The sequence below is a fragment of the Pseudophryne corroboree genome, chromosome 1, assembly GCF_028390025.1.
Source record: "Pseudophryne corroboree isolate aPseCor3 chromosome 1, aPseCor3.hap2, whole genome shotgun sequence".
NCBI classification, from domain to species: Eukaryota; Metazoa; Chordata; class Amphibia; order Anura; family Myobatrachidae; genus Pseudophryne; species Pseudophryne corroboree.
Window position 1 is genome coordinate 33,146,825 of NC_086444.1, and position 72,089 is coordinate 33,218,913.

Sequence of the window (72,089 nt, forward strand, 5' to 3'; positions counted from 1 at the left end):
GGTTCAGCTTCACATGAGGATGGAAGCACTCAGCCTCTCGCTAGAAAACTGAAAAGACTCAAGCTGGCAAAAGCACCGCAAAGAACTGTGCGTTCTTCGAAATCCCAAATCCACAAGGAGAGTCCAATTGTGTCGGTTGCGATGCCTGACCTTCCCAACACTGGACGTGAAGAGCATGCGCCTTCCACCATTTGCACGCCCCCTGCAAGTGCTGGAAGGAGCACCCGCAGTCCAGTTCCTGATAGTCAGATTGAAGATGTCAGTGTTGAAGTACACCAGGATGAGGAGGATATGGGTGTTGCTGGCGCTGGGGAGGAAATTGACCAGGAGGACCGGGGAGACACCTGTTGTCCGTGGGAGGAATATGGCCGTTGACATGCCTGGTGAAAATACCAAAAAAAACAGCTCTTCATTCTGGAGGTATTTCAACAGAAAAGCGGACAACAGGTGTCAAGCCGTGTGTTGCCTTTGTCAAGCTGTAATAAGTAGGGGTAAGGACGTTAACCACCTCGGAACATCCTCCCTTATACGTCACCTGCAGCGCATTCATAATAAGTCAGTGACAAGTTCAAAAACTTTGGGCGACAGCGGAAGCAGTCCACTGACCAGTAAATCCCTTCCTCTTGTAACCAAGCTCACGCAAACCACCCCACCAACTCCCTCAGTGTCAATTTCCTCCTTCCCCAGGAATGCCAATAGTCCTGCAGGCCATGTCACTGGCAATTCTGACGAGTCCTCTCCTGCCTGGGATTCCTCCGATGCATCCTTGCGTGTAACGCCTACTGCTGCTGGCGCTGCTGTTGTTGCTGCTGGGAGTCGATGGTCATCCCAGAGGGGAAGTCGTAAGCCCACTTGTACTACTTCCAGTAAGCAATTGACTGTCCAACAGTCCTTTGCGAGGAAGATGAAATATCACAGCAGTCATCCTGCTGCAAAGCGGATAACTGAGGCCTTGACAACTATGTTGGTGTTAGACGTGCGTCCGGTATCCGCCGTTAGTTCACAGGGAACTAGACAATTTATTGAGGCAGTGTGCCCCCGTTACCAAATACCATCTAGGTTCCACTTCTCTAGGCAGGCGATACCGAGAATGTACACGGACGTCAGAAAAAGACTCACCAGTGTCCTAAAAAATGCAGTTGTACCCAATGTCCACTTAACCACGGACATGTGGACAAGTGGAGCAGGGCAGGGTCAGGACTATATGACTGTGACAGCCCACTGGGTAGATGTATGGACTCCCGCCGCAAGAACAGCGGCGGCGGCACCAGTAGCAGCATCTCGCAAACGCCAACTCTTTCCTAGGCAGGCTACGCTTTGTATCACCGCTTTCCAGAATACGCACACAGCTGAAAACCTCTTACGGCAACTGAGGAAGATCATCGCGGAATGGCTTACCCCAATTGGACTCTCCTGTGGATTTGTGGCATCGGACAACGCCAGCAATATTGTGTGTGCATTAAATATGGGCAAATTCCAGCACGTCCCATGTTTTGCACATACCTTGAATTTGGTGGTGCAGAATTTTTTAAAAAACGACAGGGGCATGCAAGAGATGCTGTCGGTGGCCAGAAGAATTGCGGGACACTTTCGGCGTACAGGCACCACGTACAGAAGACTGGAGCACCACCAAAAACTACTGAACCTGCCCTGCCATCATCTGAAGCAAGAAGTGGTAACGAGGTGGAATTCAACCCTCTATATGCTTCAGAGGTTGGAGGAGCAGCAAAAGGCCATTCAAGCCTAAACAATTGAGCACGATATAGGAGGTGGAATGCACCTGTCTCAAGCGCAGTGGAGAATGATTTCAACGTTGTGCAAGGTTCTGATTCCCTTTGAACTTGCCACACGTGAAGTCAGTTCAGACACTGCCAGCCTGAGTCAGGTCATTCCCCTCATCAGGCTTTTGCAGAAGAAGCTGGAGACATTGAAGGAGGAGCTAACACGGAGCGATTCCGCTAGGCATGTGGGACTTGTGGATCGAGCCCTTAATTCGCTTAACAAGGATTCACGGGTGGTCAATCTGTTGAAATCAGAGCACTACATTTTGGCCACCGTGCTCGATCCTAGATTTAAAGCCTACCTTGGATCTCTCTTTCCGGCAGACACAAGTCTGCTGGGGTTGAAAGACCTGCTGGTGAGAAAATTGTCAAGTCAAGCGGAACGCGACCTGTCAACATCTCCTCCTTCACATTCTCCCGCAACTGGGGGTGCGAGGAAAAGGCTCAGAATTCCGAGCCCACCCGCTGGCGGTGATGCAGGGCAGTCTGGAGCGACTGCTGATGCTGACATCTGGTCCGGACTGAAGGACCTGACAACGATTACGGACATGTCGTCTACTGTCACTGCATATGATTCTCTCACCATTGAAAGAATGGTGGAGGATTATATGAGTGACCGCATCCAAGTAGGCACGTCACACAGTCCGTACTTATACTGGCAGGAAAAAGAGGCAATTTGGAGGCCCTTGCAAAAACTGGCTTTATTCTACCTAAGTTGCCCTCCCACAAGTGTGTACTCCGAAAGAGTGTTTAGTGCCGCCGCTCACCTTGTCAGCAATCGGCGTACGAGGTTACATCCAGAAAATGTGGAGAAGATGATGTTCATTAAAATGAATTATAATCAATTCCTCCGTGGAGACATTGACCAGCAGCAATTGCCTCCACAAAGTACACAGGGAGCTGAGATGGTGGATTCCAGTGGGGACGAATTGATAATCTGTGAGGAGGGGGATGTACACGGTGATATATCGGAGGATGATGATGAGGTGGACATCTTGCCTCTGTAGAGCCAGTTTGTGCAAGGAGAGATTAATTGCTTCTTTTTTGGTGGGGGTCCAAACCAACCCGTCATTTCAGTCACAGTCGTGTGGCAGACCCTGTCACTGAAATGATGGGTTGGTTAAAGTGTGCATGTCCTGTTTATACAACATAAGGGTGGGTGGGAGGGCCCAAGGACAATTCCATCTTGCACCTCTTTTTTCTTTAATTTTTCTTTGCGTCATGTGCTGTTTGTGGAATGTTTTTTGGAAGGGCCATCCTGCGTGACACTGCAGTGCCACTCCTAGATGGGCCCGGTGTTTGTGTCGGCCACTAGGGTCGCTTATCTTACTCACACAGCTACCTCATTGCGCCTCTTTTTTTCTTTGCGTCATGTGCTGTTTGGGGAGGGTTTTTTGGAAGGGCCATCCTGCGTGACACTGCAGTGCCACTCCTAGATGGGCACGGTGTTTGTGTCGGCCACTAGGGTCGCTTATCTTACTCACACAGCTACCTCATTGCGCCTCTTTTTTTCTTTGCGTCATGTGCTGTTTGGGGAGGGTTTTTTGGAAGGGCCATCCTGCGTGACACTGCAGTGCCACTCCTAGATGGGCACGGTGTTTGTGTCGGCCACTAGGGTCGCTTATCTTACTCACACAGCTACCTCATTGCGCCTCTTTTTTTCTTTGCGTCATGTGCTGTTTGGGGAGGGTTTTTTGGAAGGGCCATCCTGCGTGACACTGCAGTGCCACTCCTAGATGGGCACGGTGTTTGTGTCGGCCACTAGGGTCGCTTATCTTACTCACACAGCTACCTCATTGCGCCTCTTTTTTTCTTTGCGTCATGTGCTGTTTGGGGAGGGTTTTTTGAAAGGGCCATCCTGCGTGACACTGCAGTGCCACTCCTAGATGGGCACGGTGTTTGTGTCGGCCACTAGGGTCGCTTATCTTACTCACACAGCTACCTCATTGCGCCTCTTTTTTTCTTTGCGTCATGTGCTGTTTGGGGAGGGTTTTTTGGAAGGGCCATCCTGCGTGACACTGCAGTGCCACTCCTAGATAGGCACGGTGTTTGTGTCGGCCACTAGGGTCGCTTATCTTACTCACACAGCTACCTCATTGCGCCTCTATTTTTCTTTGCGTCATGTGCTGTTTGGGGAGTGTTTTTTGGAAGGCCATCCTGCGTGACACTGCAGTGCCACTGCTAGATGGGCCCGGTGTTTGTGTCGGCCACTAGGGTCGCTTATCTTACTCACACAGATACCTCATTGCGCCTCTTTTTTTCTTTGCGTCATGTGCTGTTTGGGGAGGGTTTTTTGGAAGGGCCATCCTGCGTGACACTGCAGTGCCACTCCTAGATGGGCCCGGTGTTTGTGTCGGCCACTAGGGTCGCTTATCTTACTCACACAGCTACCTCATTGCGCCTCTTTTTTTCTTTGCGTCATGTGCTGTTTGGGGAGTGTTTTTTGGAAGTGCCATCCTGCGTGACACTGCAGTGCCACTCCTAGATGGGCACGGTGTTTGTGTCGGCCACTAGGGTCGCTTAGCTTAGTCATCCAGCGACCTAGGTGCAAATTTTAGGACTAAAAATAATATTGTGAGGTGTGAGGTATTCAGAATAGACTGAAAATGAGTGGAAATTATGGTTTTTGAGGTTAATAATACTTTGGGATCAAAATGACCCCCAAATTCTATGATTTAAGCTGTTTTTTAGTGTTTTTTAAAAAAACACCCGAATCCAAAACACACCCGAATCCGACAAAAAAAATTCGGTGAGGTTTTGCCAAAACGCGGTCGAACCCAAAACACGGCCGCGGAACCGAACCCAAAACCAAAACACAAAACCCGAAAAATTTCAAGTGCAAATCTCTAAATCTAACGCCAGCAAAGCAGGGAATGTATTTATGTGGGTTTCACCCAATCAGCTGCTGGGATGAAGTCATGTGAGTATCCACAGGAAAACAGTGCTGTTGAGCAGCTGTGGAGCAGAAACCCTGAGAGCTGCTCAGTCAGAGCAGGTGTTGCCTAGTTACTCTCAGAACTGATGAGCTGTAGAACCAGAGTGGAAAGCAGTTGCTTAGCAACCACAGTCACACACACACCACAGAAAACTGGCCGATCAGAATTTTAACATAACAGGTGTCTCCGAGCACAGAACAGATTAGCATATGATAAAGCTAAAATATTTATCGTGTATATAACCCTTTATGAGGTCTAAGAACACTGTACGCTATCTACGTGAGAAATACCGTACGGGTACGCAAGTTGCGTATCGATCGCTTAGCCGTGATCGAGACGCTCAGGCGTCACGTTCACTCACGGCCAAGTGATCGCAGGCAGGCAGACTATTGGCTGTTGACTTATCGTAATGATTCGCTATAGCGTAGCGGCGCTCGGGACCACGAGGAGATCACCAGCGATGCAGACGCTCACAACGTTAAACCTTTATATCTATACCTTTAGCAATGAAATACACAGCAAACCTTAATGTAGAGACAAAGTGTAAGTGTAACCTTGTGTAACCTGATTAACTACAAAGCTGCTTGAGTGTCACCGATGCTCTGAGATTACTTAACACTATAAAGAATACACAGATACCTGGGCTTAGGGTCCGAAACCTATTATGTGTATTATGACTATTATACTTGCAAAAGGAATCACAGTACAAAGCATACACTACAATATAACATAAACCAACTAACCAGATAACTACACAGGAAATACAATACAATACAATTCAATTCTAATCAAGGAAAAAATACGAGAGAAAGAGAAGAGAGGGAGAGAGAGGAATGGCTCACAGTAAGACAATATGATTACGGAGAGAACTTACGCACAAGGGGAACGATCGCATGCGCCTCGATATCCAGCTCCCGATTATCAGCAATGAGAACCGTTGAAGAGAGTGAAGTTGGATATGGTCGGCCCGCTATTTATGCCCCACACACAATACAATTCAATGGTCCCTACAATCTCATTGTTCATTGGACACAGGAATTCGGCTTCGCATTATAACAAAAGGTCATAGGTTGATTCATACAGGTGGGCTGTGACTATTTCCAACTGCTCAGGTGGGAGGGAAACTGGGTTTCCCGCCGCATGGGTAATAAAGTGCAAATAAAGTAAATGTTCATAAACTTCTTATGTCCATAACTATTCGCACGAGCGATTGATCTGCTTCAAACCAACACCGGAATATTTCTAATTAAATATTCTTCCGATGGATACTAAACACCACTGTATTACTCCTATCTGACCCTTCGTATCAAACAAAGAGGGATTCCTCTGTTCATAAACATTCTATATTAACCAAACTTTCAGAATCTATCAAAGGGACCATGATCTACAAAATACATTATTAGTGAAAATATGTAATGATTGAGTCGCACGCTATGATCGCATAAACTCTACCGTAAATACGCATACCATGCGCCTGCGGGTGCCCGCGACTGTGAGTATGCGCACGTACGGGAGAGCGTACGCACGCGCAGCACGGACCTGTGTGAGGTGCAAATATGGTAGTGTGCATAGAGATATTTTTCTGACTTTGACAGTCCACCCTTTGGCAGTCAATAATAACTGCCACCTTCTAAAACATTTTCAAAAGGAGAAAAATATATGTCAGGGGTTAATTCATTTCCATGGTTGGGTAAGGGAGGAGAGAGGAGTAGGTGGGAAGAGGGTATGACCTAGTGAGATAGCAGAAGCATGTGTGTATGAGTCCATGTTTGGGGGGTCATGTATCATCGTGCCGTACGTGTTGTAAATCAAGCTTCGAGGTATTGCGAAGTATACATTTGAATTCCTTCTTATCCCGTGGTACAGGTCTGTGGATGGGCTGTCAAACTTTACCGAGCTCTTTTCGGATTTTGAACAAAATGGGGAGCACATTTTAGTTGATGATACATGAATGGGGGAATATGTGATTGCTGATATCTGTGCCTGTATTCCCTATACTATGTGTGTCATTACCTGAGGGTTGTAGAAATGAAGAAAAGACATAATTACGGTAAATGCGGTGGTATTCTATGTCAGGTTAATGTACATCTGTCGGTTGAAGTTTTGTTCGGTATCAGTTGAAAGTCGTCTTCTTTGCGCTGTTTTGCTCATTAAGCGTGAGCAATAAGCTTTGTCAATGCCATTAGATTTACAAAAAATGTTGGGCTAGCGTAATTTTAAGAATTCTAGGGAAACTGGGGATCCATGGCAAAGTTCATCAAGTGTCCATATCTCAAGTGGTCAAAACTTCGTCTTTGGTCTATCCGTTGTCTGTATAGCGTCTCATCAACTTCCTCGTCCAAGGGGGTCTTGTTATCTTGGAGAAAAACCAGAAAAACAGGTGAAAGAAACGGACCGTAGAAATCGCATTTTCATCACATCATTGTTTCTATCGTTGGGTCGTAAATCAAATCCAGGTTAATTACAGTTTCCTCACTCCTCAAACTCATCACTCTGGTACTTTGTTTGCACCTCATTAAAGCCTGCCCGCATCTAAATATCAATCCAATCGATATAACGACACCTAAGATACATAGTAGAAACTTCCCAACATCCATTATGACTCCTTGAGCCCAGTCTCCTAAACCAGAGAACCAATTTCGCGGGTTCAACCATGACACCCAACCAGTCAGCTCATTACCTACAGCAGCAAGAGTGAGATTGTGTTTTCGGCGAAATTCCCACTTTAATTGGAGAATATCGTCCATCTTTTGGTCTATGACCTCTACCGGATCCTCGGTGCTATTTGTGATATACGTGCAACACTTCACGCCGTACTGTGTTGCCAATGTAACACAATATCCGCCTGTCACTGCTGTGAGGTAATTAAGAACCATTCTATGCTGTACCAGTTCTGTTTTATAAGCTTGAAGTTCTCTTCCAGTGTATCTAAACGTGTCATCATACATTTCAGTGATATTATCTAACAAATTGGCGAGTGCGGAAATGTATCTATAATTCATCACTCCTCGAGCGGTGCGAGTGAAATCTAACGCCACCAGAACCTGAATCCCGGTGGATTCATGGATCAGATCAGAGGCCGGATGCTCTAACCTTTCTGACAGTTGTCTTTTAACGAGGTGCTCGTAATGAGTGTGAGTATAAGGAGCTTGGGCACCACGGTGTATGTCTTTCATTTTATCATGAGTTACAGTCATTACTTCAGGCAATACTCTTCCAATATAACACAATCCTTCAGAGTTTGGGGCAAGCCACTTGTACGCCTTTCTCCCGCATATGAAATATGCATCATCGGGGAGAACATATGGGACGGAGAAAGACATTACCATATTACACACCTTCCAGGTGAAATCTCCTAGCCCTAATTCTTCCATCTGCTTAATGCACGTATCAGGTTGTACGATATGTGCACAGTATCCTGGTGATACTTCTCCAACTCTAGTAATCCTATTTCCTAGGGTGTATCTATACCGGAAAGATTTTCCTCTACTGGCTATGTGGCGTACAAGCTCTGTATCTGTAGGCATTCTATCTGCTCTATGTGAAAAGGTCATGGTGTGGTTACTCCATGATACTTCCCAATTTCCCGGCTTTCTGGGATTGGAGATGTTAAAACATAATAGGGACCTATCCACGTGGTATTGGTGGAGCTTCAAACTAGGAGGGCTGGAGATATTAAACCCCCGGTCCACCGGTCTCCCACCATTTAACTCAAGTACCTCCCCTATCGTTAAAGGAAATGGTACTAGCCCTGATTTGCTATGACCTTGAGGTACTTGAGAGCATACCCAACAATCTGTTTTGTTTAACACATTACCCACTAAGGAGTGATAGTCACTCAATGGATGCCGGTCCATATGGATATTAAAACTGGATTGGCATTATTGTTACAGAACCTACAGATACGGTCTTTCTTCTTAAACCTTCAAAATGTTTACAAATAACAAGGTTGTTAGATCGTGTCCGGTACTCGCCTTTGCTTGGTGATTGGGTTGCTATTGGAAATTTACACCTCCATCTTTATCATCAGGACCTTTCTGGATCCTTTCACGACCTCACTGATACTCTCCCCGGAACAGACTGCTCTGGTCAACATCATGGTCAACAGGAAAATCCAGATCACAGTCTCTTGGGGCAAGTCCATCTTACAGGAGGAGAAAAGAAGAAATTTGTAATGGGGGTACAGAAAATCAGTTTGAGGGGGAGAGAACTTGTTACGATAATAAGTTCTCTCGTCTTGTTGTTCTTCTTGTTCTGCTGTCATCTCAAAAAGGTGCTGTCTCTTCAGTCTTCCAAATGAACATTCTGGTGATGCAATATTCCTTCCTAATCAGCGATCTTTTCTGTAAGGAGCAAAAATCTGGCATTACCATTGGTCCAACTGAGGGGTGACATACCATCTTTAAACCATGAAAACATGAGTGAGAAGAGAGAGAAAACAAAAAAAAAAAAAAAGAGATAGAGAACAATTCATATGCATATATATATTACATAACTCGACATTAACCATCAATAGGAAAAGAGAATCAAAGCATTTTTTTTTTTTTTTTTTTTAAACATTGTTCAGCATTAGGAAAACATTGTCAGATTATCAGGCTGTCATATCTACGTGTCTAATGGTCTCCTTGAGCAGTCCCTCCCCACCAGCACCTGCATTACTCCACTGTCTGTATCTGGCCAGAAATACATTGTGGCGGAGGTCATGCTGGGGTTTGGTAGACTTCTGCAAGGACCAAGTGGATATGCAATGTGTGAATTCTTACCAATAATCGTCAAAGATGGGGGTAGAGAGAGAGAGAGAAAAACATTTTTCTTCACAAATACATTTACAACGTTTCACCTGGTCATTCCTGTGTCTTCAGTGAATGACCTCCCAATTTATTAACCGTTACCTCAGGCTTACCTCCAGTCCTAATGATCACCTTTCTTGACTACTTATCATGGGTGTGGCTCAAAATCCTTACTATATGATCCTTGATTATAATTGTGTGTGTTGTGATTTTGTTCATTTCTTGGTCTAGGGGGTCTAACTTTATGTGGGTTATTACAGTTGCTGGCGTAATGCCCTTCTCTTCTACAATGGTAACAAACCCTTGGCTTTCTCCAAGTGTCAGTGAACTGGGGTCTTGGCTGATTTGATGCCTCCTCAAACGCTTGGATGCTCATCACCCTCAACCGCTTTCCCTGTACCTCCCTGCTTCCTTGGATATTCTGGTTATGTTGTTGTCTAGGGGGTGCATATACCTTGTGTGTGCTTCTAGACCTGCAATCTCTTGCATAATGACCTTCCTCCTGGCAGTTATAACAGACTTTCATATTTGAATTTTTCGCAGTGGTGTGGGGCTTTTGTTGAGTTGGTCTTGTGGTTAGGGCCTGTATACTTGTTGCTATTAATTTGTTACTTAGCGACTCTCTGTATCTGGTGATGTTCTGATCATGACTAATGATGACCTCCCTTAATGCGTCCACCGAGATATCTTTCCAGTCTGGGTTGGTGGTCTGTACCCTTGTACTTAATTCATCCTTTAAACCATTCATTAGCACATATACTGCTGCTTCTCTGTGCGGTGTGCTTGTTTCAATGTTTTCTATACCCGTATACCTAGTCAGGTCCTGCAATGCCCGGTGGAAATAATTGGAAGTACTTTCCCTTTCGTTTTGTCTTATGGAGAAAATTTTGTTCCACTCGACAATGGCTGGGAAATGTACTTCCAACTGTCGGTTGATCTGCTTAATACATTCCTGATTGTGTTCCTCCGTCCAAGGTACCTCCGTGTCTAATTTACAATCAGCAATAAATTTCGCAGGGTCAACACTGGAGGGCAAACATACCCTCAGCACTATCCGCCAATCTTTGTTGGTGGGTTCTGTGGAGTTTCCTAGTTCTTTAATAAATCTTTGGCAGGCTACTAGATCTTTCCTAGGATCAGGGAATTCAGACATAATTGATCCCAATTCGGTCCGGGACCAAAGACAGCGCATTGCACTGTCCTTGACGGGAATGATTCCCTGATCGTCAGTCTTCCCATTGGGGACTGCAATCACCCTGACCGGATCGAACTCAGCTACATCATCTGGTGTTGGTTTTACAATATGTGGTTCATCTGTTGGTGCGTGATATAAAACATTGTACGTACCTGTGGACACGACCTCACCTGACCCTCCGTTAGGGGGTTTGATTATTGCCTTTACCGATTTGATCGTGTCCACCTGGATGTCTTGTAGGATGGCTTCTGGAAGAGGTGCCGACATTGTTCTGGGCTCACTTTCTTGTTTGTATTCCTGAGGGAAGTTTGACATGGGGTGCAACTTGCATAGGTTAATAGTTGTACATTCAACATTACAATAATCATTGTTACATTTATTACACTTATTCTTATAATCTATACTACAGTTGCTAAGAGCGTTTTTATTGTTCAACCTTGTGCTTCTCTCCGCAACCACAATCCTCCCTGTTGCCATGTCTCTCCTCTCAAGATAAGTGTCAGAAAAGTCAATTAAATCTCTTTGTAATTCACTTTCCTGTTGCCATGACTGCAAATAATCATAATGTTTGATTTGTCTCTTTGTTGATTTTATGAGACATATCCTCCTCCTTAAATTTTGTAACACCTCTGGGCTGAAGCTACCTATTCTTGGGAATTTCTCCCGGTCTTGTACCGTCATTCTCTCCCATTCATCACATAAAACCTCTGTGTGACTTCCATATTTCTCACACATGATATACCTGGCCGACCCAATTGGTCGGACCACTGAATCAACCCGAACCGAGGTTGATCGCCCCCTACCTGAACAACTGGCCCCCATAACTCTGCAGGCGTTGCTTGCTCTACCTCTGATCTCTATATCAAGGTCTTCAGCGAACCCTTACAGAAAACCAGATTGTTCACAATAGGCCGACGGTGGCGGTTTACCGAGTACCCCACTCACTCGCCCACGCCGACCAATACGACCTGATCACACCGATATGGTGCTGGCGTACTCGACACAGGGCACCTATAAAAACCTTCTGTTTACTGGAACATGCGAGGGTTATCCGCAGAACACTTACTCTTTCCAGTAAAGGTGGGGTTGTTAGATAGTTCCTGAGTGACCAGCGAACTTCCCTTCGTAAAAATAAAAAATTACACAAATCACGTCAGAATGTACAAATAGCGTTTGTGACCCCTTTACTCTAATGGTACTAGGTCAGGTTACTAACTACTGTACACAATTACGTGCGGTCCAGTCGTTCAGTACACAAACAACTAAGCTTATGTACGGAAAGACCAATGGAATCGAAACTTACGACTGCGAATTCCTTCAGCCAGAGCTTGTACGGCCTATATGGGTCTTGCACCAACCCTTCTTTTGGTGTTGTGCCTCTAAACTGTATAGCGGACTTCCCTGTTTACTGTACCTGGACCTGCTGGTCTACTATGACCTCCTGGTCTTGTTCTGTACGACCTCCTGGTCTTGTTACTGTACTGGTCCGCTATACTCTAATGCTCAAATATTATGTTTAACCAAGGATGCCTCCCTAGCCACCGTGCACGTCACTTACACGTATGTCCCTTCACGAGTACTCGATTTCTTTTTTGGTTCAACCTCTAAGTTATATAAACTTATGTAATACAAAAACACTGACTCATCACATGTACACTTTTGCTTCTATTTCTATTTCTGCGCAGAAGTTTTTTTTTTTTTAGCCCAGCTGTGTTACCAATTAGGAGCAGGATCTGTTAATTTAAATTTTGGATTTCCAAAAATAGACTTGCGTTATTTATCGCCTGTGGCGCTATTTACCGCTTTGCGTTACTTACCGCGTTGCGTTAAAAATCAACTTATCGTGACTTGAGCTACGTGGGCGTAACCGGACGCTCCGTTGCGTAATGTACGCTGCGTGCGTCTGCCTTTGGATTGCGTACACAAGTCTTTTGTTAGGGACACGTGTACGCAAAGCAAAGATCCACCGTAACACAATTTATATTTTTATCAATGTAGATGATCCCTGGTCATCTACCACACAACACACTGACTTCGCCTTATCTCCCAGGCAAAACTGTGTGTTTGTCTATTTTTTTAACTATATTACCTTTACTCTTAAACTATGAAATAACGGCAAATCTTTTTTTAGCACTTCTATCGACTATAAAACTGGCAGACAGGAGAGTGATATACGAAAATGAAAAAGAAAAAGAAATGCAGATATATATGTGTGCGTGCGTGTGTACGCAAGACAGAAAAATACAGTTTTAAAAGACACTAGCGTTTTGTTCTTACCTCCGGTTCCCGGATTCCTTCAGCACTCTTTTATCTAAGCGAAGCAGACGCTTATCCCGTCAGCACTACGAGACAACCTCCCGCCCTTTGCTGAGGGATAATGTCTGCTGATCTACCTAGTGCAGATATGTGAAGGACAGGACGAGCCGCCAATTGATAAAGCTAAAATATTTATCGTGTATATAACCCTTTATGAGGTCTAAGAACACTGTACGCTATCTACGTGAGAAGTACCGTACGGGTACGCAAGTTGCGTATCGATCGCTTAGCCGTGATCGAGACGCTCAGGCGTCACGTTCACTCACGGCCAAGTGATCGCAGGCAGGCAGACTATTGGCTGTTGACTTATCGTAATGATTCGCTATAGCGTAGCGGCGCTCGGGACCACGAGGAGATCACCAGCGATGCAGACGCTCACAATGTTAAACCTTTATATCTATACCTTTAGCAATGAAATACACAGCAAACCTTAATGTAGAGACAAAGTGTAAGTGTAACCTTGTGTAACCTGATTAACTACAAAGCTGCTTGAGTGTCACCGATGCTCTGAGATTACTTAACACTATAAAGAATACACAGATACCTGGGCTTAGGGTCCGAAACCTATTATGTGTATTATGACTATTATACTTGCAAAAGGAATCACAGTACAAAGCATACACTACAATATAACATAAACCAACTAACCAGATAACTACACAGGAAATACAATACAATACAATTCAATTCTAATCAAGGAAAAAATACGAGAGAAAGAGAAGAGAGGGAGAGAGAGGAATGGCTCACAGTAAGACAATATGATTACGGAGAGAACTTACGCACAAGGGGAACGATCGCATGCGCCTCGATATCCAGCTCCCGATTATCAGCAATGAGAACCGTTGAAGAGAGTGAAGTTGGATATGGTCGGCCCGCTATTTATGCCCCACACACAATACAATTCAATGGTCCCTACAATCTCATTGTTCATTGGACACAGGAATTCGGCTTCGCATTATAACAAAAGGTCATAGGTTGATTCATACAGGTGGGCTGTGACTATTTCCAACTGCTCAGGTGGGAGGGAAACTGGGTTTCCCGCCGCATGGGTAATAAAGTGCAAATAAAGTAAATGTTCATAAACTTCTTATGTCCATAACTATTCGCACGAGCGATTGATCTGCTTCAAACCAACACCGGAATATTTCTAATTAAATATTCTTCCGATGGATACTAAACACCACTGTATTACTCCTATCTGACCCTTCGTATCAAACAAAGAGGGATTCCTCTGTTCATAAACATTCTATATTAACCAAACTTTCAGAATCTATCAAAGGGACCATGATCTACAAAATACATTATTAGTGAAAATATGTAATGATTGAGTCGCACGCTATGATCGCATAAACTCTACCGTAAATACGCATACCATGCGCCTGCGGGTGCCCGCGACTGTGAGTATGCGCACGTACGGGAGAGCGTACGCACGCGCAGCACGGACCTGTGTGAGGTGCAAATATGGTAGTGTGCATAGAGATATTTTTCTGACTTTGACACATAACACCTGTTCTTTCTCACGTTTGTAAATGTATTAGAGGAACAAGTCACTTACACACAGTTGTCAGGGATGGTTCTGTAGGATTTGTGTCAGACAGTTGAGGGCTTATGCTGGCTCTTCACCAAGAACTGGGATGAGCTTATAGGAGGCCATAGGTCATGTCCGTATAACTTCCCATCTAATGCATGACTAAGCTGGAAAAACAGGCTAGTGACCATTCACGTGATACAGAATCGTAATCCTAAGAGTAGTGAAACATAGCAACAGGTTAGGGTCATGAGCTAAGGTTCAGCATCAGAGATACAGGTAAACAGGCGGGGATGAAAGACAAAGGAGCGGTACACAGGTAAGCAGGAAATAAAGGGTACTGGAATGCTGGAGCAAAGCTAGATGAGCTGACACTGAGATTTATGTTACAGATGAGCCATATAAATTACCTTAAATCAGAACACGTCCAAATTTCTGGGATCCAAGTGAATCTGCGCCATGGCTCAGGTTTTCCTGCAAGACTTAGATTACAAAAATCGAGGCAAAGCATCATCCTCCCGGCGTCGAATTCTTGCAGGCTTTGGATTCTATATGAGGACCTCATGGCAGTGACTTGGCACCATTTCACTCTGCTTTCAGGCACTCTGCTGAGTGCTGCGCAGTACTCAGCTGGTTATATTGGCTGTGCTGTGTCCAGACTCATAACAAGTGGCCGTGCTGTGTATAGTAATTACAAGGTACGCTGCTGAGCGCTGCGCTGTACTCTCGTGTTTAAATGAACTGTGCTATGTCCAGACTCATATAAACAAGTGCCTGTGCTGTGTATAGTGTATACAAGGCATATTGCTGAGTGCTGCGCTGTATTCTGCTGGTTATATTGGCTGTGCTGTGTCCAGACTCATACAGCAAGATGTGGCTATGCTGCATATAGTGTATACATACAAGGCACGCTGCTGAGTGCTGCGCAGTACTCAGCTGTTTATATTGGCTGTGCTGTGTCCAGACCTATAACAAACAAGTGGCTGTGCTGTGTATAATATATACAAGGCATGCTGCTGAGTGTTGTGTTGTGTTATGTTGTGCTCTGCTGGTTAAATTGGCTGTGCTGCTTCCAGACTCATAAGAGGTGGCTATGCTGCGTATAGTGTAAACAAGGCATGCTGCTGAGTGCTGCGCAGTACTCTGCTGGTTATATTGGCTGCGCTGTATCCAGACTCATAACAAGTGGCTGTGCTGAGTATAGTAATTACAAGGCACACTGCTGAGCACTACGCTGTACTCTCCTGGTTAAATTAGCTGTGAGGCTCATAACAAACAAGTGCCTGTGCTGTGTATAGTGTATACAAGGCATATTGCTGAGAGCTGCACTGTACTCTGCTGGTTAAATTGGCTGTGCTGTGTCCAGACTCATAAGATGTGGCTATGCTGCGTCTAGTGTAAACAAGGCATGCTGCTGAGTGCTGTGCTGTACTCTGCTGGTTATATTGGCTGTGCTGTGTCCAGACTCATAACAAACAAGTGGCTGTGCTGTACATAGTGTATTCAAGGCATGCTGATGAGTACTGCACTGTACTCTGCTGGTTAAATTGTCTGTGCTGTGTCTAGATTCATAACAAACAAGTTTCCTGTGCTGTGTATAGTGTATACAAGGTGTGCTGCTGTGTGCTGTGCTGTATTCTGCTGGTTAAATGCTGTGTCCATCTAAAGTGACTGTGCATTCACTAGCAGTACTATAGTGTTTATTGTAACTTGTCAGTTGTGAAAAAAGTAAATATAAAAAAGTAAAAAAAAAAAATATATATATATTATTTTTTAGTTTGCACAGCCAATGTGTGCTGTACCCCTGTGTGTTTATTATTCACATACATAATATCTTCAAAGCTCTTTGAATTGCTGCAGTGTAAGTTGAGCTGTGAATTTAAAAGTAATAAATTGTTTTATTGTTTGTACTGGTCTGGCACACTGTACCCCCGTGCGTTTATTATTCACATACAAAATAAAATAAAATCCTTTTGAATTGCCAAAGTGTGAGTTGAGCTGCAACTTTTCAAATATATTGTTCTATTATTTGTACTGTTCTGGCGCACTGTACACCTGTGCGTTTATTATTCACAAACATAATATAATAAGTTCTGTGCACTGTAAGCCAGTGGGGATGAATTGATGTGAGGATGAGGTACACACTGATGAGGGTGAGGATGGTAGTGGCACTGACATCTTGCTACTAAAGAGCTATTAGCTTAGCTGCCTTAAGTCTTTTGGTAACTTGTTTTGTGGAGGCCCAAACAAACCAACCACTTCAGCCACAAAAGTAGCAGTCCCTGTCACTGAAGTGCTTGGTTTGTTAAACTGTGCATGTCCTTTTTAATATCCATTATAAGGATGGGACAATTCCATCTTGCACCACTTTCATTTCTGCCACTGCTGTGTGGCAATGTTTCATAGATATACTATAAATGTCTGTGTGTTTGTGCCACTGCTCTGTAGCTTAGTAACCAGCCAGCTCACTGCCTTTGGCCTAAACTGGATGAAAACAATATTTGGTTTTAGCTATTTTTGCTATTTTTTGTAAATAATACAAAACCATAACCAGATGACGAATTATAACTGAAACCAAGTGGTCTGCGCTGACGTCATCACCCTCCCCAAAAAACGCCTGGGCATGCCTGAATTTTTTCTGACACACCCAGAAAATGGCAGGTTTCTTCCCAGAAACGCCGGCTTCCTGTTAGTCAAACAACGGCTGCATTGAGTTTACGATCTGCATGCATTTTCTGTCGCTATTACCCCACGCTCGTGCAAAATGCGATGGCTACACATGCACAGTCATTCAATAATCGCTCCATTTGCGAATTATCTTAGTAGCGATCCATGCTGAATTAGGCCCACAGTCGCAGTTGTGAATGAGTCACACAGTCTTAGAAATGTCTTGAAATTCTATTGTGCGTTCCTGGACAGTGACTGGGTGGTGACAGGGCTATGTGAAAGCCCGGAGAAAGTACATCTAATACCCTTTCACACCGCACAAATAACACGGGTCAGTGCGCGTGTGAAAGCGTCAACTCCGAATTCCCGGGTCGCCTGACCTGGTAATTCATCCCAGGTTATAAGCAGTGTTATTCCTGCGTTAAATACCAGGCCAGTGGCTGCATAAACGGATTCCCGGGTCGATGCGACCTGGGACCCGTTTACTAGATAGGGAGAGGCAGCGCAGAGATGAGCTCATTTCCCAGCGCTGCCTCCACCTCCTCCCCCGCCGCCGGCTCTGCCCCCCGCCGCTATGGACAGCCAGCGAAAGGGGTATGGAGAGTCTCCAATGCCGGATCCCACCCAGGAAGGTCCCGTTTCCAATTCCCGGGTGGGATCCAGCATTGGAGATGTGAAAGGGGTATTATAGGCGTGCTGTGGTGCTATGATGTGTATAACTTATTATTATTAGTGACATGAAATCAGCGTGCGTACTTTGCAATATTACGTTACACAACATATAAAGCTTTAGACAATGTTGCAAATGCAGCTGTTGAGTTTTTGCCAATTACTGTCAGCTCTGTTCAATACATAAATTGTAGCTGAGGCGCATTAAGTGATCAGATCGCATCTATGAATCAGAGCGACACCTTATCAGATCAATCTTAAATGAGTTTATCCAGAGGTTTCTTCTTTTTGCATCCAATAATGTAAAAACGACTTTCTGCCCCTCTCCCTTATAGGGATGCTTTGAAGCCAAGTAAATGTGTAGAAGTATTCATTCAGATCTACCCCCAGGGAACAGGAGGAAGAGGTGTGAGACAGATTAAGATCTGGCTATCAGTAAACGCAGCTGTTTTGCTCCATCCAGCTTACATAGGAATGGATTGCTTTCCATTATATCACAATGTATATGCAGGATATAGTGCAGAGGGGTATTTCACCTTCCAATGATTCTTATAAAACCTGCCACTGTTACTAAACATATTTTTATTTTCGAGCTTACATACTGATACATTTCTGTGGTCTGGATTAGAGATGAGCGGGTTCGGTTCCTCGGAATCCGAACCCGCCCGAACTTCATTTTTTTTTACACGGGGCCGAGCGACTCGGATCTTCCCGCCTTGCTCGGTTAACCCGAGCGCGCCCAAACGTCATCATCCCGCTGTCGGAATCTCGCGAGGCTCGGATTCTATCGCGAGACTCGGATTCTATATAAGGAGCCGCGCGTCGCCGCCATTTTCACACGTGCATTGAGATTCATAGGGAGAGGACGTGGCTGGCGTCCTCTCCGTTTATAGAGAAGAGAGTGAGACTAGAGTAAAGAGAGACACAGTAGTAATTTTGGGGAGCATTAGGAGGAGTACTACTACTTGCTGAAGTGATAGATAGATAGTGTGACTGTATAATGTATATCTGACTTGTGGGGGAGACACTGACAGTGGGGAGCAGTTAGAGTCTGAGAGCAGGACTCAGGAGTACATATAACGTACAGTGCACACTTTTGCTGCCAGAGTGCCACACTGCCATTGTGACCACACTGACCACCAGTATAATATATATTGTGATTGTCTGCTTAGGAGTACTACTTGCAAGTTGCTGATAGTGTGACCAGTGACCTGACCACCAGTTTAATAATCACCACCAGTTTAATATATATAATATATATATATAATTGTATATAATATATATATAATATTGTATACCACCTACCCGTTTTTTTTTTTTTTTTCTTCTTCTTTATACATACTACTATAGTAGCTTACTGTAGCAGTCTGCGGTGCTGCTGAGCTGACAGTGTCCAGCAGGTCCGTCATCAGTCATTACATAATAAATATATATACCTGTCCGGCTGCAGTACTAGTGATATTATATATATATATATATATATATATTGATTTCATCTCATTATCATCCAGTCTATATTAGCAGCAGACACAGTACGGTAGTCCACGGCAGTAGCTACCTCTGTGTCGGCAATCGCTCGTCCATCCATAATTGTATACCACCTACCCGTGTTTTTTTTTTTTCTTTCTTCTTTATACATACTACTATAGTAGCTTACTGTAGCAGTCTGCGGTGCTGCTGAGCTGACAGTGTCCAGCAGGTCCGTCATCAGTCATTACATAATAAATATATCTACCTGTCCGGCTGCAGTACTAGTGTGATATTATATATATATATATTGATTTCATCTCATTATCATCCAGTCTATATTAGCAGCAGACACAGTACGGTAGTCCACGGCTGTAGCTACCTCTGTGTCGGCAGTCGCTCGTCCATCCATAATTGTATACCACCTACCCATGGTTTTTTTTTTTTCTTTCTTCTTTATACATACTACTATAGTAGCTTACTGTAGCAGTCTGCGGTGCTGCTGAGCTGACAGTGTCCAGCAGGTCCGTCATCAGTCATTACATAATAAATATATCTACCTGTCCGGCTGCAGTACTAGTGTGATATTATATATATATATATATATATATATATATATATTGATTTCATCTCATTATCATCCAGTCTATATTAGCAGCAGACACAGTACGGTAGTCCACGGCTGTAGCTACCTCTGTGTCGGCAGTCGCTCGTCCATCCATAATTGTATACCACCTACCCGTGGTTTTTTTTTTCTTTCTTCTTTATACATACTACTATAGTAGCTTACTGTAGCAGTCTGCGGTGCTGCTGAGCTGACAGTGTCCAGCAGGTCCGTCATCAGTCATTACATAATAAATATATATACCTGTCCGGCTGCAGTACTAGTGTGATATTATATATATATATTGATTTCATCTCATTATCATCCAGTCTATATTAGCAGCAGACACAGTACGGTAGTCCACGGCTGTAGCTACCTCTGTGTCGGCAGTCGCTCGTCCATCCATAAGTATACTAGTATCCATCCATCTCCATTGTTTACCTGAGGTGCCTTTTAGTTGTGCCTATTAAAATATGGAGAACAAAAATGTTGAGGTTCCAAAATTAGGGAAAGATCAAGATCCACTTCCACCTCGTGCTGAAGCTGCTGCCACTAGTCATGGCCGAGACGATGAAATGCCAGCAACGTCGTCTGCCAAGGCCGATGCCCAATGTCATAGTACAGAGCATGTAAAATCCAAAACACCAAATATCAGTAAAAAAAGGACTCAAAAATCTAAAATAAAATTGTCGGAGGAGAAGCGTAAACTTGCCAATATGCCATTTACCACACGGAGTGGCAAGGAACGGCTGAGGCCCTGGCCTATGTTCATGGCTAGTGGTTCAGCTTCACATGAGGATGGAAGCACTCAGCCTCTCCCTAGAAAAATGAAAAGACTCAAGCTGGCAAAAGCACCGCAAAGAACTGTGCATTCTTCGAAATCCCAAATCCACAAGGAGAGTCCAATTGTGTCGGTTGCGATGCCTGACCTTCCCAACACTGGACATGAAGAGCATGCGCCTTCCACCATTTGCACGCCCCCTGCAAGTGCTGGAAGGAGCACCCGCAGTCCAGTTCCTGATAGTCAGATTGAAGATGTCAGTGTTGAAGTACACCAGGATGAGGAGGATATGGGTGTTGCTGGCGCTGGGGAGGAAATTGACAAGGAGGATTCTGATGGTGAGGTGGTTTGTTTAAGTCAGGCACCCGGGGAGACACCTGTTGTCCGTGGGAGGAATATGGCCGTTGACATGCCTGGTGAAAATACCAAAAAAATCAGCTCTTCGGTGTGGAAGTATTTCAACAGAAATGCGGACAACATTTGTCAAGCCGTGTGTTGCCTTTATCAAGCTGTAATAAGTAGGGGTAAGGACGTTAACCACCTCGGAACATCCTCCCTTATACGTCACCTGCAGCGCATTCATAATAAGTCAGTGACAAGTTCAAAAACTTTGGGCGACAGCGGAAGCAGTCCACTGACCAGTAAATCCCTTCCTCTTGTAACCAAGCTCACGCAAACCACCCCACCAACTCCCTCAGTGTCAATTTCCTCCTTCCCCAGGAATGCCAATAGTCCTGCAGGCCATGTCACTGGCAATTCTGACGATTCCTCTCCTGCCTGGGATTCCTCCGATGCATCCTTGCGTGTAACGCCTACTGCTGCTGGCGCTGCTGTTGTTGCTGCTGGGAGTCAATGGTCATCCCAGAGGGGAAATCGTAAGACCACTTTTACTACTTCCACCAAGCAATTGACTGTCCAACAGTCCTTTGCGAGGAAGATGAAATATCACAGCAGTCATCCTGCTGCAAAGCGGATAACTGAGGCCTTGGCATCCTGGGTGGTGAGAAACGTGGTTCCGGTATCCATCATTACTGCAGAGCCAACTAGAGACTTGTTGGAGATACTGTGTCCCCGGTACCAAATACCATCTAGGTTCCATTTCTCTAGGCAGGCGATACCGAAAATGTACACAGACCTCAGAAAAAGAGTCACCAGTGTCCTAAAAAATGCAGCTGTACCCAATGTCCACTTAACCACGGACATGTGGACAAGTGGAGCAGGGCAGGGTCAGGACTATATGACTGTGACAGCCCACTGGGTAGATGTATGGACTCCCGCCGCAAGAACAGCAGGGCCGGCACCAGTAGCAGCATCTCGCAAACGCCAACTCTTTCCTAGGCAGGCTACGCTTTGTATCACCGGTTTCCAGAATACGCACACAGCTGAAAACCTCTTTACGGCAACTGAGGAAGATCATCGCGGAATGGCTTACCCCAATTGGACTCTCCTGTGGATTTGTGGCATCGGACAACGCCAGCAATATTGTGTGTGCATTAAATCTGGGCAAATTCCAGCACGTCCCATGTTTTGCACATACCTTGAATTTGGTGGTGCAGAATTTTTTAAAAAACGACAGGGGCGTGCAAGAGATGCTGTCGGTGGCCATAAGAATTGCGGGACACTTTCGGCGTACAGGCACCACGTACAGAAGACTGGAGCAACACCAAAAACGCCTGAACCTGCCCTGCCATCATCTGAAGCAAGAAGTGGTAACGAGGTGGAATTCAACCCTATATATGCTTCAGAGGTTGGAGGAGCAGCAAAAGGCCATTCAAGCCTATACAACTGACCACGATATAGGAGGTGGAATGCACCTGTCTCAAGCGCAGTGGAGAATGATTTCAACGTTGTGCAAGGTTCTGCTGCCCTTTGAACTTGCCACACGTGAAGTCAGTTCAGACACTGCCAGCCTGAGTCAGGTCATTCCCCTCATCAGGCTTTTGCAGAAGAAGCTGGAGACATTGAAGGAGGAGCTAACACGGAGCGATTCCGCTAGGCATGTGGGACTTGTGGATGGAGCCCTTAATTCGCTTAACAAGGATTCACGGGTGGTCAATCTGTTGAAATCAGAGCACTACATTTTGGCCACCGTGCTCGATCCTAGATTTAAAACCTACCTTGGATCTCTCTTTCCGGCAGACACAAGTCTGCTGGGGTTCAAAGACCTGCTGGTGAGAAAATTGTCAAGTCAAGCGGAACGCGACCTGTCAACATCTCCTCCTTCACATTCTCCCGCAACTGGGGGTGCGAGGAAAAGGCTCAGAATTCCGAGCCCACCCGCTGGCGGTGATGCAGGGCAGTCTGGAGCGACTGCTGATGCTGACATCTGGTCCGGACTGAAGGACCTGTCAACGATTACGGACATGTCGTCTACTGTCACTGCATATGATTCTATCCCCATTGAAAGAATGGTGGAGGATTATATGAGTGACCGCATCCAAGTAGGCACGTCACACAGTCCGTACTTATACTGGCAGGAAAAAGAGGCAATTTGGAGGCCCTTGCACAAACTGGCTTTATTCTACCTAAGTTGCCCTCCCACAAGTGTGTACTCCGAAAGAGTGTTTAGTGCGGCCGCTCACCTTGTCAGCAATCGGCGTACGAGGTTACTTCCAGAAAATGTGGAGAAGATGATGTTCATTAAAATGAATTATAATCAATTCCTCCGTGGAGACATTGACCAGCAGCAATTGCCTCCACAAAGTACACAGGGAGCTGAGATGGTGGATTCCAGTGGGGACGAATTGATAATCTGTGAGGAGGGGGATGTACACGATGATATATCGGAGGATGATGATGAGGTGGACATCTTGCCTCTGTAGAGCCAGTTTGTGCAAGGAGAGATTAATTGCTTCTTTTTTGGTGGGGGTCCAAACCAACCCGTCATTTCAGTCACAGTCGTGTGGCAGACCCTGTCACTGAAATGATGGGTTGGTTAAAGTGTGCATGTCCTGTTTATACAACATAAGGGTGGGTGGGAGGGCCCAAGGACAATTCCATCTTGCACCTCTTTTTTCTTTAATTTTTCTTTGCGTCATGTGCTGTTTGGGGAGTGTTTTTTGGAAGGGCCATCCTGCGTGACACTGCAGTGCCACTCCTAGATGGGCCCGGTGTTTGTGTCGGCCACTAGGGTCGCTTATCTTACTCACACAGCTACCTCATTGCGCCTCTTTTTTTCTTTGCGTCATGTGCTGTTTGGGGAGTGTTTTTTGGAAGGGCCATCCTGTGTGACACTGCAGTGCCACTCCTAGATGGGCCCGGTGTTTGTGTCGGCCACTAGGGTCGCTTATCTTACTCACACAGCTACCTCATTGCGCCTCTTTTTTTCTTTGCGTCATGTGCTGTTTGGGGAGTGATTTTTGGAAGGGCCATCCTGCGTGACACTGCAGTGCCACTCCTAGATGGGCCCGGTGTTTGTGTCGGCCACTAGGGTCGCTTAGCTTAGTCATCCAGCGACCTCGGTGCAAATTTTAGGACTAAAAATAATATTGTGAGGTGTGAGGTATTCAGAATAGACTGAAAATGAGTGGAAATTATGGTTTTTGAGGTTAATAATACTTTGGGATCAAAATGACCCCCAAATTCTATGATTTAAGCTGTTTTTTAGTGTTTTTTGAAAAAAACACCCGAATCCAAAACACACCCGAATCCGACAAAAAAAATTCGGTGAGGTTTTGCCAAAACGCGGTCGAACCCAAAACACGGCCGCGGAACCGAACCCAAAACCAAAACACAAAACCCGAAAAATTTCAAGTGCACATCTCTAGTCTGGATGGCACAGTCCTAAAATGGTTCAAATCATTTCTCACAGGCAGGTCACAGAGAGTATCGTCTGGATTATACTCACCACCAGTGCCATTGCCATGTGGTGTCCCAGAAGGTTCTATACTATCCCCCATGCTTTTTGCAGTATACATGCTCCCATTGGGCGAAATAATCAGGCGCCATGGCCTGGTCTACCACTGCTATGCAGATGATACACAACTGTACTTGTCCTTTGCTCCTGGCACTGATAACCCAATAGCAACCCTAAATGGTTGTCTAGCTGAGCTACAGGAGTGGATGAGCGTCAGTTGGCTGCAACTGAACCCGGATAAAACAGAGGTCCTTATGATACGACCGCAACATCAAAGGACAAGACATAGCCAACCAACTGGACTTACACTCGGGGATTCAGAATTACAGACCAGTGATCGTGTGCGGAACTTGGTGTTGTCCTGGATGGTGGCTTGACACTTAAACATCAGATATCAGCCACAATCAAATCCTCATTCTTTCACCTGAGGAACATAGCCAGAATCAAGCACTTCATTCCCTCAGATAATCTGCCAAAACAAAGTCATACATGTATTTGTATCATCTCGATTAGACTACTGTAATGCCCTCTACCTTGGTCTCCCAGCAAAAGAATTGCAGCGCTTACAGCTGGTGCAAAACACAGCTGCCAGGCTGTTACCCGACCAGCCCCGTTCTAGCCACATAACACCCATCCTCTACTCCCTTCACTGGCTGCCTGTAAGATGGCGAATCATCTTCAAGATTGGCTACTGAGTTTCAAAGCATTACATGACCAGGGCCCAAGGTACCTGAAACAGCTTATGACCCCATACTGCCCCACTCGATTACTGCGATCTGTAGATGAAGGACTTTTAGCAGTACCTAGAATCTCCTGTAATTCATCTGGGGGTGGAGCTTTTAGTCATGCGGTTCCGACTCTATGGAACTCACTTCCCCGCACAGTGCGAGAGGCCCCAACTATAGAATCCTTCAAAAGTAGACTCAAGACTTTCCTGTTTACTCAAGCATTTCCATAATGTTCCTTTTAGTATCTTCATGCTTCTGTATTTTATGAAAATGTACTTCATTATTTTCTGTACTATATTATGCTATGTATCTGTTAAGTGCCTTGAGTCCTTTTGGAGAAAGAGCGCTATATAAATAAAATTATTATTATTATTATTATTATTATTATTTCCAAGGCAGATTTTGGGTTAATTTGCAGTAAGACGCATTTGGGCTCTAAACGTGCGCGCAAAAGTTATATCATCAAGATTACTGCTGTTTGTGCCTCTGTTTAGTCCAGTGCATCTCAAGATGCGTCCAAGTCGCAAACGTTAGCATCTGTGATAGACATACTTCAAACGTACAAGTGTGTACACTTATGTTAGGGCAGGATTTATCATGCGTCGCATATTGCATGTGATGCGTGATACAGCCCCATCACTTATTGCGGGAATAGCAGCGTTTATTAATGACATATGCATGAATAATTGGACTATGAATGCAAAGGAAAGCTATCCTTTGCATTGTGAGGACTTCCAGGTATATGACCTGAGAGTCCTGCTGCATTCCAAGTATGAGCAAGCCTCAGGGTACACAGAGGCAGTGACGGTTCTAGTTGAGGGCAAACAGGGCTACCACCAGGGGCACTACGGCCTCACGGTGCAGCCGCAGCCACAGGGAAACTGCTGGGAGGGCTGGACAGAGAGGAAGGCCAGCCCCTGGCTGATGCGGCGGTCAGGGTGGATGAGCAGGTTCCAGCCCCACCAGAAGCCTTCGGGTTCCGCCTTCCCCTGCACCCGTTCAGTTCACTTCCACAGACACCAACCTCTGCCGCTGGCCTCCCTTCTAGCACTGCTGCTGGCTTCTCATATTCTAACCCCCCCCCCCCCCCTCCCCGTGCCCTCCCTTCCCCTGTTGCTGGTGGCCTCTCACATTTTATCCCCCTTCCCCTCCCAGCACTGCTGCTGACCTCTCACATTTGTGCCCCTCCCCAGCGCTGCTGCTCTGCCTGGACTCTCACATTCTCTTCCCACCCATACCAACTTGCTCCTCATCCACCCCGCACTCCTGTTAGTCTCTAGTCTCGCACCACCACCACTGCTTCCAGCAGCAGCACACATGCACCTCCCTGCTGACTAAAACTGCAAATTGAACCCAGACAGCCCCTGTCGTCCTACTCCTGATTCACTGCTATCTGGGCAGAGAGAGAGGTTACTGGGGCAGGTGAAGGGCTGTGTGTATATATGTAAAGTAGGTGGATGATGCAGGTTTTTTTTTGTGTATTATACTGTGGAGGCTGGGGCAGGGCATAGGGTATATATGTGAGAGGTAGGTGGCTGATGCAGGGGGTTATTTGTTTATTATACTGTGGAGACTGGGGCAGGGCATAGGGTGTATATGTGAGAGGTAGGTGGCTGATGCAAGGGGTTATTTGTTTATTATACTGTTGTGGCTGGGGGAGGGCTAGGATATATAGGAGAGAGGTAGGTGGCTGATGCACGGGGGTATTTGTGTATTATACTGTGGAGGCTGGGGCAGGGCATAGGGTATATATGTGAGAGGTAGGTGGCTGATGCAGGGAGTTATTTGTGCATTATACTGTTGTGGCTGGGGGAGGGCTAGGGTATATATGAGAGAGGTAGGTGGGTGAGGCAGGGGCATATATTTTTTAGATGGGTAGAGGGGCATATATGTGTGGCAGGTGGGTGGATGGGGCAGAGATGGGGTATATGTGTAAGAGAGAGATGGCTGGGGAAGGTCTGAGGTATATGTGTGAGAGGAAGATGACTGGGGCATACGTATAAGTGGAAGGTGGCTGGGGTATATGTGTGAGAGGGAGATGACTGGGGCATGCGTATAAGTGGGACGTGGCTGGGGTATATGTGTGAGATGGAGATGACTGGGGCATATGTATAAGTGGGAGGTGGCTGGGGTATATGTGTGAGAGGGAGATGACTGGGGCATACGTATAAGTGGGAGGTGGCTGGGGTATATGTGTGAGAGGGAGATGACTGGGGCATACGTATAAGTGGGAGGTGGCTGGGGTACATGTGTGAGAGGGAGATGACTGGGGCATACGTATAAGTGGAAGGTGGCTGGGGTATATGTGTGAGAGGGAGATGACTGGGGCATACGTATAAGTGGGAGGTGGCTGGGGTATATGTGTGAGAGGGAGATGACTGGGGCATACGTATAAGTGGGAGGTGGCTGTGGTATATGTGTGAGAGGGAGATGACTGGCGCATACGTATAAGTGGGAGGTGGCTGGGGTATATGTGTGAGAGGGAGATGACTGGGGCATACGTATAAGTGGGAGGTGGCTGGGGTATATGTGTGAGAGGGAGATGACTGGGGCATACGTATAAGTGGGAGGTGGCTTGGGTATATGTGTGAGAGGGAGATGACTGGGGCATACGTATAAGTGGGAGGTGGCTGTGGTATATGTGTGAGATGCAGATATCTGTGGCAAAGGAGTATTTATGTATCTTACTGAAGTTCCAACAGCCAACAAGTCCAGATGCACTCGGGGTGGGATGCAGAAGTGACTGGGATCCAGACCAAGCAGCTGAAGTTGCACGTCAGGCAGTAACCGTCTGTACTGGTAGAGCTGCTGGCCCGGTGCAGGAGGGACGTACTTCTGACGGCCCACACATGGAACCAGACAAGCTGGCGAGTAGCTTCATGGCCCAGCTGTGTCCAAACACTGGAGGTTTTAAAAGTACTTTGTCAGAGCACTCATTTTGGTTGAGTCAATCAGTGTTACATACTGGACCTTGTTCTGACTCAGACGACATGTTGATTATTAACATTCAGTGACATTCTGAATGCCAACTTATGAACATATGCCAGTATTTTTTGGGGGTTGAGTGTGTTTGGGGGTTGGGGGGAGGCAGAGATATAAGTGGCACCTTTCTATTTCCTATTTTCTGTTCTCCTTTGTAGCTTCCTCTTCTTCGATCCACGGCATCTCCCTCGCCAACTCTACCTCCATCTGCCCACCTCCTATTCACATCCCCAACTATCTTCATTCACATTCTCCTTCATATAACACACACATTTCAAAATACTGTCATATCCAGGACGCATCACCTGTCACATTGCAGTCAGACACCTTACACATAGAGCTACTGTATTTGCTCCACTCCTGCAAATGAAGCCTGCTAATTCTAACTATATGAAGCTACTTGTAATTGTCAGAGAAACAATATACTTTTGTACAAAAGAATCAGCATTGCAGCTGAGCAGATATGTAGTGTGTGGCTTCAGGGGATTAGATGTGTGGCTGAACACAACATACAGTAGGTCTGCCTAGTTACAGCCGTTTTACACTAAGAGCACTGGGTGCACCAATGTTCTCTCTGTCCAGGGCACCAAAAAGTCTAGTTACAGCTCTGGCTGTGTCAATCCCCTTTTGGACCTCCCATGGTTTCTCATCTCTCCTTCTCTCTCCCATCACGGTGTAAGTCAGTGTGTGTTCATGATGTGTGTGGCTGTGCTACTAACATTGGAAGTAGTGACAATGCAACACACACACACCATTAGATTTCTACTGGCATTTAATAAAGTGGATATGTGCTGGATGTGTGTCTCAGTTTGTCTTATTCCCAATGGGACTGCTACTTATCTGAGACCCCTGGCTAGTTCAGACACAAGGAGACTCATGAAACGTCTCAAAGCCATACATGGAGGGGAAACATTAGATCCCCACGATCACTGGTAACAACCATTGGACTCGTGCACATCAAGTTTACAGTAGAGATGTGCACTTGAAATTTTTCGGGTTTTGTGTTTTGGTTTTGGGTTCGGTTCCGCGGCCGTGTTTTGGGTTCGACCGCGTTTTGGCAAAACCTCACCGAATTTTTTTTGTCGGATTCGGGTGTGTTTTGGATTCGGGTGTTTTTTTCAAAAAACCCTAAAAAAACAGCTTAAATCATAGAATTTGGGGGTCATTTTGATCCCAAAGTATTATTAACCTCAAAAACCATAATTTCCACTCATTTTCAGTCTATTCTGAATACCTCACAACTCACAATATTATTTTTAGTCCTAAAATTTGCACCGAGGTAGCTGTGTGAGTAAGATAAGCGACCCTAGTGGCCGACACAAACACTGGGCCCATCTAGGAGTGGCACTGCAGTGTCACGCAGGATGGCCCTTCCAAAAAACACTCCCCAAACAGCACATGACGCAAAGAAAAAAAGAGGCGCAATGAGGTAGCTGTGTGAGTAAGATAAGCGACCCTAGTGGCCGACACAAACACCGGGCCCATCTAGGAGTGGCACTGCAGTGTCACGCAGGATGGCCCTTGCAAAAAACACTCCCCAAACAGCACATGACGCAAAGATAAAAAGAGGCGCAATGAGGTAGCTGTGTGAGTAAGAGAAGCGACCCTAGTGGCCGACACAAACACCGGGCCCATCTAGGAGTGGCACTGCAGTGTCACGCAGGATGGCCCTTCCAAAAAACACTCCCCAAACAGCACATGACGCAAAGATAAAAAGAGGCGCAATGAGGTAGCTGTGTGAGTAAGATAAGCGACCCTAGTGGCCGACACAAACACCGGGCCCATCTAGGAGTGGCACTGCAGTGTCACGCAGGATGGCCCTTCCAAAAAACACTCCCCAAACAGCACATGACGCAAAGAAAAAAAGAGGCGCAATGAGGTAGCTGTGTGAGTAAGAGAAGCGACCCTAGTGGCCGACACAAACACCGGGCCCATCTAGGAGTGGCACTGCAGTGTCACGCAGGATGGCCCTTCCAAAAAACACTCCCCAAACAGCACATGACGCAAAGAAAAAAAGAGGCGCAATGAGGTAGCTGTGTGAGTAAGATAAGCGACCCTAGTGGCCGACACAAACACCGGGCCCATCTAGGAGTGGCACTGCAGTGTCACGCAGGATGGCCCTTCCAAAAAACACTCCCCAAACAGCACATGACGCAAAGAAAAAAAGAGGCGCAATGAGGTAGCTGTGTGAGTAAGATAAGCGACCCTAGTGGCCGACACAAACACCTGGCCCATCTAGGAGTGGCACTGCAGTGTCACGCAGGATGGCCCTTCCAAAAAACACTCCCCAAACAGCACATGACGCAAAGAAAAAAAGAGGCGCAATGAGGTAGCTGTGTGAGTAAGATAAGCGACCCTAGTGGCCGACACAAACACCTGGCCCATCTAGGAGTGGCACTGCAGTGTCACGCAGGATGGCCCTTCCAAAAAACACTCCCCAAACAGCACATGACGCAAAGAAAAATTAAAGAAAAAAGAGGTGCAAGATGGAATTGTCCTTGGGCCCTCCCACCCACCCTTATGTTGTATAAACAGGACATGCACACTTTAACCAACCCATCATTTCAGTGACAGGGTCTGCCACACGACTGTGACTGAAATGACGGGTTGGTTTGGACCCCCACCGAAAAAGAAGCAATTAATCTCTCCTTGCACAAACTGGCTCTACAGAGGCAAGATGTCCACCTCATCATCATCCTCCGATATATCACCGTGTACATCCCCCTCCTCACAGATTATCAATTCGTCCCCACTGGAATCCACCATCTCAGCTCCCTGTGTACTTTGTGGAGGCAATTGCTGCTGGTCAATGTCTCCACGGAGGAATTGATTATAATTCATTTTAATGAACATCATCTTCTCCACATTTTCTGGAAGTAACCTCGTACGCCGATTGCTGACAAGGTGAGCGGCGGCACTAAACACTCTTTCGGAGTACACACTTGTGGGAGGGCAACTTAGGTAGAATAAAGCCAGTTTGTGCAAGGGCCTCCAAATTGCCTCTTTTTCCTGCCAGTATAAGTACGGACTGTGTGACGTGCCTACTTGGATGCGGTCACTCATATAATCCTCCACCATTCTTTCAATGGGGAGAGAATCATATGCAGTGACAGTAGACGACATGTCCGTAATCGTTGACAGGTCCTTCAGTCCGGACCAGATGTCAGCATCAGCAGTCGCTCCAGACTGCCCTGCATCACCGCCAGCGGGTGGGCTCGGAATTCTGAGCCTTTTCCTCGCACCCCCAGTTGCGGGAGAATGTGAAGGAGGAGATGTTGACAGGTCGCGTTCCGCTTGACTTGACAATTTTCTCACCAGCAGGTCTTTGAACCCCAGCAGACTTGTGTCTGCCGGAAAGAGAGATCCAAGGTAGGTTTTAAATCTAGGATCGAGCACGGTGGCCAAAATGTAGTGCTCTGATTTCAACAGATTGACCACCCGTGAATCCTTGTTAAGCAAATTAAGGGCTCCATCCACAAGTCCCACATGCCTAGCGGAATCGCTCCGTGTTAGCTCCTCCTTCAATGTCTCCAGCTTCTTCTGCAAAAGACTGATGAGGGGAATGACCTGACTCAGGCTGGCAGTGTCTGAACTGACTTCACGTGTGGCAAGTTCAAAGGGCAGCAGAACCTTGCACAACGTTGAAATCATTCTCCACTGCGCTTGAGACAGGTGCATTCCACCTCCTATATCGTGCTGAATTGTATAGGCTTGAATGGCCTTTTGCTGCTCCTCCAACCTCTGAAGCATATATAGGGTTGAATTCCACCTCGTTACCACTTCTTGCTTCAGATGATGGCAGGGCAGGTTCAGGCGTTTTTGGTGTTGCTCCAGTCTTCTGTACGTGGTGCCTGTACGCCGAAAGTGTCCCGCAATTCTTCTGGCCACCGACAGCATCTCTTGCACGCCCCTGTCGTTTTTTAAAAAATTCTGCACCACCAAATTCAAGGTATGTGCAAAACATGGGACGTGCTGGAATTTGCCCAGATTTAATGCACACACAATATTGCTGGCGTTGTCCGATGCCACAAATCCACAGGAGAGTCCAATTGGGGTAAGCCATTCCGCGATGATCTTCCTCAGTTGCCGTAAGAGGTTTTCAACTGTGTGCGTATTCTGGAAAGCGGTGATACAAAGCGTAGCCTGCCTAGGAAAGAGTTGGCGTTTGCGAGATGCTGCTACTGGTGCCGCCGCTGCTGTTCTTGCGGCGGGAGTCCATACATCTACCCAGTGGGCAGTCACAGTCATATAGTCCTGACCCTGCCCTGCTCCACTTGTCCACATGTCCGTGGTTAAGTGGACATTGGGTACAGCTGCATTTTTTAGGACACTGGTGACTCTTTTTCTGAGGTCTGTGTACATTTTCGGTATCGCCTGCCTAGAGAAATGGAACCTAGATGGTATTTGGTACCGGGGACACAGTACCTCCAACAAGTCTCTAGTTGGCTCTGCAGTAATGATGGATACCGGAACCACGTTTCTCACCACCCAGGATGCCAAGGCCTCAGTTATCCGCTTTGCAGCAGGATGACTGCTGTGATATTTCATCTTCCTCGCAAAGGACTGTTGGACAGTCAATTGCTTGGTGGAAGTAGTAAAAGTGGTCTTACGATTTCCCCTCTGGGATGACCATCGACTCCCAGCAGCAACAACAGCAGCGCCAGCAGCAGTAGGCGTTACACGCAAGGATGCATCGGAGGAATCCCAGGCAGGAGAGGAATCGTCAGAATTGCCAGTGACATGGCCTGCAGGACTATTGGCATTCCTGGGGAAGGAGGAAATTGACACTGAGGGAGTTGGTGGGGTGGTTTGCGTGAGCTTGGTTACAAGAGGAAGGGATTTACTGGTCAGTGGACTGCTTCCGCTGTCGCCCAAAGTTTTTGAACTTGTCACTGACTTATTATGAATGCGCTGCAGGTGACGTATAAGGGAGGATGTTCCGAGGTGGTTAACGTCCTTACCCCTACTTATTACAGCTTGACAAAGGCAACACACGGCTTGACAAATGTTGTCCGCATTTCTGTTGAAATACTTCCACACCGAAGAGCTGATTTTTTTGGTATTTTCACCAGGCATGTCAACGGCCATATTCCTCCCACGGACAACAGGTGTCTCCCCGGGTGCCTGACTTAAACAAACCACCTCACCATCAGAATCCTCCTTGTCAATTTCCTCCCCAGCGCCAGCAACACCCATATCCTCCTCATCCTGGTGTACTTCAACACTGACATCTTCAATCTGACTATCAGGAACTGGACTGCGGGTGCTCCTTCCAGCACTTGCAGGGGGCGTGCAAATGGTGGAAGGCGCATGCTCTTCACGTCCAGTGTTGGGAAGGTCAGGCATCGCAACCGACACAATTGGACTCTCCTTGTGGATTTGGGATTTCGAAGAACGCACAGTTCTTTGCGGTGCTTTTGCCAGCTTAAGTCTTTTAATTTTTCTAGCGAGAGGCTGAGTGCTTCCATCCTCATGTGAAGCTGAACCACTAGCCATGAACATAGGCCAGGGCCTCAGCCGTTCCTTGCCACTCCGTGTGGTAAATGGCATATTGGCAAGTTTACGCTTCTCCTCCGACAATTTTATTTTAGATTTTGGAGTCCTTTTTTTACTGATATTTGGTGTTTTGGATTTTACATGCTCTGTACTATGACATTGGGCATCGGCCTTGGCAGACGACGTTGCTGGCATTTCATCGTCTCGGCCATGACTAGTGGCAGCAGCTTCAGCACGAGGTGGAAGTGGATCTTGATCTTTCCCTAATTTTGGAACCTCAACATTTTTGTTCTCCATATTTTAATAGGCACAACTAAAAGGCACCTCAGGTAAACAATGGAGATGGATGGATACTAGTATACTTATGGATGGACGAGCGACTGCCGACACAGAGGTAGCTACAGCCGTGGACTACCGTACTGTGTCTGCTGCTAATATAGACTGGATGATAATGAGATGAAATCAATATATATTATATCACACTAGTACTGCAGCCGGACAGGTAGATATATTTATTATGTAATGACTGATGACGGACCTGCTGGACACAGTCAGCTCAGCAGCACCGCAGACTGCTACAGTAAGCTACTATAGTAGTATGTATAAAGAAGAAAGAAAAAAAAAAACACGGGTAGGTGGTATACAATTATGGATGGACGAGCGACTGCCGACACAGAGGTAGCTACAGCCGTGGACTACCGTACTGTGTCTGCTGCTAATATAGACTGGATGATAATGAGATGAAATCAATATATATTATATCACACTAGTACTGCAGCCGGACAGGTAGATATATTTATTATGTAATGACTGATGACGGACCTGCTGGACACAGTCAGCTCAGCAGCACCGCAGACTGCTACAGTAAGCTACTATAGTAGTATGTATAAAGAAGAAAGAAAAAAAAAACCACGGGTAGGTGGTATACAATTATGGATGGACGAGCGACTGCCGACACAGAGGTAGCTACAGCCGTGGACTACCGTACTGTGTCTGCTGCTAATATAGACTGGATGATAATGAGATGAAATCAATATATATATATATATAATATCACTAGTACTGCAGCCGGACAGGTATATATATTTATTATGTAATGACTGATGACAGACCTGCTGGACACTGTCAGCTCAGCAGCACCGCAGACTGCTACAGTAAGCTACTATAGTAGTATGTATAAAGAAGAAGAAAAAAAAAAACACGGGTAGGTGGTATACAATTATGGATGGACGAGCGACTGCCGACACAGAGGTAGCTACAGCCGTGGACTACCGTACTGTGTCTGCTGCTAATATAGACTGGATGATAATGAGATGAAATCAATATATATATATATATATATATAATATCACTAGTACTGCAGCCGGACAGGTATATATATTTATTATGTAATGACTGATGACGGACCTGCTGGACACTGTCAGCTCAGCAGCACCGCAGACTGCTACAGTAAGCTACTATAGTAGTATGTATAAAGAAGAAAGAAAAAGAAAAAAACCACGGGTAGGTGGTATACAATTATGGATGGACGAGCGACTGCCGACACAGAGGTAGCTACAGCCGTGGACTACCGTACTGTGTCTGCTGCTAATATAGACTGGATGATAATGAGATGAAATCAATATATATATATATATAATATCACTAGTACTGCAGCCGGACAGGTATATATATTTATTATGTAATGACTGATGACGGACCTGCTGGACACAGTCAGCTCAGCAGCACCGCAGACTGCTACAGTAAGCTACTATAGTAGTATGTATAAAGAAGAAAGAAAAAAAAAAACCACGGGTAGGTGGTATACAATATTATATATATATATTATATACAATTATATATATATATATATATATATATATATATATATTAAACTGGTGGTGACTGGTGGTCAGGTCACTGGTCACACTATCAGCAACTTGCAAGTAGTACTCCTAAGCAGACAATCACAATATATATTATACTGGTGGTCAGTGTGGTCACAATGGCAGTGTGGCACTCTGGCAGCAAAAGTGTGCACTGTACGTTATATGTACTCCTGAGTCCTGCTCTCAGACTCTAACTGCTCCCCACTGTCAGTGTCTCCCCCACAAGTCAGATAATATACAGTCACACTATCTATCACTTCAGCAAGTAACTAGTACTCCTCCTAATGCTCCCCAAAATTACTACTGTGTCTCTCTCTACTGTCTCACTCTCTTCTCTATAAACGGAGAGGACGCCAGCCACGTCCTCTCCCTATGAATCTCAATGCACGTGTGAAAATGGCGGCGACGCGCGGCTCCTTATATAGAATCCGAGTCTCGCAATAGAATCCGAGCCTCGCGAGAATCCGACAGCGGGATGATGACGTTCGGGCGCGCTCGGGTTAACCGAGCAAGGCGGGAAGATCCGAGTCGCTCGGACCCGTGTAAAAAAACATGAAGTTCGGGCGGGTTCGGATTCCGAGGAACCGAACCCGCTCATCCCTAGTTTACAGTAGTTGGTAAACAGAGCAAGGTTTTAACCATATATGATTACAGTCTCTTTCACCCATACAAGAGATACGCTTTACATTGTATTTAGTTATGACTATATGACATGACTAAACATAAAAACATGGAATGTGACTGCACATAAGAACCACTTGGCCCATCTAGTCTGCCCCTTTTTTACCACATGTTTAAATTGCTCCACTGTCTTAGCCTCTACCACCTCTGATGGGTGGCTATTCCACTTGTCCACTACTCTTTCTGTGAAGTAATATTTCCTCAAATTTCCCCTGAACCTCCCTCCAGTCTCAGTGCATGTCCTTGTGTCCTATTACTTCTCTTCATTTGGAGAATGTTTCCCTCCTGGACTTTGGTAAACCCTTGATATATGTGAAAGTTTCTATCATGTCCCCCCCTTTCCTTTCTCTGTCCAACACTGGCCCTCATTCCGAGTTGTTCGCTCGTTGCTGATTTTCGCTACGCTGCGAATAGGTGGAAAATGTGCATGCGCATGGTACGCAGAGCGCATGCGCTTAGTAATTTTACTAAGAACTTAGTAGATTTACTCACGAGCGAACAACGTTTTTTCCACGCTGAAGTGTTCGTAGTGTGATTGACAGGAAGTGGGTGTTTCTGGGCGGCATCTCAGCGTTTTCACAGCGTTTGCGAAAAAACGCAGGCGTGCCAAGGGAAAACGCGGGAGTGGCTGGAGAAACGGGGGAGTGGCTGGCCGAACGCAGGGCGTGTTTGTGACGTCAAACCAAGAACGAAACTGACTGAACTGATCGCTATCTGTGAGTAGGTCCGGAGCTACTCAGAAACTGCTAAGAATTATGTATTAGCAGTTCTGCTAATCTTTCGTTCGCTATTCTGCTAAGCTAAGATACACTCCCAGAGGGCGGCGGCCTAGCGTGTGCAATGCTGCTAAAAGCAGCTAGCGAGCGAACAACTCGGAATGAGGGCCTTTACACATATTGAGATTTCTTAGTCTTTCTGGGTATGTTTTGTGATGTAGGCCATGCACCATTTTAGTTGCCCTCCTTTGTACAGTCTTTAATGTATTTATATCCTGCTGAAGATATGGCCTCAAGAATTGAACACAGTATTCTGGATGAGGCCGTACCAATGACCTATACAGTGACATTATTACTTCTTTCTTTCCGCTGCTGATTCCTCTCCCTATGCAGCCAAGCATCTGACTAGCCTTCCTCATTGCTTTGTTACATTGCTTACCTGCCTTTAAGTCATCTGAAATAGTGACTCCTAGAGCCCTTTCCTCCTCAGTAGTTTCCAATAGAGTGCCATTAATATTATATTAAGCCTTTGGATTTTTTAGACTTAGGTGCATGAGTTTGCATTTTTTTTGGCATTAAACTGTAATTGCCACACTCTTGACCATTCCTCTAGTCTACCTAGATCCTCACTCATTTGTTTTACCCGTCCTGGTGTGTCTACCCTGTTGCATACCTTTGTGTCATCTGCAAAAAGGCATACTTTTCTTTTAATGCCATTTGCAATGTCACCAATAAAGATGTTAAAAAGCACTGGTCCAAGTACAGAACCCGGGGGTACTCCACTGGTAACATTTCCCTCCTGTGAATGCACTCCATTTACTACAACTCTCTGTTTTCTATCCTGCAAACAAGATCAACCATCTTAGGGGGTAATTCAGAGTTGATCGCAGCAGCAAATTTGTTAGCAGTTGGGCAAAACCATGTGCACTGCAGGGTGGGCAGATATAACATGTGCAGAGATAGTTAGATTTGGGTGGGGTGTGTCCAAACTGAAATCTAAATTGCAGTGTACAAATAAAGCAGCCAGTATTTACCCTGCACAGAAACAATATAACCCTCCCAAATCTAACTCTCTCTGCACATGTTATATCTACTCCCCCCCCCCCTCTGCAGTGCACATGGTTTTGCCCAACTGCTAACAAATTTGCTGCTGCGATCAACTCTGAATTAGGCCCTTAGTCTTCAATCCCAAGCTTTTGAGTTTATTTAGCATTCTGCAATATGGGACATTGTCAAAAGCCTCATAAAGTCTAGATAAGCTATATCCATGGCTCCACCTTTATCCATCACTTTAGTCACACAGTCAAAAAATAAGAATTTACTCACCGGCAATTCTATTTCTCGTAGTCCGTAGTGGATGCTGGGACTCTGTAAGGACCATGGGGAATAGCGGCTCCGCAGGAGACTGGGCACAACTATAAAGAAAGCTTTAGACTACTGGTGTGCACTGGCTCCTCCCACTATGACCCTCCTCCAGACTTCAGTTAGGATACTGTGCCCAGAAGAGCTGACACAATAAGGAAGGATTTTGAATCCCGGGTAAGACTCATACCAGCCACACCAATCACACCGTATAACTCGTGATACAATACCCAGTTAACAGTATGATAACAACTGAGCCTCTCAACAGATGGCTCAACAATAACCCTTTAGTTAAACAATAACTATATACAAGTATTGCAGACAATCCGCACTTGGGATGGGTGCCCAGCGTCCACTACGGACTACGAGAAATAGAATTACCGGTGAGTAAATTCTTATTTTCTCTGACGTCCTAAGTGGATGCTGGGACTCCGTAAGGACCATGGGGATTATACCAAAGCTCCCAAACGGGCGGGAGAGTGCGGATGACTCTGCAGCACCGAATGGGCAAACTCTAGGTCCTCCTCAGCCAGGGTGTCAAACTTGTAGAATTTAGCAAACGTGTTTGACCCCGACCAAGTAGCTGCTCGGCAAAGTTGTAGAGCCGAGACCCCTCGGGCAGCCGCCCAAGAAGAGCCCACCTTCCTCGTGGAATGGGCTTTCACTGATTTAGGATCATGTGCAAGCTGAATCGTACTACAGATCCAGCGAGCAATAGTCTGCTTTGTAGCAGGTGCACCCAACTTGTTGGGCGCATACAGGATAAATAGCGAGTCAGTCTTTCTGACTCCAGCTGTCCTGGAAACATAGATTTTCAGGGCCCTGACTACGTCCAACAACTTGGAAGCCTCCAAGTCTTTTGTAGCCGCAGGCACCACGATAGGTTGGTTCAGATGAAAAGCTGATACCACTTTAGGGAGAAACTGGGGACGAGTCCTCAATTCTGCCCTATCCACATGGAAAATCAGATAAGGGCTTTTACATGACAAAGCCGCCAATTCTGATACACGCCTGGCCGAAGCCAAGGCCAACAACATGACCACTTTCCACGTGAGATATTTCAAATCCACGGTTTTTTGTGGCTCAAACCAATGTGACTTTAGGAAATCCAACACCACGTTGAGATCCCAAGGTGCCACTGGAGGCACAAAAGGGGGCTGAATATGCAGCACTCCCTTAACAAAAGTCTGAACTTCAGGTAGTGAAGCCAGTTCTCTCTGGAAGAAAATCGATAGAGTCGAAATCTGGACCTTAATGGAACCCAATTTAAGGCCCATAGTCACCCCTGACTGTAGGAAGTGCAGGAAACGGCCCAGCTGAAATTCCTCCGTTGGGGCCTTCCTGGCCTCACACCACGCAACATATTTTCGCCATATGCGGTGATAATGGTTTGCGGTTACTTCTTTCCTAGCTTTAATCAGCGTAGGAATGACTTCCTCCGGAATGCCCTTTTCCTTCAGGATCCGGTGTTCAACCGCCATGCCGTCAAACGCAGCCGCGGTAAGTCTTGGAACAGACAGGGCCCCTGCTGCAGCAGGTCCTGTCTGAGCGGTAGAGGCCATGGGTCCTCTGAGATCATTTCTTGAAGTTCCGGGTGTCACGATCCGGGTATCTGGACGCCATTTCTTACCCATCAGATGCCTCCTAAGGCTGGCTCAGCGCTCCAGGACCGGATCCCATCTGTTATCCTGATGTGTACATTCCTGTATCCTCTCCTGTCACTCTGGGACGCTGTCACAGTAAACGCCATATTACACCTGGCATGGCGTCTCCCGCGGCCTCCGCCGCCGTCCCTGAACTTCTGCATGCAGAGTGTCTGAGTGGCGATTACGTCAGCCGCGGCCTCCGCTGTGTCCGCGTGGTTGGATGTGCATCTGTCAGCCTGGCGCCTCCTGTCTCCGGTGGCCGGCGCCGCCATTACTGTTTTCATTACCACATGGATTACAAACCAAACTTCCCTCCAAGTGTCTGCATGGGCGCAGCCATCTTGGATTCTGTCAGCTGATCATTTCCACCAATCTGTTCTCAGTATTGATAATCTGCATAATTGCCTAGCCAATCCCTTCCTTGCTGCAGGTATAAATACACTGTGCCTGAGCAAGGAAGGCGTCAGTGCTTTGGTTGTCAAACCTAGTTCCTGTTTGTCTCTCTCCTGTGATTGTCTTCCAGGTTCCAGCTCCTGTCTCAAGACTTCCACCATAGAGACCAGCACCAGCATTCCACCTGCGGTGTAGCCTGACTCTCCAATCCATTGTGGATTCATCTGTTTCCAGCTACAACATTACCTGCTTCCAGCTCAGCTTCCAGCAGAGTACAGCTTCCCTTAAAGGGCCGGTGTCCTTTCTACACTTTACCACTCTCCACCGGTATTATTATTTCTCCGCTCTCAAGTTCTACATTTCAGTTCATATTTCATCGCTCCCAAGTTCATTTATTATTTAACTGGTTCCAGCCAGTATCCACTCCGTGCTAACAACAGTCTGGTTCCAGCCAGTATCCACAGCAGCTGTTTTATCTTCAGCAACCCAGCTTTTCCTGGAACACCAGCTGGCACAATCCTGGGTTATCTCCATTGCTACAGTCGGGCCTGGTAAGGACTTTCCATCTAGAAGATCATAAGAACTATCTCACACTACCAGTGCCCTGTGGCTCCTGCCATCCTGTAGTACCCAGGAACTGTATTTATTCTTTGCTGACTTTTACGTTTTCTTTTACTGCTGCTGTGTTGCGGAGTTGTCATAATAAACATCATTGACTTTTATCCAAGTTGTCGTGTTCACGCCTTCGGGCAGTTATTATTCATGTTACTTACATGTCCAGGGGTCTGATACAACCTCCCAGGTTCCGGTACATCTCAGCCCCTACAACTGAGGCTGCCTCCCGTCAGCTCAGGCCCTCAGTTGTGACAGTAAGCACTGACCTAATGAATCCAGCCGGAGACCAGGATCAAGCGGCCAGGCCGATGCAAGAACTGGCAGCCCGACTAGAACATCAGGAGGCTGCACAGGGCCACATCATCCGCTGTCTCCAGGATCTCTCTACTCGGCTGGATGGGATTCAGACAACTCTCCGTGGATCAGGCGCGTCTGGTGCGTCAACCACAGTGACTCCAGCTATAACCCCACCCACCTTACCCATTTCTGCTCCACGTCTTCATCTTCCAACGCCAGCAAAATTTGACGGATCTCCAAGATTCTGCAGGGGATTTCTCAACCAGTGTGAGATTCAGTTTGAGCTACAACCTGGCAATTTTCCCAGTGACCGTACAAAAATTGCCTACATTATTTCTCTTCTCAGTGGCTCAGCCCTTGATTGGGCATCACCGTTATGGGAGAGGTCCGACACCCTGCTATCTTCCTACACTGCCTTCGTGTCAACATTCAGGCGCATCTTCGACGAGCCAGGCCGGGTAACCTCAGCTTCATCCGAGATTCTCCATTTACGCCAGGGGTCACGTACTGTAGGACAATATCTGATACAGTTCCAGATCCTGGCATCCGAACTGGCATGGAACGACGAGGCCCTGTATGCTGCATTCTGGCATGGCTTATCTGAGCGTATTAAAGATGAGTTAGCTACCAGAGACTTACCTTCTAAGTTAGATGAGCTAATCTCACTCTGCACGAAAGTTGATTTACGTTTCAGAGAGAGAGCAACTGAGCGTGGAAGATCATCTGCTCCAAAATCTTCTGCTCCTCCTCCTCGTCAACTGTCACCATCTAAAGATGAGCCCATGCAACTTGGCCGTTCCCGTTTAACTCCTGCTGAGCGCCGAAGACGTCTCTCCGAGTCTCTCTGTCTCTATTGTGCAGCTCCGTCTCACACCATTAATGCCTGTCCCAAACGTCCGGGAAACTCCAAATCCTAGCTCGCCAAGGAGAGGGCCGGCTAGGAGTAATGATCTCCTCTCCATCTCCTCAAGATTGTAATCTCCCAGTCTCGCTTCAAGTTGCTCAACGTTATCGGAACGTCATTGCCCTCCTTGATTCCGGAGCAGCTGGGAACTTTATTACCGAAGCCTATGTTAAACGGTGGTCCCTACCCACCGAGAGACTTCCTTCGTCCATTTCTTTAACTGCCGTGGATGGCAGCAAAATTTTTGATGCAGTTATTTCTTTAAGGACTCTACCAGTTCGTCTGAGAGTGGGAGTTCTTCATTCCGAACTTATTTCTTTTTTAGTGATTCCAAGAGCCACACATCCTGTGGTCCTGGGCCTTCCATGGCTCCGTCTTCACAATCCTACAATTGATTGGACGACTACGCAAATCCTGGCATGGGGTTCCTCCTGTGCTGAGACATGTTTGTTTAAAGTATTGCCTGTCTGTTCTTCCTCCCCCAGGTCGTCTGATGTTCCACCTCCTCCATATCAAGATTTCACGGATGTGTTCAGTAAAGCTTCTGCTGATATCCTTCCTCCTCATAGAGAATGGGACTGTCCGATTGATCTCGTTCCAGGGAAGGTTCCACCTCGAGGCCGAACTTATCCGTTGTCTCTGCCTGAGACGCATTCTATGGAGGAATATATTAAAGAGAACCTAGCAAAGGGGTTCATTCGACCTTCTTCTTCTCCAGCCGGCGCAGGCTTCTTTTTTGTAAAAAAGAAAGATGGTGGTCTGCGGCCGTGCATCGACTACAGAGGTTTGAACGACATTACCATCAAGAACCGTTATCCTTTACCCCTGATTACTGAGCTCTTTGACAGAGTTAGCGGAGCTACCATCTTTACAAAGCTGGACTTGCGAGGTGCATACAATCTCATCCGGATCCGTGAGGGTGACGAGTGGAAGACCGCCTTTAACACCCGTGACGGACATTATGAGTACCTCGTCATGCCCTTCGGATTGAGCAATGCTCCAGCTGTCTTCCAGCATTTTGTCAATGAGATCTTCAGAGACATTCTATACCGTCATGTCGTGGTCTATCTAGACGATATCCTAATTTTTGCCAACGATTTAGAGGAACATCGTTTTTGGGTTAAAGAGGTTCTGTCCCGTCTCCGTGTCAATCATCTCTATTGCAAATTAGAAAAATGCGTCTTTGAAGTCAAGTCCATTCCGTTTCTAGGGTACATTGTGTCCGGTTCCGGACTAGAGATGGATCCTGAGAAACTACAAGCAATCCAAAATTGGCCGGTACCCTTAACCCTCAAAGGGGTCCAGAGGTTCTTAGGGTTCGCCAACTATTACCGAAAGTTTATACGAGACTTTTCCACCATTGTGGCGCCTATTACTGCTTTCACTAAGAAGGGTGCTAACCCGTCCAAGTGGTCTGAAGAAGCCATGCAAGCATTTCATCTTTTAAAACAAAGGTTCATCTCTGCGCCTGTTCTGAAACAGCCTGACATCGACTCTCCTTTCATCTTAGAGGTGGATGCCTCCTCCGTTGGAGTAGGAGCGGTGTTATCTCAGAGGGCTAAAGATGTCCATTTACACCCTTGCAGTTTCTTCTCCCGGAAGTTCTCCCCAGCTGAGCGCAAATATGCCATTGGCGACCAGGAGTTGCTAGCCATCAAGCTCGCTCTAGAAGAGTGGAGGTATCTGTTGGAGGGAGCTTCTCATTCAATCACCATACTTACAGACCACAAGAACCTTTTATACCTGAAGGGCGCACAATGTCTCAACCCTCGTCAGGCCAGATGGGCACTTTTCTTTTCCAGGTTCGACTTTAAACTCCAGTTCTGTCCGGGCTCTCAGAATCGCAAGGCCGATGCCCTTTCCCGCTCATGGGAGCAAGAAAATGAGTCAGAGTCTTCAGACAAGCATCCTATTATAAATCCGTTGGCATTCTCCACGGTAGGGATGGACTCTACGCCCCCATCAGGGAAAAGTTTTGTGAAGCCGATGCTAAGGAAGAAGCTCATGCATTGGGCCCATGCTTCCCGTTTTGCCGGACATACAGGTATCCAAAAAACCCTGGAGTTTATCTCTAGGTCCTATTGGTGGCCAACTCTGAAAAAGGACGTCTTGGAGTTTATTGCATCTTGCCCAAAGTGTGCCCAACATAAAGTATCCCGCCAGTCGCCTGCGGGGCAACTGGTTCCACTATCCGTTCCCCGTCGACCATGGACCCACTTGTCGATGGATTTCATTACAGACTTACCCATGTGCAACAAGTTCAATACCATCTGGGTGGTAGTTGACCGGTTCACCAAGATGGCACACTTCATTCCTCTCACCGGTCTTCCGTCAGCTTCCAAGTTGGCTCAAGTATTCATACAAGAGATCTTCCGACTCCACGGTCTTCCTGAAGAAATTATCTCAGATCGAGGAGTTCAATTCACAGCCAAATTCTGGCGAAGTTTATGTCAAGTCCTCCAAGTCAAGCTAAAGTTTTCCACGGCTTACCATCCTCAGACCAATGGTCAAACCGAGAGGGTGAATCAGGACTTGGAGGCCTTCCTCCGCATCTATGTGTCCTCCTCTCAAGATGACTGGGTTCAATTACTTCCCTGGGCCGAGTTCTGTCATAACAACCAGTATCATTCTTCATCTGCTTCAACACCATTCTTCACTAACTTTGGATTCCACCCTAAAGTCCCTGAGTTCCAACCGCTTCCAGCAACTTCTGTTCCCGCAGTGGATATCACCTTGCATCAGTTTGCCAATATCTGGAAGAGCGTACGATCAGCTCTGCTCAAGGCATCGTTCAGGTACAAGAAGTTTGCGGATAAGAAGCGTCGAGCAGTTCCTGCTCTCAAGGTGGGTGATCGGGTATGGTTATCCACGAAGAATTTGAGGTTAAGAGTTCCCAGTATGAAGTTTGCACCTCGCTATATCGGTCCTTTCAAGATTGAACAAGTCATCAATCCTGTTGCTTACAGACTCCAGTTGCCTCCCTTCTTAAAAATACCCAGGACATTCCATGTTTCCCTGTTGAAACCGCTGATCTTGAATCGGTTTCATTCCTCACTTCCTCCAACTCCGAAAGTCCAAACTCAACGAGGCGTTGAGTATGAAGTGGCCAAGATCCTGGACTCACGTCACCGTTACGGTCAACTACAATATCTTATTGACTGGAAGGGTTATGGTCCTGAGGAACGTTCATGGACCAATGCTTCTGATGTCCATGCTCCTGCCTTGGTCCGGAGATTCCATTCCAAGTTTCCTCAAAAGCCAAAGAAGTGTCCTGGGGCCACTCCTAAAGGGGGGGGTGCTGTCACGATCCGGGTATCTGGACGCCATTTCTTACCCATCAGATGCCTCCTAAGGCTGGCTCAGCGCTCCAGGACCGGATCCCATCTGTTATCCTGATGTGTACATTCCTGTATCCTCTCCTGTCACTCTGGGACGCTGTCACAGTAAACGCCATATTACACCTGGCATGGCATCTCCCGCGGCCTCCGCCGCCGTCCCTGAACTTCTGCATGCAGAGTGTCTGAGTGGCGATTACGTCAGCCGCGGCCTCCGCTGTGTCCGCGTGGTTGGATGTGCATCTGTCAGCCTGGCGCCTCCTGTCTCCGGTGGCCGGCGCCGCCATTACTGTTTTCATTACCACATGGATTACAAACCAAACTTCCCTCCAAGTGTCTGCATGGGCGCAGCCATCTTGGATTCTGTCAGCTGATCATTTCCACCAATCTGTTCTCAGTATTGATAATCTGCATAATTGCCTAGCCAATCCCTTCCTTGCTGCAGGTATAAATACACTGTGCCTGAGCAAGGAAGGCGTCAGTGCTTTGGTTGTCAAACCTAGTTCCTGTTTGTCTCTCTCCTGTGATTGTCTTCCAGGTTCCAGCTCCTGTCTCAAGACTTCCACCATAGAGACCCGCACCAGCATTCCACCTGCGGTGTAGCCTGACTCTCCAATCCATTGTGGATTCATCTGTTTCCAGCTACAACATTACCTGCTTCCAGCTCAGCTTCCAGCAGAGTACAGCTTCCCTTAAAGGGCCGGTGTCCTTTCTACACTTTACCACTCTCCACCGGTATTATTATTTCTCCGCTCTCAAGTTCTACATTTCAGTTCATATTTCATCGCTCCCAAATTCATTTATTATTTAACTGGTTTCAGCCAGTATCCACTCCGTGCTAACAACAGTCTGGTTCCAGCCAGTATCCACAGCAGCTGTTTTATCTTCAGCAACCCAGCTTTTCCTGGAACACCAGCTGGCACAATCCTGGGTTATCTCCATTGCTACAGTCGGGCCTGGTAAGGACTTTCCATCTAGAAGATCATAAGAACTATCTCACACTACCAGTGCCCTGTGGCTCCTGCCATCCTGTAGTACCCAGGAACTGTATTTATTCTTTGCTGACTTTTACGTTTTCTTTTACTGCTGCTGTGTTGCGGAGTTGTCATAATAAACATCATTGACTTTTATCCAAGTTGTCGTGTTCACGCCTTCGGGCAGTTATTATTCATGTTACTTACATGTCCAGGGGTCTGATACAACCTCCCAGGTTCCGGTACATCTCAGCCCCTACAACTGAGGCTGCCTCCCGTCAGCTCAGGCCCTCAGTTGTGACACCGGGTACCAAGCTCCTCTTGGCCAATCCGGAACAATGAGTATAGTTCTTACTCCTCTTCTCCTTATTATCCTCAGTACCTTTGGTATGAGAGGAAGAGGAGGGAACACATAAACCGACCGGTACACCCACGGTGTCACTAGAGCGTCCACAGCTATCGCCTGCGGGTCTCTTGACCTGGCGCAATACTTTTCTAGCTTTTTGTTTAGGCGGGACGCCATCATGTCCACCTGTGGTCTTTCCCAACGGTTTACAATCATTCGAAAGACTTCTGGATGAAGTCCCCACTCTCCCGGGTGGAGGTCGTGCCTGCTGAGGAAGTCTGCTTCCCAGTTGTCCACTCCCGGAATGAACACTGCTGACAGTGCTAACACGTGATTTTCCGCCCATCGGAGAATCCTTGTGGCTTCTGCCATAGCCATCCTGCTTCTCGTGCCGCCCTGTCGGTTTACATGGGCGACCGCCGTGATGTTGTCTGACTGGATCAGTACCGGCTGGTTTTGAAGCAGGGGTTTTGCCTGACTTAGGGCATTGTAAATGGCCCTTAGTTCCAGAATATTTATGTGCAGGGAAGTCTCCTGACTTGACCATAGTCCTTGGAAGTTTCTTCCCTGTGTGACTGCCCCCCAGCCTCGAAGGCTGGCATCCGTGGTCACCAGGACCCAGTCCTGTATGCCGAATCTGCGGCCCTCTTGAAGATGAGCACTCTGCAGCCACCACAGCAGAGACACCCTTGTCCTTGGGGACAGGGTTATCAGCCGATGCATCTGAAGATGCGATCCGGACCACTTGTCCAACAGGTCCCACTGAAAGGTTCTTGCATGGAACCTGCCGAATGGAATTGCTTCGTAGAAAGCTACCATCTTTCCCAGGATCCGCGTGCAGTGATGCACCGACACCTGTTTTGGTTTTAGGAGGCCTCTGACTAGAGATGACAGCTCCTTGGCCTTCTCCTCCGGGAGAAACACTTTTTTCTGTTCTGTGTCCAGAACCATCCCCAGGAACAGTAGACGTGTCGTAGGGACCAGCTGTGACTTTGGAATGTTTAGAATCCAGCTGTGCTGTTGTAGCACCTCCCGAGATAGTGCTACCCCGACCAACAACTGCTCCCTGGACCTCGCCTTTATCAGGAGATCGTCCAAGTACGGGATAATTAAAACTCCCTTCTTTCGAAGGAGTATCATCATTTCGGCCATTACCTTGGTAAAGACCCTCGGAGCCGTGGATAGACCATACGGCAACGTCTGGAATTGGTAAAGACAATCCTGTACCACAAATCTGAGGTACTCCTGGTGAGGATGGTAAATGGGGACATGCAGGTAAGCATCCTTGATGTCCAGTAATACCATGTAATCCCCCTCGTCCAGGCTTGCAATAACCGCCCTGAGCGATTCCATCTTGAACTTGAATTTTTTTATATATGTGTTCAAGGATTTCAAATTTAAAATGGGTCTCACCGAACCGTCCGGTTTCGGTACCACAAACATTGTGGAATAGTAACCCCGTCCTTGTTGAAGTAGGGGTACCTTTACTATCATCTGTTGTGAATACAGCTTGTGAATTGCCTGTAACACTGCCTCCCTGCCTGAGGGAGTGGTTGGTAAGGCAGATTTGAGGAAACGGCGGGGGGGAGACGTCTCGAATTCCAGCTTGTACCCATGAGATACTATTTGAAAGATCCAGGGATCCACCCGTGAGCGAGCCCACTGATTGCTGAAATATTTGAGACGGGCCCCCACCGTACCTGGCTCAGCCTGTGGAGCCCCAGCGTCATGCTGTGGACTTAGAGGAAGCGGGGGAGGACTTTTGCTCCTGGGAACTGGCTGTATGCTGCAGCTTTTTTCCCCTACCTCTGCCTCTGGGCAGAAAGGACGCGCCCTTAACCCGCTTGCCCCTATTGGGCCGAAAGGACTGTACCTGATAATACGGTGCTTTCTTTGGCTGTGAGGGAACATGGGGTAAAAATGTAGACTTCCCAGCTGTTGCTGTGGAAACGAGGTCCGAGAGACCATCCCCGAAAAACTCCTCACCCTTATAAGGCAGAACTTCCATGTGCCTTTTGGAATCTGCATCTCCTGTCCACTGCTGAGTCCATAACCCTCTCCTGGCAGAAATGGACATTGCACTAATTTTGGATGCCAGCCGGCAAATATCCCTCTGTGCATCCCTCATGTATAAAAGTGCGTCTTTAATATGCTCTACGGTTAGCAATATAGTGTCCCTGTCTAGGGTATCAATATTTTCCGACAGGGAATCTGACCATGCAGCTGCAGCACTGCACATCCATGCTGAAGCAATAGCTGGTCTCGGTATAACACCTGTGTGTGTATATATAGACTTCAGGATAGCCTCCTGCTTTCTATCAGCAGATTCCTTCAGGGCGGCCGTATCCGGAGACGGTAGTGCTACCTTCTTTGACAAGCGTGTGAGCGCTTTATCCACTCTAGGGGATGTTTCCCAACGTGCCCTATCCTCTGGCGGGAAAGGGTACGCCATTAGTAACCTCTTAGAAATTACCAGTTTCTTATCAGGGGAAGCCCACGCTTCTTCACACACTTCATTTAACTCCTCAGATAGAGGAAAAGCTACTGGTAGTTTTTTCTCTCCAAACATGATACCCTTTTTTGTGGTACCGGGGGTAACATCAGAAATGTGCAACACATTTTTCATTGCCTCAATCATGTAACGTGTGGCCCTACTGGAAGTTACATTAGTCTCATCGTCGTCGACACTGGAGTCGGTATCCGTGTCGACATCTGTGTCTGCCATCTGAGGTAGCGGGCGTTTTAGAGCCCCTGATGGCTTTTGATACGCCTGGGCAGGCACAGGCTGAGAAGCCGGCTGTCCCACATTTGGTATGTCGTCAAACCTTTTATGCAAGGAGTCGACACTGTCGCGTAATTCCTTCCACAGCACCATCCACTCAGGTGTTGAGTCGACAGCGGGTGTCGAGTCGACAGCGGGTGTCGCGTAATTCCTTCCACAGCACCATCCACTCAGGTGTCGAGTCGACAGCGGGTGTCGAGTCGACAGCACCATCCACTAAGGTGTCGAGTCGACTAGAGATGAGCGGGTTCGGTTCCTCGGAATCCGAACCCGCCCGAACTTCAGCCTTTTTTGCACGGGTCCGAGCAGACTCAGATCCTCCCGCCTTGCTCGGTTAACCCGAGCGCGCCCGAACGTCATCATCCCGCTGTCGGATTCTCGCGAGACTCGGATTCTATATAAGGAGCCGCGCGTCGCCGCCATTTTCACACGTGCATTGAGATTGATAGGGAGAGGACGTGGCTGGCGTCCTCTCCGTTTAGAATAGATTAGAGAGACACTTGATTTACTAATTTTGGGGAGCATTAGGAGTACTCAGTACAGTGCAGAGTTTTGCTGATAGTGACCACCAGTTTTATTTATAATCCGTTCTCTGCCTGAAAAAAAATGATACACAGTCACATACCATATCTGTGCTCAGCCTCAGTGTGCTGCATGATATATCATCTACGTATATCTGACTGTGCTGAGTGCTCACTGCTTACACAGCTGAATTGTGGGGGAGACTGGGGTGCAGTTATAGCAGGAGTACAGTGCACACTTTTGCTGCCAGTGACCACCAGTATATTGTCTGCCTGAAAAAGATAAACACTCCTGTGGTGTTTTTTTTTTTTTTATTCTATAGTATAAACGCATTCTCCTGACAGTGTCCAGCAGGTCCGTCATTCATTATATTATATAAATATTTACCTACAGTAGTGTTATATATATATTTTTTCATCTCTATCATCTTTATCATCTCTATATTAGCAGACGCAGTACGGTAGTCCACGGCTGTGGCTATCACTGTGTCGTCAGTGCTCGTCCATAATTGTATACCTACCTACCTGTGGTGGGGTTTTTTTTTCTATCTTCTTCATACTAGTAGTTTAGGAGTCTGCTGACAGTGTCCACCAGGTCCGTCATTATAATCCTACAGTAGTAATATATTTAGTATATTATCTATACTAGCAGACGCAGTACGGTAGTCCACGGCTGTGGCTACCTCTGTGACGTCAGTGCTCGTCCATAATTGTATACCTACCTACCTGTGGTGGGTTTTTTTTTTCTATCTTCTTCATACTAGTAGTTTAGGAGTCTGCTGACAGTGTCCACCAGGTCCGTCATTATATTATATACCTACAGTAGTAATATATTTAGTATATTATCTGTACTAGCAGACGCAGTACGGTAGTCCACAGCTGTGGCTATCTCTGTGTCGTCAGTGCTCGTCCATAATTGTATACCTACCTACCTGTGGTGGTTTTTTTTTTTCTATCTTCTTCATACTAGTAGTTTAGGAGTCTGCTGACAGTGTCCACCAGGTCCGTCATTATAATCCTACAGTAGTAATATATTTAGTATATTATCTATACTAGCAGACGCAGTATGGTAGTCCACGGCTGTGGCTATCTCTGTGTCGTCAGTGCTCGTCCATAATTGTATACCTACCTACCTGTGGTGGGGTTATTTTTTCTATCTTCTTCATACTAGTAGTTTAGGAGTCTGCTGACAGTGTCCACCATGTCCGTTATTATAATCCTACAGTAGTAATATATTTAATATATTATCTATACTAGCAGACGCAGTACGGTAGTCCACGGCTGTGGCTATCTCTGTGTCGTCAGTGCTCGTCCATAATTGTATACCTACCTACCTGTGGTGGGGTTTTTTTTTCTATCTTCTTCATACTAGTAGTTTAGGAGTCTGCTGACAGTGTCCACCAGGTCCGTCATTATATTATATACCTACAGTAGTAATATATTTAGTATATTATCTATACTAGCAGATGCAGTACGGTAGTCCACAGCTGTGGCTATCTCTGTGTCGTCAGTGCTCGTCCATAATTGTATACCTACCTACCTGTGGTGGGTTTTTTTTTTCTATCTTCTTCATACTAGTAGTTTAGGAGTCTGCTGACAGTGTCCACCAGGTCCGTCATTATAATCCTACAGTAGTAATATATTTAGTATATTATCTATACTAGCAGACGCAGTATGGTAGTCCACGGCTGTGGCTATCTCTGTGTCGTCAGTGCTCGTCCATAATTGTATACCTACCTACCAGTGGTGGGGGTTTTTTTTCTATCTTCTTTATACTAGTAGTTTAGGAGTCTGCTGACAGTGTCCACCAGGTCCGATATTATAATCCTACAGTAGTAATATATTTAGTATATTATCTATACTAGCAGACGCAGTACGGTAGTCCACGGCTGTGGCTATCTCTGTGTCGTCAGTGCTCGTCCATTATTGTATACCTACCTACCTGTGGTGGGGGGGGTTTTCTATCTTCTTCATACTAGTAGTTTAGGAGTCTGCTGACAGTGTCCACCAGGTCCGTCATTATAATCCTACAGTAGTAATATATTTAGTATATTATCTATACTAGCAGACGCAGTACGGTAGTCCACGGCTGTGGCTATCTCTGTGTCGTCAGTGCTCGTCCATAATTGTATACCTACCTACCTGTGGTGGGGTTTTTTTTTTCTATCTTCTTCATACTAGTAGTTTAGGAATCTGCTGACAGTGTCCACCAGGTCCGTCATTATATTATATACCTACAGTAGTAATATATTTAGTATATTATCTATACTAGCAGACGCAGTACGGTAGTCCACGGCTGTGGCTATCTCTGTGTCGTCAGTGCTCGTCCATAATTGTATACCTACCTACCTGTGGTGGGGTTTTTTTTTCTATCTTCTTCATACTAGTAGTTTAGCAGTCTGCTGACAGTGTCCACCAGGTCCGTCATTATACTATATATACCTACAGTAGTTATATATATATTTTTTTTATATCATTAATTATCATCTCTATACTAGCAGACGCAGTACGGTAGTCCACGGCTGTAGCTACCTCTGTGTCGTCAGTCACTCGTCATCCATAAGTATACTAGTATCCATCCATCTCCATTGTTTACCTGAGGTGCCTTTTAGTTGTGCCTATTAAAATATGGAGAACAAAAATATTGAGGTTCCAAAAATAGGGAAAGATCAAGATCCACTTCCACCTCGTGCTGAAGCTGCTGCCACTAGTCATGGCCAAGACGATGAAATTCCATCAACGTTGTCTGCCAAGGCCGATGCCCAATGGCATAGTACAGAGCATGTAAAATCCAAAACACAAAAGATCAGTAAAAAAAGGACTCAAAAATCTAAATTAAAATCGTCGGAGGAGAAGCGTAAACTTGACAATATGCCATTTACCACACGGAGTGGCAAGGAACGGCTGAGGCCCTGGCCTATGTTCATGGCTAGTGGTTCAGCTTCACATGAGGATGGAAGCACTCAGCCTCTCGCTAGAAAAATGAAAAGACTTAAGCTGGCAAAAGCACAGCAAAGAACTGTGCGTTCTTCGAAATCACAAATCCACAAGGAGAGTCCAATTGTGTCGGTTGCGATGCCTGACCTTCCCAACACTGGACGTGAAGAGCATGCACCTTCCACCATTTGCACGCCCCCTGCAAGTGCTGGAAGCAGCACCCGCAGTCCAGTTCCTGATAGTCAGATTGAAGATGTCAGTGTTGAAGTACACCAGGATGAGGAGGATATGGGTGTTGCTGGCGCTGGGGAGGAAATTGACAAGGAGGATTCTGATAGTGAGGTGGTTTGTTTAAGTCAGGCACCCGGGGAGACACCTGTTGTCCGTGGGAGGAATATGGCCATTGACATGCCTGGTGAAAATACCAAAAAAATCAGCTCTTCGGTGTGGAAGTATTTCAACAGAAATGCGGACAACAGGTGTCAAGCCGTGTGTTGCCTTTGTCAAGCTGTAATAAGTAGGGGTAAGGACGTTAACCACCTCGGAACATCCTCCCTTATACGTCACCTGCAGCGCATTCATCATAAGTCAGTGACAAGTTCAAAAACTTTGGGCGACAGCGGAAGCAGTCCACTGACCAGTAAATCCCTTCCTCTTGTAACCAAGCTCACGCAAACCACCCCACCAACTCCCTCAGTGTCAATTTCCTCCTTCCCCAGGAATGCCAATAGTCCTGCAGACCATGTCACTGGCAATTCTGACGAGTCCTCTCCTGCCTGGGATTCCTCCGATGCATCCTTGAGTGTAACGCCTACTGCTGCTGGCGCTGCTGTTGTTGCTGCTGGGAGTCGATGGTCATCCCAGAGAGGAAGTCGTAAGACCACTTTTACTACTTCCACCAAGCAATTGACTGTCCAACAGTCCTTTGCGAGGAAGATGAAATATCACAGCAGTCATCCTGCTGCAAAGCGGATAACTGAGGCCTTGGCATCCTGGGCGGTGAGAAACGTGGTTCCGGTATCCATCATTACTTCAGAGCCAACTATAGACTTGATTGAGGTACTGTGTCCCAGGTACCAAATACCATCTAGGTTCCATTTCTCTAGGCAGGCGATACCGAAAATGTACACAGACCTCAGAAAAAGACTCACCAGTGTCCTAAAAAATGCAGTTGTACCCAATGTCCACTTAACCACGGACATGTGGACAAGTGGAGCAGGGCAGACTCAGGACTATATGACTGTGACAGCCCACTGGGTAGATGTATTGACTCCCGCCGCAAGAACAGCAGCGGCGGCACCAGTAGCAGCATCTCGCAAACGCCAACTCTTTCCTAGGCAGGCTACGCTTTGTATCACCGCTTTCCAGAATACGCACACAGCTGAAAACCTCTTACGGCAATTGAGGAAGATCATCGCAGAATGGCTTACCCCAATTGGACTCTCCTGTGGATTTGTGGCATCGGACAACGCCAGCAATATTGTGCGTGCATTATATCTGGGCAAATTCCAGCACGTCCCATGTTTTGCACATACCTTGAATTTGGTGGTGCAGAATTATTTAAAAAACGAGAGGGGCGTGCAAGAGATGCTGTCGGTGGCCAGAAGAATTGCGGGACACTTTCGGCGTACAGGCACCACGTACAGAAGACTGGAGCAACACCAAAAACGCCTGAACCTGCCCTGCCATCATCTGAAGCAAGAAGTGGTAACGAGGTGGAATTCAACCCTCTATATGCTTCAGAGGATGGAGGAGCAGCAAAAGGCCATTCAAGCCTATACATCTGGCCACGATATAGGCAAAGGAGGTGGAATGCACCTGTCTCAAGCGCAGTGGAGAATGATTTCAACGTTGTGCAAGGTTCTGCAACCTTTTGAACTTGCCACACGTGAAGTCAGTTCAGGCACTGCCAGCCTGAGTCAGGTCATTCCCCTCATCAGGCTTTTGCAGAAGAAGCTGGAGACATTGAAGGAGGAGCTAAGACATAGCGATTCCGCTAGGCATGTGGGACTTGTGGATGGAGCCCTTCATTCGCTTAACCAGGATTCACGGGTGGTCAATCTGTTGAAATCAGAGCACTACATTTTGGCCACCGTGCTCGATCCTAGATTTAAAACCTACGTTGGATCTCTCTTTCCGGCAGACACAAGTCTGCAGGGGTTCAAAGACCTGCTGGTGGGAAAATTATCAAGTCAAGTGGAACTTGATCGGTCAACAGCTCCTCCTTCACATTCTCCCGCAATAGGGGGTGCGAGGAAAAGGCTCAGAATTCCGAGCCCACCCGCTGGCGGTGATGCAGGGCAGTCTGGAGCGACTGCTGATGCTGACATCTGGTCCGGACTGAAGGACCTGCCAACGATTACGGACATGTCGTCTACTGGCACTGCATATGATTCTCTCTCCATTGAAAGAATGGTGGAGGATTATATGAGTGACCGCATCCAAGTAGGCACGTCAGACAGTCCGTACGTATACTGGCAGGAAAAAGAGGCAATTTGGAGGCCCTTGCAGAAACTGGCTTTATTCTACCTAAGTTGCCCTCCCACAAGTGTGTACTCCGAAAGAGTGTTTAGTGCCGCCGCTCACCTTGTCAGCAATCGGCGTACGAGGTTACTTCCAGAAAATGTGGAGAAGATGATGTTCATTAAAATGAATTATAATCAATTCCTCCGTGGAGACATTGACCAGCAGCAATTGCCTCCACAAAGTACACAGGGAGCTGAGATGGTGGATTCCAGTGGGGACGAATTGATAATCTGTGAGGAGGGGGATGTACACGGTGATGAATCGGAGGATGATGATGAGGTGGACATCTTGCCTCTGTAGAGCCAGTTTGTGCAAGGAGAGATTAATTGCTTCTTTTTTGGTGGGGGTCCAAACCAACCCGTCATTTCAGTCACAGTCGTGTGGCAGACCCTGTCACTGAAATGATGGGTTGGTTAAAGTGTGCATGTCCTGTTTATACAACATAAGGGTGGGTGGGACAATTCCATCTTGCACCTCTTTTTTCTTTCATTTTTCTTTGTGTCATGTGCTGTTTGGGGAGTGTTTTTTGGAAGGGCCATCCTGCGTGACACTGCAGTGCCACTCCTAGATGGGCCAGGTGTTTGTGTCGGCCACTAGGGTCGCTTAGCTTACTCACACAGCTACCTCATTGCGCCTCTTTTTTTTCTTCTTTGCGTCATGTGCTGTTTGGGGAGTATTTTTTTGGAAGGGCCATCCTGCGTGACACTGCAGTGCCACTCCTAGATGGGCCAGGTGTTTGTGTCGGCCACTTGGGTCGCTGAGCTTAGTCACACAGCTACCTCATTGCGCCTCTTTTTTTTCTTCTTTGCGTCATGTGCTGTTTGGGGAGTGTTTTTTGGAAGGGCCATCCTGCGTGACACTGCAGTGCCACTCCTAGATGGGCCAGGTGTTTGTGTCGGCCACTAGGGTCGCTTAGCTTACTCACACAGCTACCTCATTGCGCCTCTTTTTTTTCTTCTTTGCGTCATGTGCTGTTTGGGGAGTATTTTTTGGAAGGGCCATCCTGCGTGACACTGCAGTGCCACTCCTAGATGGGCCAGGTGTTTGTGTCGGCCACTTGGGTCGCTTAGCTTAGCCATCCAGAGACCTCGGTGCAAATTTTAGGACTAAAAATAATATTGTGAGGTGTGAGGTGTTCAGAATAGACTGAAAATGAGTGGAAATTATGGTTATTGAGGTTAATAATACTTTGGGATCAAAATGACCCCCAAATTCTATGATTTAAGCTGTTTTTTAGGGTTTTTTTAAAAAAACACCCGAATCCAAAACACACCCGAATCCGACAAAAAAAATTTGGTGAGGTTTTGCCAAAACGCGTTCGAACCCAAAACACGGCCGCGGAACCGAACCCAAAACCAAAACACAAAACCCGAAAAATTTCCGGTGCACATCTCCAGTGTCGACCCCGCAGGGGTGACATCACATTTATAGGCATCTGCTCCGCCTCCAAATAAGCCTCCTCATCAAACATGTCAACACAGCCGTACCGACACACCGCATACACACAGGGAATGCTCTGACAGAGGACAGGACCCCACAAAGCCCTTTGGGGAGACAGAGAGAGAGTATGCCAGCACACACCAGAGCGCTATATAACACAGGGATCCCACTATAAATGAGTGTTTTCCCTTATAGCTGCTTTATATATATATATATATATATATATATATACTGCGCCTAAATTTAGTGCCCCCCCTCTCTTCTTTACCCTTCTGTAGCTTGTAGACTGCAGGGGAGAGCCAGGGAGCTTCCTTCCAGCGGAGCTGTGAGGGAAAAATGGCACCAGTGTGCTGAGGGAGATGGCCCCGCCCCTTTTCCGGCGGACTTCTCCCGCTTTTTCTGGAATTCTGGCAGGGGTATTTTTACACCTATATAGCCTCTAGGACTATATATGGTGTAGATTTGCCAGCCAAGGTGTCTTATAATGTCCTCAGGGCGCCTCCCCCCCAGCGCCCTGCACCCATCAGTGACCGGAGTGTGAGGTGTGCATGAGGAGCAATGGCGCACAGCTGCAGTGCTGTGCGCTACCTTGTTGAAGACTGAAGTCTTCTGCCGCCGATTTTCCGGAACACTTCTTGCTTCTGGCTCTGTAAGGGGGCCGGCGGCGCGGCTCCGGGAACGAACACCAAGGTCGGGTCCTGCGGTCGATCCCTCTGGAGCTAATGGTGTCCAGTAGCCTAAGAAGCCCAAACTACCACCAGTTAGGTAGGTTCGCTTCTTCTCCCCTTAGTCCCTCGCTGCAGTGAGTCTGTTGCCAGCAGATCTCACTGTAAAATAAAAAACCTAAATATACTTTCTTTCTAGGAGCTCAGGAGAGCCCCTAGTGTGCATCCAGCTCAGCCGGGCACAAGTTTCTAACTGAAGTCTGGAGGAGGGTCATAGTGGGAGGAGCCAGTGCACACCAGTAGTCTAAAGCTTTCTTTATAGTTGTGCCCAGTCTTCTGCGGAGCCGCTATTCCCCATGGTCCTTACGGAGTCCCAGCATCCACTTAGGACGTCAGAGAAAAGTCAATAAGGTTAGTTTGACATAATCTCCCCCCAGTGAATCCATGCTGTTTAGCATCCTGTAAATTGTTGGATTTGAGATCTACAACTCTTTAAAAAGTGTTTCCATCAATTTCCCTACTACTGATGTAAGGCTCACTGGTCGGTACTTGCTTGCCTCTTCCTTGCTTCCACTTTTGTGCAGTGGGACTACGTTCGCTCTTTTCCAGTCCTCTGGAATTACTCCTGCATCTAGTGATTAGTTGAATTAGTTAATGGTGCTACCAGCACCTCTTTAAGATCTTTTAGTATCCTTGGATGTATCCCATCTGGCCCCATAGGTTTGCCCACTTTCAGCTTTGAGAGTTCTGTTAGGACCTTCTCCTCTGTAAATGTACTTGTTTAATTTTCCTGAATATCCCTACAACTTAACTGTGGCCCCTTCCCCTCTCTTTCAGTAGTAAATACTGAGCAAAAATAATTATTAAAATGATCTGCTATTACATTGTCTCCCTCAACAAGACTCCCAGTGTCTGTCTTTAGTTTTATTATTCCGCCTTTTGTTTCTCTCCTTTTGCTTATATACTTCCAAAAAATGTTTTCCTCCTTTACCCACTGACTGGGCCATTTTCTCCTCAGCTTGTGCCTTTGCACATCTGATTACTTTCTTAGTCTCCTTCTGTCTAACAAGATATATTGCTTTGTCTTCATTATTTTGTGTCTGCTTATATTTCCTAAAAGCCGTCTTTTTTGCTTTGACAATACTCGCTACTTTTTGAAAACTGCACAGGCTTCCTTTTCCTTGAGTTTTTTCTAAAACTTTTGATGCAAACGTCTGTTGCCTTTAATATTGCACTTTTTATTGTTTCCTACCTCTCCTGCACACCTTCCAAGTTCCTCCACTCTGCCAAATTTTCCCATAAGCCAGGGACGGACTTGGGGGTGAAATTGGCCCTGACATGCACTAAAGGGAGCGCACAGACAATAGCAATGGGGGGCGTGCTGCGAGTCAAGGGGACGTGGACTTGCGGTATGCCCCCATTTCCATGGAAATGAGCAGGGCGTGGCACGAGTCAGGGTGCGTTGACTCGCGGCATGCCTCCATTTACATGGAGACGGGCTGGGGGGCGGGGGGCGGTGGAGCGTCAACAACAGAGAGACGGAGGCTGCGTTGCACGCGATGTTCCTGATTCTCTGAATGACAGGACATTTGCAAGAAGTGCCAGATGGGCAGTCCGGCCCTGCCATAAGCCATAAGCCTACACTTACAGTATGTCATTTAGGGATACTGGGGCTGAAAAGTGTCTAACCAGGGGGTCAGCAACCTTTGTTCTTTGAAGAGGGATACAGACTAATAAAGGTTATTTTTCTTTTCAAGTGGCCTTACAATTGAGAAGCTGTTAGGAATGTTTAAAAGGAACATCTAAAATTAATTTCACACTATCAAAAACCCTAAAGCCTCTGGGGACCTTGATGGCCTCTAGGCTGCGATTCACTTTAGATTTTCATTTCACAACAGTGTGTGCATATTGTATTCATTGATGTTGTATTGATGTTTTGCCTTGCTCTTGCTTTTACCTAATTTGTGTTTCCAGTGTGTCTTTATTTCAGTACTGCTATAAGAATTCAAAGAGAATTGAACAGAACAATTTTCAAGGGGCTTCATTTTTTATTTGCCCCGGGCTCAATCAACCTTCAGTACTCTTCTGCTACAGCTGTAAAGCCAATGGTAACAGGGACTACAGATTCAGAGACAAAGCTACAGAGGCAATAACTGCAGAGACAACACTAGACAGACTATCAGTGCAGAGAGATTCACATTGCAGAGACAATGCTACAGAGTAGGGATGGCCATTGGCGTGCCTACCATTGATGGTCGCCATTGATGGAGAAACAGCATGTTTCCATTAGAGATGTGCACCGCAAATTTTTCGGGTTTTGTGTTTTGGTTTTGGGTTCGGTTCCGTGGCCGTGTTTTGGGTTCGAACGCGTTTTGGCAAAACCTCACCGAATTTTTTTTGTCGGATTCGGGTGTGTTTTGGATTCGGGTGTTTTTTTTTCAAAAAACCCTAAAAAACTGCTTAAATCATAGAATTTGGGGGTCATTTTGATCCCAAAGTATTATTAACCTCAATAACCATAATTTACACTCATTTTCAGTCTATTCTGAACACCTCACACCTCACAATATTATTTTTAGTCCTAAAATTTGCACCGAGGTCGCTGGATGACTAAGCTCAGCGACCCAAGTGGCCGACACAAACACCTGGCCCATCTAGGAGTGGCACTGCAGTGTCACGCAGGATGGCCCTTCCAAAAAACACTCCCCAAACAGCACATGACGCAAAGAAAAAAAGAGGCGCAATGAGGTAGCTGTGTGACTAAGCTCAGCGACCCTAGTGGCCGACACTAACACCTGGCCCATCTAGGAGTGGCACTGCAGTGTCACGCAGGATGGCCCTTCCAAAAAACACTCCCCAAACAGCACATGACGCAAAGAAAATAAGAGGCGCAATGAGGTAGCTGTGTGAGTAAGCTAAGCGACCCTAGTGGCCGACACAAACACCTGGCCCATCTAGGAGTGGCACTGCAGTGTCAGGCCGGATGGCCCTTCCAAAAAATACTCCCCAAACAGCACATGACGCAAAGAAGAAAAAAAAGAGGCGCAATGAGGTAGCTGTGTGACTAAGATAAGTGACCCTAGTGGCCGACACAAACACCTGGCCCATCTAGGAGTGGCACTGCAGTGTCACGCAGGATGGCCCTTCCAAAAAACACTCCCCAAACAGCACATGACGCAAAGAAAAATGAAAGAAAAAAGAGGTGCAAGATGGAATTGTCCTTGGGCCCTCCCACCCACCCTTATGTTGTATAAACAGGACATGCACACTTTAACCAACCCATCATTTCAGTGACAGGGTCTGCCACACGACTGTGACTGAAATGACGGGTTGGTTTGGACCCCCACCAAAAAAGAAGCAATTAATCTCTCCTTGCACAAACTGGCTCTACAGAGGCAAGATGTCCACCTCATCATCATCCTCCGATTCATCACCGTGTACATCCCCCTCCTCACAGATTATCAATTCGTCCCCACTGGAATCCACCATCCACCCCAATTGCCTCCACCAAAGTACACCACGTGTACTTTGTGGAGGCAATTGCTGCTGGTGAATGTCTCCATGGAGGAATTGATTATAATTCATTTTAATGAACATCATCTTCTCCACATTTTCTGGAAGTAACCTCGTACGCCGATTGCTGACAAGGTGAGCGGCGGCACTAAACACTCTTTCGGAGTACACACTTGTGGGAGGGCAACTTAGGTAGAATAAAGCCAGTTTGTGCAAGGGCCTCCAAATTGCCTCTTTTTCCTGCCAGTATACGTACGGACTGTCTGACGTGCCTACTTGGATGTGGTCACTCATATAATCCTCCACCATTCTTTCAATGGTGAGAGAATCATATGCAGTGACAGTAGACGACATGTCCGTAATCGTTGTCAGGTCCTTCAGTCCGGACCAGATGTCAGCATCAGCAGTCGCTCCAGACTGCCCTGCATCACCGCCAGCGGGTGGGCTCGGAATTCTGAGCCTTTTCCTCGCACCCCCAGTTGCGGGAGAATGTGAAGGAGGAGATGTTGACAGGTCGCGTTCCGCTTGACTTGACAATTTTCTCACCAGCAGTTCTTTGAACCCCTGCAGACTTGTGTCTGCCGGAAAGAGAGATACAACGTAGGTTTTAAATCTAGGATCGAGCACGGTGGCCAAAATGTAGTGCTCTGATTTCAACAGATTGACCACCCGTGAATCCTTGTTAAGCGAATTAAGGGCTCCATCCACAAGTCCCACATGCCTAGCGGAATCGCTCAGTGTTAGCTCCTCCTTCAATGTCTCCAGCTTCTTCTGCAAAAGCCTGATGAGGGGAATGACCTGTCTCAGGCTGGCAGTGTCTGAACTGACTTCACGTGTGGCAAGTTCAAAAGGTTGCAGAACCTTGCACAACGTTGAAATCATTCTCCACTGCGCTTGAGACAGGTGCATTCCACCTCCTATATCGTGGTCAGTTGTATAGGCTTGAATGGCCTTTTGCTGCTCCTCCAACCTCTGAAGCATATAGAGGGTTGAATTCCACCTCGTTACCACTTCTTGCTTCAGATGATGGCAGGGCAGGTTCAGGCGTTTTTGGTGTTGCTCCAGTCTTCTGTACGTGGTGCCTGTACGCCGAAAGTGTCCCGCAATTCTTCTGGCCACCGACAGCATCTCTTGCACGCCCCTGTCGTTTTTTAAATAATTCTGCACCACCAAATTTAAGGTATGTGCAAAACATGGGACGTGCTGGAATTTGCCCATATTTAATGCACACACAATATTGCTGGCGTTGTCCGATGCCACAAATCCACAGGAGAGTCCAATTGGGGTAAGCCATTCTGCGACGATCTTCCTCAGTTGCCGTAAGAGGTTTTTAGCTGTGTGCGTATTCTGGAAAGCGGTGATACAAAGCGTAGCCTGCCTAGGAAAGAGTTGGCGTTTGCGAGATGCTGCTACTGGTGCCACCGCTGCTGTTCTTGCGGCGGGAGTCAATACATCTACCCAGTGGGCTGTCACAGTCATATAGTCCTCAGTCTGCCCTGCTCCACTTGTCCACATGTCCGTGGTTAAGTGGACATTGGGTACAACTGCATTTTTTAGGACACTGGTGAGTCTTTTTCTGAGGTCTGTGTACATTTTCGGTATCGCCTGCCTAGAGAAATGGAACCTAGATGGTATTTGGTACCGGGGACACAGTACCTCAATCAAGTCTATAGTTGGCTCTGCAGTAATGATGGATACCGGAACCACGTTTCTCACCGCCCAGGATGCCAAGGCCTCAGTTATCCGCTTTGCAGCAGGATGACTGCTGTGATATTTCATCTTCCTCGCAAAGGACTGTTGGACAGTCAATTGCTTGGTGGAAGTAGTAAAAGTGGTCTTACGACTTCCCCTCTGGGATGACCATCGACTCCCAGCAGCAACAACAGCAGCGCCAGCAGCAGTAGGCGTTACACTCAAGGATGCATCGGAGGAATCCCAGGCAGGAGAGGACTCGTCAGAATTGCCAGTGACATGGCCTGCAGGACTATTGGCATTCCTGGGGAAGGAGGAAATTGACACTGAGGGAGTTGGTGGGGTGGTTTGCGTGAGCTTGGTTACAAGAGGAAGGGATTTACTGGTCAGTGGACTGCTTCCGCTGTCGCCCAAAGTTTTTGAACTTGTCACTGACTTATGATGAATGCGCTGCAGGTGACGTATAAGGGAGGATGTTCCGAGGTGGTTAACGTCCTTACCCCTACTTATTACAGCTTGACAAAGGCAACACACGGCTTGACACCTGTTGTCCGCATTTCTGTTGAAATACTTCCACACCGAAGAGCTGATTTTTTTGGTATTTTCACCAGGCACGTCAATGGCCATATTCCTCCCACGGACAACAGGTGTCTCCCCGGGTGCCTGACTTAAACAAACCACCTCACCATCAGAATCCTCCTTGTCAATTTCCTCCCCAGCGCCAGCAACACCCATATCCTCCTCATCCTGGTGTACTTCAACACTGACATCTTCAATCTGACTATCAGGAACTGGACTGCGGGTGCTCCTTCCAGCACTTGCAGGGGGCGTGCAAATGGTGGAAGGCGCATGCTCTTCACGTCCAGTGTTGGGAAGGTCAGGCATCGCAACCGACACAATTGGACTCTCCTTGTGGATTTGTGATTTCGAAGAACGCACAGTTCTTTGCTGTGCTTTTGCCAGCTTAAGTCTTTTCATTTTTCTAGCGAGAGGCTGAGTGCTTCCATCCTCATGTGAAGCTGAACCACTAGCCATGAACATAGGCCAGGGCCTCAGCCGTTCCTTGCCACTCCGTGTGGTAAATGGCATATTGGCAAGTTTACGCTTCTCCTCCGACGATTTTATTTTAGGTTTTTGAGTCCTTTTTTTACTGATATTTTGTGTTTTGGATTTTACATGCTCTGTACTATGACATTGGGCATCGGCCTTGGCAGACGACGTTGATGGAATTTCATCGTCTCGGCCATGACTAGTGGCAGCAGCTTCAGCACGAGGTGGAAGTGGATCTTGATCTTTCCCTATTTTTGGAACCTCAACATTTTTGTTCTCCATATTTTAATAGGCACAACTAAAAGGCACCTCAGGTAAACAATGGAGATGGATGGATACTAGTATACTTATGGATGACGAGTAACTGACGACACAGAGGTAGCTACAGCCGTGGACTACCGTACTGCGTCTGCTAGTATAGAGATGATGATATAAAAAATATATATATATCACTACTGCAGGTATATATAATATAATGACGGACCTGCTGGACACTGTCAGCAGACTCCTAAACTACTAGTATGAAGAAGATAGAAAAAAAAAAACCACCACAGGTAGGTATACAATTATGGACGAGCACTGACGACACAGAGGTAGCTACAGCCGTGGACTACCGTACTGCGTCTGCTAGTATAGAGATGATAATGATATAAAAAATATATATATATCACTACTGCAGGTATATATAATATAATGACGGACCTGATGGACACTGTCAGCAGACTCCTAAACTACTAGTATGAAGAAGATAGAAAAAAAAACCCCACAACAGGTAGGTATACAATTATGGACGAGCACTGACGACACAGAGGTAGCTACAGCCGTGGACTACCGTACTGCGTCTGCTAGTATAGAGATGATAATGATATAAAAAATATATATATATCACTACTGCAGGTATATATAATATAATGACGGACCCTGCTGGACACTGTCAGCAGACTCCTAAACTACTAGTATGAAGAAGATAGAAAAAAAAAACCCACCACAGGTAGGTATACAATTATGGACGAGCACTGACAACACAGAGGTAGCTACAGCCGTGGACTACCGTACTGCGTCTGCTAGTATAGAGATGATAATGATATAAAAATAAGAATTTACTTACCGATAATTCTATTTCTCATAGTCCGTAGTGGATGCTGGGGACTCCGAAAGGACCATGGGGAATAGCGGCTCCGCAGGAGACTGGGCACAAAAGTAAAAGCTTTAGGACTACCTGGTGTGCACTGGCTCCTCCCCCTATGACCCTCCTCCAAGCCTCAGTTAGGATACTGTGCCCGGACGAGCGTACACAATAAGGAAGGATTTTGAATCCCGGGTAAGACTCATACCAGCCACACCAATCACACCGTACAACTTGTGATCTGAACCCAGTTAACAGCATGATAACAGAGGAGCATCTGAAAAGGTGGCTCACAACAATAATAACCCGATTTTTGTAACAATAACTATGTACAAGTATTGCAGACAATCCGCACTTGGGATGGGCGCCCAGCATCCACTACGGACTATGAGAAATAGAATTATCGGTAAGTAAATTCTTATTTTCTCTGACGTCCTAGTGGATGCTGGGGACTCCGAAAGGACCATGGGGATTATATCAAAGCTCCCAAACGGGCGGGAGAGTGCGGATGACTCTGCAGCACCGAATGAGAGAACTCCAGGTCCTCCTCAGCCAGGGTATCAAATTTGTAGAATTTAGCAAACGTGTTTGCCCCTGACCAAGTAGCTGCTCGGCAAAGTTGTAAAGCCGAGACCCCTCGGGCAGCCGCCCAAGATGAGCCCACTTTCCGTGTGGAATGGGCTTTTACAGATTTTGGCTGTGGCAGGCCTGCCACAGAATGTGCAAGCTGAATTGTACTACAAATCCAACGAGCAATAGTCTGCTTAGAAGCAGGAGCACCCAGCTTGTTGGGTGCATACAGGATAAACAGCGAGTCAGATTTTCTGACTCCAGCCGTCCTGGAAACATATATTTTCAGGGCCCTGACTTCGTCCAGCAACTTGGAATCCTCCAAGTCCCTAGTAGCCGCAGGTACCACAATAGGCTGGTTTAAGTGAAACGCTGAAACCACCTTAGGGAGAAATTGAGGACGAGTCCTCAATTCTGCCCTGTCCGTATGAAAAATTAGGTAAGGGCTTTTATAGGATAAAGCCGCCAATTCTGAGACACACCTGGCTGAAGCCAGGGCTAACAGCATTACCACTTTCCATGTGAGATATTTTAAGTCCACAGTGGTGAGTGGTTCAAACCAATGTGATTTTAGGAACCCCAAAACTACATTGAGATCCCAAGGTGCCACTGGAGTCACAAAAGGAGGCTGTATATGCAGTACCCCCTTGACAAACGTCTGAACTTCAGGAACTGAAGCTAGTTCTTTTTGGAAGAATATCGACAGGGCCGAAATTTGAACCTTAATGGACCCTAATTTTAGGCCCATAGACAGTCCTGTTTGCAGGAAATGCAGGAAACGACCCAGTTGAAATTCCTCTGTAGGGGCCTTCCTGGCCTCACACCACGCAACATATTTACGCCAAATACGGTGATAATGTTGCACAGTTACATCCTTCCTGGCTTTGATCAGGGTAGGGATGACTTCATCCGGAATGCATTTTTCCTTCAGGATCCGGCGTTCAACCGCCATGCCGTCAAACGCAGCCGCGGTAAGTCTTGGAACAGACAGGTTCCCTGCTGGAGCAGGTCCTTTCTTAGAGGTAGAGGCCACGGGTCTTCCGTGAGCATCTCTTGAAGTTCCGGGTACCAAGTCCTTCTTGGCCAATCCGGAGCCACGAGTATAGTCCTTACTCCTCTCCTTCTTATCATTGCCCTCCTGCTTCTTGTGCCGCCCTGTCTGTTTACGTGGGCGACTGCCGTGATGTTGTCCGACTGGATCAACACTGGCTGACCCTGAAGCAGAGGCCTTGCCTGACTTAGGGCATTGTAAATGGCCCTTAGTTCCAGGATATTTATGTGAAGTGACGTTTCCATGCTTGACCACAAGCCCTGGAAATTTCTTCCCTGTGTGACTGCTCCCCAGCCTCGCAGGCTGGCATCCGTGGTCACCAGGACCCAGTCCTGAATGCCGAATCTGCGGCCCTCTAGAAGATGAGCACTCTGTAACCACCACAGGAGAGACACCCTTGTCCTTGGAGACAGGGTTATCCGCTGATGCATTTGAAGATGCGATCCGGACCATTTGTCCAGCAGATCCCACTGAAAAGTTCTTGCGTGGAATCTGCCGAATGGAATCGCTTCGTAAGAAGCCACCATATTTCCCAGGACTCTTGTGCATTGATGCACTGACACTTGGCCTGGTTTTAGGAGGTTCCTGACTAGGTCGGATAACTCCCTGGCTTTCTCCTCCGGGAGAAACACCATTTTCTGGACTGTGTCCAGAATCATCCCTAGGAACAGCAGACGTGTCGTCGGAATCAGCTGCGATTTTGGAATATTTAGAATCCACCCGTGCTGTCGTAGTACTACTTGAGATAGTGCTACTCCGACCTCTAACTGTTCTCTGGACCTTGCCCTTATCAGGAGATCGTCCAAGTAAGGGATAATTAAGACGCCTTTTCTTCGAAGAAGAATCATCATTTCGGCCATTACCTTGGTAAAGACCCGGGGTGCCGTGGACAATCCAAACGGCAGCGTCTGAAACTGATAGTGACAGTTCTGTACCACAAACCTGAGGTACCCTTGGTGAGAAGGGCAAATTGGGACATGGAGGTAAGCATCCTTGATGTCCAGAGACACCATATAGTCCCCTTCTTCCAGGTTCGCTATCACTGCTCTGAGTGACTCCATCTTGAATTTGAACCTTTGTATGTAAGTGTTCAAGGATTTCAGATTTAAAATAGGTCTCACCAAGCCGTCCGGCTTCGGTACCACAAACAGCGTGGAATAATACCCCTTTCCCTGTTGTAGGAGGGATACCTTGATTATCACCTGCTGGGAATACAGCTTGTGAATGGCTTCCAATACCGCCTCCCTGTCGGAGGGAGACGTTGGTAAAGCAGACTTCAGGAACCTGCGAGGGGGAGACGTCTCGAATTCCAATTTGTACCCCTGAGATACTACCTGCAGGATCCAGAGGTCCACTTGCGAGTGAGCCCACTGCGCGCTGAAATTCTTGAGACGGGCCCCCACCGTGCCTGAGTCCGCTTGTAAGGCCCCAGCGTCATGCTGAGGACTTGGCAGAAGCGGGGGAGGGCTGCTGTTCCTGGGAAGAGGCTGCCTGCTGCAGTCTTTTTCCCCTTCCTCTGCCCCGGGGCAGATATGAGTGGCCTTTTGCCCGCTTGCCCTTATGGGGACGAAAGGACTGAGCCTGAAAAGACGGTGTCTTTTTCTGCTGAGAGGTGACCTGGGGTAAAAAGGTGGATTTCCCAGCCGTTGCCGTGGCCACCAGGTCCGATAGACCGACCCCAAATAACTCCTCCCCTTTATACGGCAATACTTCCATATGCCGTTTGGAATCCGCATCACCCGACCACTGTCGCGTCCATAACCCTCTTCTGGCAGAAATGGACAGCGCACTTACTCTTGATGCCAGAGTGCAAATATCCCTCTGTGCATCTCGCATATATAGAAATGCATCCTTTAAATGCTCTATAGTCAATAATATACTGTCCCTGTCCAGGGTATCAATATTTTCAGTCAGGGAATCCGACCAAGCCACCCCAGCACTGCACATCCAGGCTGAGGCGATTGCTGGTCGCAGTATAATACCAGAATGTGTGTATATACTTTTTATGATATTTTCCAGCTTCCTATCAGCTGGTTCCTTGAGGGCGGCCGTATCAGGAGACGGTAACGCCACTTGTTTTGATAAGCGTGTGAGCGCCTTATCTACCCTAGGGGGTGTTTCCCAACGCGCCCTAACCTCTGGCGGGAAAGGGTATAATGCCAATAATTTTTTTTTTAGAAATTAGCAGTTTTTTATCGGGGGAAACCCACGCTTCATCACACACCTCATTTAATTCATCTGATTCAGGAAAAACTACGGGTAGTTTTTTCACACCCCACATAATACCCTTTTTTGTGGTACTTGTAGTATCAGAAATGTTCAAAACCTCCTTCATTGCCGTGATCATGTAACGTGTGGCCCTACTGGAAAATACGTTTGTTTCCTCACCGTCGACACTGGAGTCAGTGTCCGTGTCTGGGTCTGTGTCGACCATCTGAGGTAACGGGCGCTTTAGAGCCCCTGACGGTGTTTGAGACGCCTGTACAGGTAATAACTGATTTGCCGGCTGTCTCATGTTGTCAACAGTCTTTTGTAAGACCATCCAGTCAGGTGTCGACTCCCTAGGGGGTGACATCACTATTACAGACAACTGCTCCGCCTCCATACCATTTTCCTCCTCATACATGTCGACACAACGTACCGACACACAGCACACACACAGGGAATGCTCTGATAGAGGACAGGACCCCACTAGCCCTTTGGGGACACAGAGGGAGAGTTTGCCAGCACACACCAGAGCGCTATATATATACAGGGATAACCTTATATAAGTGTTTTTCCCTTATATAGCTGCTGTATAGATTTATCTGCCAAATTAGTGCCCCCCCTCTCTTGTTTTACCCTGTTTCTGTAGTGCAGGACTGCAGGGGAGAGTCAGGGAGCTTCCCTCCAACGGAGCTGTGAGGAAAAATGGCGCCAGTGTGCTGAGGAGATAGGCTCCGCCCCCTTCTCGGCGGCCTTTCTCCCGCTTTTTTAAGGAAAAATTGGCAGGGGTTAAATGCATCCATATAGCCCAGGAGCTATATGTGATGTATTTTTTGCCATATAAGGTGTTTTTATTGCGTCTCAGGACGCCCCCCCCCCAGCGCCCTGCACCCTCAGTGACCGGAGTGTGAAGTGTGCTGAGAGCAATGGCGCACAGCTGCGGTGCTCTGCGCTACCTTATTGAAGACAGGACGTCTTCTGCCGACGATTTTCCGGACCTCTTCAGTCTTCTGGCTCTGTAAGGGGGCCGGCGGCGCGGCTCTGGGACCCATCCATGGCTGGGCCTGTGATCGTCCCTCTGGAGCTAATGTCCAGTAGCCTAAGAAGTCCAATCCACTCTGCACGCAGGTGAGTTCGCTTCTTCTCCCCTTAGTCCCTCGGTGCAGTGAACCTGTTGCCAGCAGGATTCACTGAAAATAAAAAACCTATACTTAAACTTTGTTACTAAGCAGCTCAGGAGAGCCACCTAGTGAGCACCCTTCTTGTTCGGGCACAAAAATCTAACTGAGGCTTGGAGGAGGGTCATAGGGGGAGGAGCCAGTGCACACCAGGTAGTCCTAAAGCTTTTACTTTTGTGCCCAGTCTCCTGCGGAGCCGCTATTCCCCATGGTCCTTTCGGAGTCCCCAGCATCCACTAGGACGTCAGAGAAATATATATATATCACTACTGCAGGTATATATAATATAATGACGGACCTGCTGGACACTGTCAGCAGACTCCTAAACTACTAGTATGAAGAAGATAGAAAAAAAAAACCCACCACAGGTAGGTATACAATTATGGACGAGCACTGACGACACAGAGGTAGCCACAGCCGTGGACTACCGTACTGCGTCTGCTAATATAGAGATGATAAAGATGATAGAGATGAACAAAAAAAATATAACACTACTGCAGGTAAATATTTATATAATATAATGAATGACGGACCTGCTGGACACTGTCAGCAGAATGCGTTTATAGAATAAAAATAAAAAAACACCACAGGAGTGTTTAACTTTTTCAGGCAAACAATATACTGGTGGTCACTGGTCAGTCACACTGGCAGCAAAAGTGTGCACTGTACTCCTGCTATAACTGCACCCCAGTCTCCCCCACAATTCAGCTGTGTGAGCAGTGAGCACTCAGCACAGTCAGATATACATAGATATATCATGCAGCACACTGAGGCTGAGCACAGATATGGTATGGAGCGTTTTTTATCAGGCAGAGAACGGATTAAAAAAAACTAGCAAAACTCTACACTGACTGTACTCCTCCTAACAGCTCTCCCCAATCCTCCCCACAATAAGCTAAGCAGCAATCAGATCAACTAACTACTAACAGTAACTATAAACGGAGAAGACGCCAGCCACGTCCTCTCCCTATCAATCTCAATGCACGTGTGAAAATGGCGGCGACGCGCGGCTCCTTATATAGAATCCGAGTCTCGCGATAGAATTCGAGCCTCGCGAGAATCCGACAGCGGGATGATGACGTTCGGGCGCGCTCGGGTTAGCCGAGCAAGGCGGGAAGATCCGAGTCTGCCTCGGACCCGTGTAAAAAGGCTGAAGTTCGGGGGGGTTCGGATTCCGAGGAACCGAACCCGCTCATCTCTAGTTTCCATCGATGGTTGCATACAATGCAATAGATGAATCCCGATGAGCTTCGCTGTATTACAATTGTAATATATGTAATATATGTATTATTATTATATTATTATGTATTATTATAATATGTAATAATAATGTATTATTATTGTAATACAGGGAAATGGCGCTGATGATCCCATTTGAATGTGTATATCTCTAAATTTATCTTTTCCCCATGAATGTAACCGCTATATAATGTGGGTCAGGTAAAATCTGGGAGATTGCTGGTCTATTCAGGGAGTCAGGGAGATTGCTGCTATTTCAGGGAGTCTCCTGCAGAATGAGGGAGGGTAGGCAACTCTGCCCCTAACACTGCCGCTAGTTCTGCATCTGACCCAGCAACACTCAGGCAGTGGGGCCCACGGGGGGGGGGGGGGGGGGGGGGGGGGGTTAGCCTGTGGGCCAGTTCAACCCTTCAAAATGGCACACAGTAATGCCCATAATACACATAATTCCACACAATAATGCACCTTACACATATGCCCACATTAGTAATGCCCATAATAAACATAATTCCACACAGTAATGCACCTTACACATATGCCCCACGTTAGTAATGCTAGTAGTTTTTTTTTATAAAACTTACTTTTGCTTGCTGGTGTGCTTGCAGTCAGTGTGTGCGCCAATGCAGCTCCCTGGATCTGTAACTGCGTTTTGTGAGATGGG